General features: G+C 44.0%; 8 protein-coding genes across 12 annotated transcripts in view; 5 read left to right on the top strand and 3 right to left on the bottom strand.

The window, feature by feature from the left end:
- The window catches only part of LOC136532569 (probable amino-acid acetyltransferase NAGS1, chloroplastic), a 5,670-nt gene extending 1,812 nt beyond the window's left edge, over positions 1 to 3,858 (bottom strand). The window contains exons 1-5 of the mRNA XM_066525154.1: positions 3,492 to 3,858; positions 2,791 to 2,878; positions 2,149 to 2,357; positions 1,675 to 1,826; positions 933 to 1,452 (exon numbers count right to left, since the gene is read on the bottom strand). Of these exons, the coding sequence (XP_066381251.1) occupies positions 933 to 1,452; positions 1,675 to 1,826; positions 2,149 to 2,357; positions 2,791 to 2,878; positions 3,492 to 3,800 (1,278 nt within the window). The 5' untranslated portion in view covers positions 3,801 to 3,858. The remainder of the gene's footprint in view (positions 1 to 932; positions 1,453 to 1,674; positions 1,827 to 2,148; positions 2,358 to 2,790; positions 2,879 to 3,491) is intronic.
- Positions 3,859 to 4,463: 605 nt separating this feature from the next.
- Positions 4,464 to 4,895, top strand: LOC136532567 (uncharacterized). Its single transcript, XM_066525151.1, has one exon. It carries the CDS (start codon positions 4,464 to 4,466, stop codon positions 4,893 to 4,895), a length of 432 nt encoding a protein of 143 aa, XP_066381248.1.
- A 20,045-nt stretch (positions 4,896 to 24,940) lies between these two features.
- LOC136532571 (tubby-like F-box protein 7) lies at positions 24,941 to 27,474 on the top strand. Of its 5 annotated transcripts, XR_010778254.1 has the most exons (4): positions 24,941 to 26,150; positions 26,257 to 26,312; positions 26,683 to 26,765; positions 26,855 to 27,474. XR_010778254.1 is itself a non-coding variant. In XM_066525160.1 (3 exons), the coding sequence occupies exons 1-2, from the start codon at positions 25,914 to 25,916 to the stop codon at positions 26,287 to 26,289; spliced, it is 270 nt and encodes an 89-aa protein (XP_066381257.1). In that variant the 5' UTR covers positions 24,941 to 25,913; the 3' UTR covers positions 26,290 to 26,312; positions 27,193 to 27,474. The 5 variants fall into 5 exon arrangements, 4 of the variants coding, with proteins under 4 accessions (XP_066381257.1, XP_066381256.1, XP_066381255.1 ...); XM_066525160.1 differs by lacking the exon at positions 26,683 to 26,765 and having other exon boundaries at positions 27,193 to 27,474; XM_066525159.1 differs by having other exon boundaries at positions 26,683 to 27,474.
- Positions 27,475 to 30,169: 2,695 nt separating this feature from the next.
- Positions 30,170 to 31,144, top strand: LOC136532562 (uncharacterized). The gene has a single exon (XM_066525146.1). It carries the CDS (start codon positions 30,170 to 30,172, stop codon positions 31,142 to 31,144), a length of 975 nt encoding a protein of 324 aa, XP_066381243.1.
- Positions 31,145 to 31,638: 494 nt separating this feature from the next.
- On the bottom strand, positions 31,639 to 38,033 carry LOC136532575 (NADH dehydrogenase [ubiquinone] iron-sulfur protein 4, mitochondrial-like). Its single transcript, XM_066525167.1, has 5 exons — positions 37,827 to 38,033; positions 36,475 to 36,563; positions 35,599 to 35,728; positions 34,570 to 34,599; positions 31,639 to 31,955 (listed from the first exon to the last, which is right to left on the bottom strand). Exons 1-5 carry the CDS (start codon positions 37,989 to 37,991, stop codon positions 31,896 to 31,898), a joined length of 474 nt encoding a protein of 157 aa, XP_066381264.1. The 5' UTR covers positions 37,992 to 38,033; the 3' UTR covers positions 31,639 to 31,895.
- A 2,311-nt stretch (positions 38,034 to 40,344) lies between these two features.
- Positions 40,345 to 41,228, top strand: LOC136532564 (uncharacterized). The gene has a single exon (XM_066525148.1). It carries the CDS (start codon positions 40,345 to 40,347, stop codon positions 41,179 to 41,181), a length of 837 nt encoding a protein of 278 aa, XP_066381245.1. The 3' UTR covers positions 41,182 to 41,228.
- A 7,354-nt stretch (positions 41,229 to 48,582) lies between these two features.
- On the bottom strand, positions 48,583 to 54,252 carry LOC136532568 (probable amino-acid acetyltransferase NAGS1, chloroplastic). Its single transcript, XM_066525153.1, has 10 exons — positions 53,886 to 54,252; positions 53,185 to 53,272; positions 52,543 to 52,751; positions 52,069 to 52,220; positions 51,327 to 51,846; positions 50,294 to 50,391; positions 49,844 to 49,955; positions 49,568 to 49,727; positions 49,168 to 49,240; positions 48,583 to 49,006 (listed from the first exon to the last, which is right to left on the bottom strand). The coding sequence occupies exons 1-10, from the start codon at positions 54,192 to 54,194 to the stop codon at positions 48,853 to 48,855; spliced, it is 1,875 nt and encodes a 624-aa protein (XP_066381250.1). The 5' UTR covers positions 54,195 to 54,252; the 3' UTR covers positions 48,583 to 48,852.
- Positions 54,253 to 54,857: 605 nt separating this feature from the next.
- Positions 54,858 to 55,289, top strand: LOC136532566 (uncharacterized). Its single transcript, XM_066525150.1, has one exon. The coding sequence runs from the start codon at positions 54,858 to 54,860 to the stop codon at positions 55,287 to 55,289; it is 432 nt and encodes a 143-aa protein (XP_066381247.1).
- The last annotated feature ends 14,997 nt before the right edge of the window (positions 55,290 to 70,286 follow it).

Below are 70,286 nucleotides of genomic sequence, written 5' to 3'. Positions count from 1 at the left end.
ACATTTGGAAGGAACAAATAGATAGTCAAGCTAACAAATAGAGGCTTCCAAATTGTAAGCTTAAACATTCCAACGCAATATAGTAGCTGTGCACTGGACAACTGCTTTCATTGTAGAAAGAGAAAAATGCAAAGATCACAGCACATGTTTCCTCCCAGCTCCCGCAAACTAAGCTCAACCCTGTAATCTCCAGGTGAACTTCATAGCTACATGCTCCACTGTACTACAACATGCTGCTGCTATGCAAACAGCCAATAAGTTGAGAAGCTGTGTCAATTCCAGCCTTCCATCCTCCCACTTCGCAATATTTTCTACCATTACCCAAGAGCAAAAAAAAAATCCCATAGTGCGTAAGTAACCAGAGCCAACCAAGCTGCCAGTTGTATTGAACTCCCAGTTGTCAAATTTGCAATATATTAATTCTCTATTTCCACCAAGTTCATATATCAATCCCCTATCCACTTATATCCCACAATGCAAACAGCCAGTAAGTTGAGAAGCCACATTAATTCCAGCCCTCCACCCTTCCCATTTTGCAATATATTAACTCTATTCTCAACCAAGTTCATATCTCAATCCCTATCCCATTCCCATCCTCTTATCCCATGATGCAAACAGCCAGTAAGTTGAGAAGCTGCATGCATATAACATACTACAACATACTGCCTTCCTTACGAAAACACTTCAGGAAGCACAGCATCAACCATGCATGCAGATCCCATATACGAAGCGCATGATCACTATATATTAATCAAGAACACTAATTGTAGGTAGGAAATTCAGAAGACAATTTTACTGCTTTGTACAGGATAACTTTTAAAAGGTGAATGTACATACTAAGGCGCTATATAGAAAAATATTAGTCTTCAGTCAGGGCCACAGAATTTATAATTATAACAGAATAAAGAGTATCATGTGGGCAAAACACTTACATGGCACACATATGCTGCCGCAGCCAACTCAGAAAGATAGCCATTTGATCTGCTTAACCGCTCTTCACCACCAATAGCAAACCCTTGCTCACCAGAATAAAAACCGTTTCCATTGTTAAAACCCAATCCGTTTTGAAAAGAAGCAGCATTTGATCTGCTTAACTGTTCTTCACCACCAATAGCAAACCCTTGCTCACCAGAATAAATACTGTTTCCATTGTTAAAACCTAATCCATTTTGAAAAGCAGCAGCATACCCATTTATAATATGAGCCTTGGCACTCAATGATGGTCCATTGTCCCCTTTATGCAGAGAATTGATGCCTTCCTCATCCACAACCTTGACATAACTTGCAGCGATATCACTTTGCTTAGCACGCTTTCTAATCAACAAATCTGCCTCCTCAATAGACATGAAATGAATGACTCGCCCATGCTCATCAAATATCTGACCATCTACAATGCAGATAAGTTTATCTGCCTCCATGGCTAAAGCACATGCAGTAGCAACCTCGTAGGTGCTGAATTATAGCAAACAAGACAAAACAATTTTGTTTAGTATATGCTAGCTGCAATATATGCAACGGAGCAGGTTTTATGAAAATTAATTGCAAGATAGGACAGTTGCACATGTCATTCATATGATATTATGCTCGACTTGGTGGTAAGAATAGAACTACAAATTTTTTTTGTACAATCATACGAAAAAACATAAAATAATAATAATTATTAAGAAAGCATACTTGCAATTTAACACTTCTCCTGATGAAGAGTACCCCATGTTGCTGACAACAACTATGCTATTACTATCAAGCCTTTCTCTTATCTGTGAAACGTCTATTTTCGTAACTTCACCAGTGAATCCATAGTCAATACCATTAACCACTCCTCTTCTCTGCCAAAGAAAAACATATATTCAGTATTGCCATTGCGCAGTCGAGTAAAGTTCAGCAGAGCTAATAAATAGCACAAACAAAGCAAGACAATGAACACAAATAATAACCATACTCCTATTTGTGGAGCATCCGGTTTCACTATGGATTGTATGATTTTATTATGGTGTAATGAAAAGTTAGGAAAGAAAAATAGTGTTTTATCTTTCTTATGAAGAGCCATTTACAAACATTGGAATCCACAAAGAATATGCTACGAAATAAATATATAATAACTACATGGAAGTCAGATATTCAAAAGCTCAGCTACTAATAGATATTCACCTTAGCACCAAGGAAGTTGCCACTTGCAATGTTATCCACAAGACAATGCCAACGTCCAATAACACCATGCCTACGGAGATTTAACATTGGAGGACCAGGAGAAAGTTTAGCTTCTATCGTCAACCGTATCCTACCAGCTGCATCCATTGCAGCATCTTTCGCATCTTTATCAGTAATTCTGTACTGACCAACATACTTGGCCTTCTTCCCTACACAAAATTTAATAAGCTAAACACATGCTTTATAGGAAAGCAAGAGATATATAGATGCAGTAAGAATCATCAAACCAATAGATGTTAGCAAAAGGACAGAACAGTGTAGAAAAAAGTTAGTCTGCGTGCAATCAAAAGCAACTGAAGGCTAACAAAGCTTCAGATTTTGACTAATGTATGCACTTCACCAAATTCTAATTATAGCCAAGATAATCTGCAAGCATATTAAATATATTGACCTGGAGCTCTGAGGGCCAAATGGCTAAGAAAACTATATGCCACAGCAGCTAAACAATTCTCTAAGTTTCTTATAATAGTTTTTATATGATTAGTAGCCATCCTATATGCTGGTTTGTTTTAAAATCTGGTAGAATTTTATGAGCACAGGCATGTGCAAATAGAATGGTGGAGGGTGTTGTACAGAACTGACCTCGTTCTGACAACAGCTTATCAATTTGAACATGTGTTCCTGGAACAAGAACAAATTTAATCCCCAGACCATGAAGAAGTGATATGTCCTGCGTATTTTTAAAAAGAAAAGTGTGGTTAAAGGAGGAATCCATGACATGAATTTCTTATGACAATAAAAGAAGATAAAGCTGTGGCAAAACACTCATCCTTAGAATAAGATTAACACAGAACTAATACCTAACAGGAAACTGATGCTGTCTAGCCCCCTTGTTCCTTAGTAGTGTTGTTTTTTTTTCTTATTATATATGGTCTACAATACAATTTTGCTGCCAAACAAAGAAACACAACTATAGCCTCAACCTACAATTGGCATCCCAGTCAGGATCTCAGGATCCTCAAATTGTTAACCGACCGTGATGCTCAATTCCCATCCCAATCATTGAAGTCAACTGTGTGATCCAGCACGCTGAATGGAAAAGATTATAATCCACCAACATAATTTTTTGATGTAAACGATTCAATTATTTGGGTCGGACCATTTTTGCAGAGAAAAACAAAAACTAAGCTGGCCAATTGGTACAAAGCAGCTAAATCAAATTCAACGCTCAACCCAAAAATACACAGCAGGACCTCAAATGTACTATTCCTCTGAAGAAATCATCAGATGAATCCAATCCAAAATGCTCAAAAATACAACATCACAAGCAACCATTCCAATACCTGCAGAACGCGGTCGAAGTGCGGCCCGGACACGACCTCGCTGGAGATGACGACCACGAAGGTGCTCCCACGGTGGCCCCGGATGTACGGCCACGCCTCCCGGAAGAACCCCACAAACTCCTCCCCGGGGACCACGGCGCCGGCGCCGGCGCCCCCGCCGGAGCTACCAGCCGTGCAGCACCGGACGCCGCGGCCCCGCCAGTGGCGCGTAACGGCTACCCGCGAGGATGAGAGTCCATTTGCGGAGGCTAGGACGTTGGGCCGCAAGGCCTCGCCCGCGAGGCGGGGCACGACCGCCGAGGAGGCCATACAGAAGCTTCCAACCCTAGGCAGGAGTAGGGCCGTAGCCTGTAGGGGACGGTTCTGTTAGCAGCCTCGGACCGTTTTGATGAAAAATAGAACTTTGATGAAACCAACCACAAAACCTATAAGGCCACGTTTAGTTGGCTGAATTTGGCGCCGTCGGATTTACTGTGTGTACTGTAGTGTAATGTAACATTTTGTTTGTATTTGGTAATAATTATCCAATCGTTGACTAATTAGGCTCAAAACGTTCGTCTCGCAAAGTACAACCTAACTGTGCAATTAGTTTTTGATTTCGTTTACATTTAGTACTCCATGCATGTACCATAAGTTTGATGTGACGGGTAATCTTTTTTTTTATAGTGTTAAAGTTGGGAGTTAGGAGCAACTAAACAAGGCCTAACTTCTATAGGTAGAACTCCAAATCCAAAGCAGTATAAGTGATTGTAGCTACTCTAATCGTTTAGAGTCCGTCTACTAAACAACCATATGTTTTATGCAGTTTCAACACATGATTTTTTTTCACCATAGGATTAAGATTCAACAGCCCCCACCCTTCTTCTACCTCCAGCCTCCACAGATCACAAATCACGAATCATAATTTTTTTCTATGAAAGGACAAATCATAGATCCGTCGTCATCGCCGTCGCCGCCGCCACCGCCACTGCCATGGCCGACGCGGACGCGAAGCAGGGCAACCCGGACCTGATCGGCACGGGCGCTCTGAAGCATGCATCCATCGAGCAGTGGCTGCAGACGGAGGCACAGAGCTTCGACTCGCCCAGCGCCGAGATAGTCTATAGCCTCGCCATCTTGCCGCCCACCCTGCCCAGGCAGCAGAACGACAACAATGGCAACGGCACCGACAACGGGTTCAACGCCAGGGACGTCGCTATGGGCAGCAACGCTGACGCGTCCAGCAGCAAGTGCGGTGTGGCCGGGTCGCAGCAGCCGGCAACGAGCCAGAGTCAGGCGAGCCTGCAGAAGGCGGAGGAGATGTTGAAGTTGTTCGAGCAGAGGAAGAAGGACCTAGAGAAGTTGTTGGACATCTACGAGCAGCGGCTGGAGGAGGCCAAAAAAATCCATATGTTTTTTTGCTAAAACACATATGTATTATATAGCATTTCTAAATCTTTTAAATTGCTCCTAGATACAATTACTCTCACGAGTCTTGCATGAGACCGTGTTAGTTTAGTTGATATCTATGACTTCCATGGTTCCACCTTTTATTTATAAGAAAGAGTCCCCTGTAAAGCTCTCTACGAGTAGAATTCTATACGCAATCCTAGTAGAATTAGAAGTGCTATTAGTAGTAAGTCTCTCTTGCATCTTTAAGAGAAGGCTAATAATACCCCAAAACTGAAATTTATGTGTTTAGAGAAAAAAACACCGCTCCAACAACTTCCCAAACCTTCCCCAAGATTTGTCCGCTCTGAAAAATTCAGCCCGCGCCCCTCATATGTGCAAATTGACGGTGCCCCCCCCCAATCTTCTCTCGTGCTTCTCTTCTCGCGCTCGTGCCCCATTTTGATAGAGAATTCCCGCGCTCCTCCTCCCATCCACGTCATTTTGCTAGCAGTTTTCACGCCCTCTGTCCTAGCATCGGCATAGAGAGGTGCTGTGCGTCCTACAATTTGGCCTCGAGCACCTTCAGATGTGGCCGCCACGACCTGCTGCCGCCTCCCCGAGGCATGCTGTGTGCAGCGATGTACAAAAGCAGGTTGTGGCCCTGTCGACCGGTGATCGCAACCCCTAGGCCGGAGGCGGTCGATTTCTGCAGGGATTTGGTTGTGTCAGCATAAAATTTCGTCCCATGCCGAGGGCACATGAGCAAGCCGGAAGGGTCCGCTCGATGGAGCTAGAGATCCGCCTAGCTCCAGCGTAGGGATGGTCGATCCTGCGCACTCCTCCCAAGACGTGCCAGTCAATTTAACCCTGCAATTGACAATGAGAGAAAGTTAATCAATAATTTAAGGCGAAACATGCTATGTTGCCAGACAGTCCTGAATGTGGGGGCTCTAAGAGCCGATATAGAAGGAAATCGACTAAATAATCGATTCCAGCATACTCATAAGAATAAATTAATTAAAAGCTCATGAGATTATGGAAGATAAATCTATTGTCGCTCAGGATAGATCTTGTTATTTAGACAAACATTAGTCAATGGCAAAAGAATGTCAGCAATGATTAATTTATGCTAAGCCAATGACTACAAATAACCAAATCCATTTTTATATAAAAGAAACAGCTTATCATCATTTAACCATTTAATAAAGATAAATCTAATGAACATATTAGATCTCATCTATCGCTATGACCAGTGGAGCATGAGATAAAATCATGCAGGCCGTAGAAACAACAATAGATTCGACGACCCTAACTTGTTACTAATATCAGTGGGGCATGAGGCAGAATCATGCAGGCCGTTATACAATAATAAGATCATGGGGCTAACACATCTTTCAATCATAGGGTATTAGTTGTTACTTCCAATGTTTATTTTCTTGGGCCTATGGGTGATCCTGATCCATCTGATTTCATCCGTCAAGAAACCAACCAAATTTCCTTCAAACGGTCTATAGTGGATTTATCCTCCTAGACTATCAAAATCATTTTCAGAAACCGGCCTAAAATGCCCAAGGGGTAGAGAAATTGGTTTCGTAGGGTATCCGAGAAAAATGGTGGAGATTGGGAGGTGTATGATTTGAATCAATGTTTGACACTTTTATTGTCCGGGATGGAGAGGAATGATTCACTCTTGATTTTCCATGTCCTATTTCTGGTCCAGTACCTTAAATGCTTTTGTCTTTGGTCATGGCCCGATGACTGTTATCCTGTCCGATGTTTACATGTTGACCGGCCTTAGGATAACTGGGTCAGTGCATCCTTATGAATACTTGAGTGCTGGTTCCAAGAAATTAGCCAAAATATCAGACTGCACAGGATGGGCAAGTTATATTCTGAACCATATCGGAGACAAATCGACTGTTGGTGAAAGGAAATATGTGGCCTTTCTAAATATGTGGTTGGAGAGATTCATCTTCTGTGGGTCATCTTGTTATCTGACTTATAATCATAAACTCATGGCAGAGCATCTAGCAGTAGTCAAGAACATCCCTCTTAGAAAGTATCTGCTAGAAGCTGCTTATCATCTGATATACTAGGTAGCCGCACAATTATTGAAGAATGAATCAGTGCATACCATCAGTGGCCCTTGGTGGTTGATATAAATGTGGCTCAACCTGTATATACATAAGATTGCAAGGCTGGATCTCAGAAGCCTGAGTTTCCCTTTCTCCAATTTTGATGAGAAATATAGAGGTAAAGAAGGAAGAACTCGGCGGTGCATGAGCTATGGTGGGTTGCATTGACCATAATAATTGATTTTGACATTGGCCATCCCATCAAGAAGTTTTACAGGGGGTTTGATGTAGGCATCCTGACTTGGTTACCATACAACGATGATGAAAATGATGAGCTAACCTTCCCATTCAAGTTTCGATTTGAGTCAGGCTGTTCGGACAAGGCGGCGGCTGCAATTTTTAATTCCTTCATCAAGCCATGCGTTCTCTCCACCGAATTCTATCACGATCGTGGCAAAATAGCTATAGGCTCCTCCCTTCCAGACAACCTCCTGACTTATGAGTTCTATAATCCATCTTTCATAGCCTGTCAGTTTGGCTTTGGCCAGCCCCCCCCCCCCCAATTGTTCTTCAGAAACATATTGAAGCCAAGAGAAGACATCAGTGAGGTGATGGAAGCCTCTAGAGTGTTTCAATTGGGATCGGACCTTCCTTCCCTTTGTGTGCACGACTAGATCAGAGTCAACTCCTCTTCTACTCTCTTTGACTCTTGGTGGCAAGAATGACACTATGATCTTTTCTACGGGTTGGTCCATCCTTTGTGTATATCTCTGGATGGAGAATTTGTTTCTGACGGAGAGGTAACTTACCATTTCTTTTCAAGAAAATTGTTCGATGAATTCCTCTACCAACTGTTCTAATTGACCTTTTTAGAATAATGAATTTGATCCTCTAAGCTTGGATAGGAAGGGGCGTCCCATAGATTACTCGTTGTCGTTCCTAGTTTCAAGAATGGGATCGACTGCCCCTTCACTAAAGAAGTTGATGAAAACTCATGCTGCCTCCACTATCGTGACACATCAATCTTCAAAGCGCAAGACAGCTCATGGGACAATCCAAAAAACCACTACTAGGAAGAGACTCCACAGAATGAGACCATCAGCTGCTCAGGTAAATAATTTATCTCCTTAAAAATGATATTCAACTATTGATCCTGTTCTTTCACAGCTATCGAGCATTGTGTCCCAACCTGCTCTAGGTGCGGGACTGCTATCCTAGGCGTTTGACTTAGCGTCAACTGAACCCCCATCGGCTGATCCTCAAGAGGAGCCGATTGTGGTTTAAATAACCAATGCTTCCATAACAGCAGAAAATGTGAGTTTTTCTTGATGCTTGTTAGAGCATTTTCTTTAACTTTTAATCTATTCGACTTCCATTCTTCATCTGGCTTTTCACAATGCCAGCCTAAAGAAACACCCACGCAAGAGTAGGAGCCTAACAGTCCACTTAAGGATCCTACCAGCGTTGAAGGTGAAGTTAAACGTCCCCTTTATTCTTCTACAATAATTATGAACTAAAATTTGACATTGCATATACCAATGTTGAAAGCTCGGAGCTGATTCAACCAGATGCTTTTGGTGCATCATCAGATATCCCTTCTCCTCAGGTGGAGGCCACTACGAAAAAGGTATTCCGTTCATCTCGCTGTTCATTTCATCATAAACTGATCCAATCCTCTTAATCAAGATTCTCTTTAAATGTTGGCATTTGATCTTCTAGCCTTGAGCTACTCTTTCAATCTTGATGAGTATCTTGATGGAGATGAAATTAGTTCATCAGCCACTTCTTCCAAGGAAACCTTGCCAAAAGAGACCAAGAATTAGCTAAGAGATGTCCTGCCAATGTTTGAGAAGAATATAGCCGATTTGGTCCAAGATACTGATCCAATGCATAGAGTCTTCTTGACCATTAAGGGTAATCCATCCCCAGTTCTCTCCAGAGTCTTGTCTTTCTTTTCTATCTTTGAAGATTAGGTCCTAAAGGTGAAACAGGCTTAGAGGAATCTATTTGATTGTAAAACTTTATTGGCCAAGGGGAACTCTAACAGGCAAGAGACAAGAGAACTATCACAGTTGATTAATCACTTGAAGAGCTCCTCCCTTAGTATTGATCCAGAATTGTCTCAACTAGAAGCCAGGCGTGCAGAACTTGAGAAGGAACTAGGAAACATGAAGGCCGCCATTGATTGTCACAAGTCCACCCTGGCTCAAATACCTGACGCCATTCAGCAAAAGAAACGAGAACTGCTGGTCAAAGTTAGAGAAGGTAGGGCCATCTGAAGTAGCTTCGAGAGCATTCCTAGATCAGCCAAAGAAGACAAACAACAGATCACAGAAGCTGATGCTATTCGGCTAGAAGTGTTGAAAGCAATCCAGGATGTTCTAGACTTATAATTCGTATATCAACATATGTCTTGTGTAAAACCAATGACAACCACACTTTCCGTTGTCTCATTGTATTTTCTTTTGTTCTGGCTAAAGAGATGATTTTGAAAATAGCCAATTCCAGACTCCCGGTCTTAATCCCATTTAGGTATGAAAACACGGCCTTTGTTAAGAGAGCCCTTCGATCTTCTATCCTTAGTCATCTGGTGTCGTATTCTCTTAGGTATTAGCGAGGTGATGCTTCGCCTCCTATTAATTGGGTTGCCTTTTGCACGTCCTGAGGCATCCACTCCTTCATTCGATGGCTTCAAATACCAGCTGAGGGCTCTAGCCTTGAACACATCCACACTTGCAACCGTTCCTATTCCTTTGCTTTTCTTTGCCCTCGCATAACTCTATAGCAGCCTTCCTCTCTTCCTATAGATCCAATCAACTTCATGGCCAGTGAGGAGAACCGTGGCAAGCGTGCGGCAGAGGAGGTTCCAGAGGAGAACATGCCAACAAACTAGCGCCTCCGACGCATGAGGTGAGATCAACATCTTCTACTTGTGATGATGAACTATTCTGACTCACTTATAGGTTCATCTTAAATGTCAGTCTTCATCCCCTCCCCAGGGCTGGCAAGCCCTCTAACGCTGCATCTTCCATGCCGGCTTCGTCGTTGGATTCTTCTAACTAGTATAACGGTGATGATGCTCGACACTTCTTCTGAGAATGGAGGGCGGCTGAGGACCACTATTTCGAGGCAATTCGGAAAAATGGTCAGCTTGAGATCCATCTAGGGGTCTTCCAAGCAGTCCTTAATGTGGCTAAGGAGGAGGCTAGTGCCATTCGAGCGTGGCTGGCTAAGTTTGACACTGCAGTGGTAGGTAAGATGAGTTCTATGAATGCTTCTATTCTGATTTCTACTGTCTTTATCTTGATAGTTTTCTATGATCACCAGCCCTGATGGTGCAGTCGGAGTCTCTCCAACTAGCGGTGAACGCGGCCGCGGATGCCATCAACGCTTGGGGTTCCCTCATCAATGCTCGCCTTCAAGATATACTAGCCCGTGCTTAGGAGATCACCCTCCACGGCGTTCGTCATGGCACATTAGTGGCGCTAACCGTGGTGCAAGTCCAAACCGGGTATGTGCTCCATGCCATGGAGACTAGCTTTCCGATGGGCGACGACCCTGAGGAACATGAGGACCTGCTCGAAGAATTCATCGTTGCCGCGGAGGCCATTGTGGACATTACATCCACTCAGGATGTAGTGAACAAGGTCTTTGATTAGTTTGTATTTAGGGTAAACTGATGAACAAAGACTCCTATTCTTTTATGAATATGTCTCAGTGCAATGCCCTTGTGTATGACTGTCTTTGTTTTTATTTTTTGCTCTAGAGACGATACATATCATACCGGCTTTTATGTCTTCGAAGATCTTCATTTTAGATTTTCATTTTTTGAACTAGAGGCGATACCTTCTCCGATATCGGCTATTAAAGCTGATGACTAAATGAATCGGCTATCAAGTATTGATCAAATGGTAGGATAACATCCCTTTAAATATTTTTCGTCGATCACCATTGATAGGTTGCACCAGAACTCTTCAAACCAAAGGTTAAACAATTGATCGACTCAGAGCAATCACCTCATTAAGTGCAACAAAACTTCTTTTAAGAAATCTATCAATTCTGACTCACACTTAGGATCCCATTTAGTGTTTATACACATCAGCCTAAATACATACTCAGAACTAATGCTTATTTCCCTTAATCCAACGGCCGATAGAAAGTCATGACTATTTATTAAAACAAACTTTCAGAGTCGATTACTTGCATCGACTGTTGGCTTTCATCATTGATTCTAATGAAGCATCCTTCCCATAACTTGCCAGAAAAGCATTCGAAGTCTCTTAGCTCCCAAAAGACTGGATCGGTTGTTGCAATACTTACAGACTCATCCGCACGAACCAGTTCGACATCATATCTATGCCATTGAATCAAACACTAATGCATGGTCGATGGTACATAATAGTTTGTATGAATTCAATCACTACTAAGGAGCAAACTATACGACCTTTTTCCATCAATGATGAAGAATGTGGTGAGCAGAGTCTTACTCCTGATTGTTAGTTCGACGTTTTTTGCCCCCCGGATCTTAGACGCATTACCTCCAAAGTCCTTAAGCATCATGTCAGTCTCAATCAGATCTCCTAGTCCCTTGCTAAGCTTACAAAAAGTGGTATAAGGCATGAGATTGATAGAAGTGCCTCTATCCACCAATATCTTATTCATCGGCTTCCCATAAACCAAACATTTTACATATAAAGCCTTTAGGTGCCGATGCTTAACTGGTTTATCAAATATTGCTTGTTGTATAACCGTTAACTTAGCAACCATCTCCTCATACTTCGATTCATCGAAATCCAAATAAACTTCTTGATCTGCCGAAGCTCTGAACTCTAATGGCAACAGAAAAGTCATTTGAATATTAGCCGATGGTTGCTTTCTATCGGCTGTTTGCTTATCACTCCATACTTGAGGTTTACTGGATGCCTAAGCCTGTTCCAACTCTTTATTCTTTAGGCATTGCACCCTTCTCTTCTAGCTTCTTGTCAAACCTCCTTGACACCATTAGCCTGCCTGCCAAACATATTCTCTCTCGTTGCCTTTCTCATAATCAGCCCAATCTTGATCGATAACTCTTTTTCCCAGCCGATTATAAATACTTCCATTTTGAAGCGCCGATCCATGTTATTATGTTGATATGCATCTTGAGCATGGATAGACCGGCGGTTGGCTTGAGATTGCCTAAACTCCCAATACTGATCGTTGCACTCTGGAAAATTACTCCTAGTAGGCAACTTCAAACATTTGTTCTAGCAATGTCTGAAGAAAGGACAACTCCAATACAATTCAGTTTGCTTTCTTTCATACCTCTCTTTCTCCTGTTGACGCTGGTACTCTTGCTTTTCTAACCAACGCTAATAATCCTTTTCTTCTACCGCTACCATTTATTCAACAGAATTCAAGATGTAACCCGCGGCTTTATCGCCCCTGCTTTTGACGTTTCTCCCTGCTCATATCGGCTCTTTTGCTTATCATGACGTCTTCTAATTTCTTTGTATTCATCGACCAATATTTGCCTCTCGGGATCGACTGCTCCAGCTTCTCTTGATTTGGTTGATGTTAGCACCTTAGTCTTTCCTTTGAGCAACCTAACATCGACTATATTTTGATCTCCTGGGAAAAGATTATCATCAACTTTCATTTTTTGAGGCGTATCAAATTTAAGCCTTCCTTGCTGAATAGCCCTCTGTATATGCTACCGTAAAATTCTGCATTCATTAGTGGAATGAGAAGTAGCGTTATGGAACTTGCAGAACTTCTTATTCTTCAACTGATCAGGGGGCAACATACAATGATTATCGAACAACTTGATCTACCCCTTCTCAAGCAAAAAATCAAAAAGCTTGTCTGATTTTATAGCATCAAAGTCATAGCTCTTCTCGACTCCTCTTCTCCAAGGATTTGGCACCATTACTATTTTCTTGCTCCAATTCCATTCAGCCACAACAACCTCTTCTTCTTCATCTTCATGGCCGTCATCGACTGAGTATGGATCATAAGCTTCGGTCACTGTAGTGCTCTTCTGAAATCAGGTACCTCTACATATACTCTAGAATTGGCTATTGAGCATTGCCACTCATTAAGCCAATTGACCTAAGTTGTCAAATTCTTATCCTAACAGTTTTTCTTTCCATATTGGTAGCATTCCTTGAACGACTAAAGTAGCTAGTTGATCATCAGCCAAGTTTAATGAGAAGCATAAGTTCCTAGTCTCTCGAAACCTCTAAAGAAACTCATTGCCCGATTTATTAGTCTTTTGTCTTATAGTTGTCAGATTAGTAATCTTCTTTTCTCCAGTCCTAGTATAAAAATATGTATGATATTTCTTTTCCAGATCTACCCAATTGGCAATGGAGTTGACTGGTAGTGATGAAAACCAAGTGAAGGCTGGCCCTGATAGGGACAAGGAAAAGAAACGGACTTGATAGGCCTCCTCAACTGATGCTTCACCAAATTGTGTAAGATACCGACTGATATGCTCTATTGTGCTTGTACTGTCTTACTCAGTGAACTTAGCAAACTCTAGAAGCCTGTAATTTCTAGGAAGAGCAACCAAATCATACCATTATGGATATGAGCATTTGTACAAAAAGGCCAGCCCTTTTGGTTTTAGACCGAATTGATTCTTCATCGTCTTAGTCACCTTTAGCAACAACTCGTCAGCATGCAAATTTGGATTTCTCTGCACCTACTGACCCACCTGTGGATTGAAATCTTGTGTGCCTTGATACCCTAGATTCAGAATTATGTAAAGAGTGTTATAATCTATGCCATAATGATACTCTTATGGGATCTCTATCTGCTAGGTCCTTTACTGGTTTGCTACTTGAAGTCTCTGATTGTAGACATGAGGATCTATATCTCTATGGATCCTTTGAACTGATGGTGCTATTTTTTGAGCTGATGATGGTATGTGGCCCAATGTGCCAAAATTAATCATCTGGTTCTAACCTTGCCCCACCGGCTATTGCACATGCTGTATTGATGGTCTAGGATTATACTACGTCTGATTCGTAGTAGTACCTTGAGCTTGTTCAGATGAACCATGAACTACCTGGACATCATCATTACCAGCTGGTGCTACTTCTTGATGGCTGGTACTGATTTGATTAGTCTCTTGGGTCGACAGATGTAGAATGTTGTAATAAGCCGGATCAACTTGACCAACTGGAAACCCATGAACCGCCCCTTTCATGGCATTGTGGAATGTGTCCAAGAAAGCTTTATTATAGCTTGATATGGCATCATGAACAGATTTGTTTACAATTTCCATAAAGAAATGCTTGTCTTCAACTTCAATTATATCTGTCTGCCCGTGTAATAGAACTCTTGATAGTAGATATTTCTGAACAATTATGTTGTCACATAGGATAACAAACACTTATTCTGAAATTCTTCTATAGCTTTGTCGATGACATCTTTATCTCCATCAGATAGATCTTCATAATATACCATAAGGATGTCGTTGTTGTTGTGAACCGCTATGACGATTGTGGGGTCCCACCGAGCATGCCAAGAACGTGTGTCGGCATGAAATTTCATCCTGTGCTGAGGGCACATGAGCAAGCCAGAAGGGTCCACTCGATGAAGCTGGAGATCTGTCTAGCTTCAGTGCAGGGATGGTCGATCCTGTTCACTCCTCCTAAGACGTGCCAGTCAATTTGACTCTGCAATTGACAAAAAAAGAAAGTTAATCAGTAATTTAAGGCAGAACATGCCGGTGTTGCCAGACAGTCTTGAATGTGTGGCTTTGAGAGCCAACATGGAAGGAAATCGACTAAATAGTCGATTCCAGCATACTCATAAGAATAAATCAATTAAAAGCTCATGGGATTATGGAAGGTAAATCAGTTGTCGCTCAGGATAGATCTTATTATTTAGACAAACATTAGTCAATGGCAAAAGGATGTCAGCAATGATTAATTTATGCTAAGCCAATGAATATAAATAACCAAATCCCTTTTTATATAAAAGAAATAGCTCATCATCATTTAACCATTTACTAAAGATAAATCTAATGAACATATTAGATCTCATCTATCGCTATGACCAGTGGGGCATGAGACAGAATCATGCAGGCCATAGAAACAACAATAGATTCGATGACCCTAACTTATTACTAATATCAGTGGGGCATGAGGCAAAATCATGCAGGCCATAATACAATAATAAGATCATGGGGCTAACACATCTTTCAACCTATCTTTACATCAACGATTTCGTGACATGAACTGTTCATGAAAGCACTCGATATCGGCTAGAACAGCTGATTCAGGCATAGCGCACAGTTAAGGTCATGCTCTATCAGGAACAAATCTACTGAGTAACATTCCCCACTCCACGGTGCTAACAGTGGAGTGTGAGGTAGAATCACATAGGCCATGATAACAGGCTATGAAACAGGTTTCATTAGCCAACAGATCTACTCAAGACAAAATACGCCTTAACCGCACACTATGCGTGATCAAGATTGATATAAAACGGTCGATAAAACATAACTCATCATTTAAAGTGCGGATTAGATTAAATTTGGATTAACAAACGATGAGTTAAAAAGGATATAAGGCCGATCTAGATCAATTCCAATCGGATGAAGTGATATTGCTGTAATTAAATAAATAATGGAAGTAATAAGCAATATTAATAACTTAATAAATCTATCCGAAGGAATGCCACCCTTAGATAGAGCTGATAACTTGACCTTAATCTAGTTCGAGCAGTGGAGGTTGACCAGATCGATGCAGCCTTACTTGAACTAGACAAGAGTCGATAACTAACTTATATCAGAGTCGCAGTAGAGATAGACCGGATTGATACAGCCATACGAATAGAAGTATAAGTCATGGCGGTACTTATAGACAAGCAGTGGAGGTCGATTAGATTGATGCAGTCGTACTTGCTAAAGAACTCACTGAGATTTACTCTACTCCTACTCATAAGGGGTGGCCAGAGCTGAAAAAGTAAGTAACTTATATTTGATTGATTGTGTGTCCTTTACAATAGTCGGGGTTTGATATTTATACCCGGAGCCTAAACATGAATCCTACTCAAGCACGACTCATTATAATCTTCGGCATAGAAGAAAATATTCCTAATTTAAGATAACTTGGACCCTAATTTTTCCCTTTTTGTAGAGTCTGATATGTAGTTTATTGGCGCCAACCGTAGTTTATCATCGTTATCTGCTGACATCATCCAATGAGATCCGATCCTAGAGTCGTATCTGAATCAGCTGATATTGATCCTTATGCAATCGATTCCTTGATGGGCATGATTTTTGAAGCCTTCGAATTCCCGCGTTCTTCTCTCTAAATTTTGGTGTAAACAGGTTGCAACGACATCGATCCGATCGGTGGCACCCACAACTGGAGTGAACAGCAATGTCGAGGTCCAGCCTATGATGGCTATTGCGGCACATCCCGTCAAGGAAGCTACGGTCTTCCTCGGCCTACGACATATGCCGGTGATGCTTCAGATCCCTAGGCTCCAATGGTGTTTTCCTTCCCTAACGACACCTCTGAGGCCTTAGAAGATGTGGATGATGTTGACTTGTTTTGCAGTGGTAAGAATCTAATCCATTCTAATTGAAATAACGGATGTCACCAGATGCTTGTTCAACTACATGCATTTTCGATGTGGTTTCTGAAAATATCTCAAATGTGGTTTACTTGATGCTAACATAATTTGCACACATGGCTTTAGAAAGATCTTCTAATTGCTCCAAGTGTTACTGAAGATCATGCCTTGTTATATGTACAACATGTGTTTTAGGAATTTTATCTTTGCAATGGGTGATATTCTGATAAGTCTAATATGTCTTCTGCAAGTGTTTCTATAGAAAACCCTGAACTTTTTAGTAACTAAATGTGTGTTTGGGTATCAACATATCAGTGGCACTATAGTTTACATAGTATCTAATAGTACAATTCAGTTACCTGTGATCATGATTTAACTTATTTTCTTGCAAGTTGCCTCTTCTGTTGTGATAATGTTTGGGTTTCTGTTATTTTTGAAGCTGGCTTGTCAATTGTTGTCTATCATATACCTAATATAAGTCCATCATTATTTGCTTTGTCCATCCGGGCTAAGAGGGCAATGGCAAGTGTCCCTATAGTGCAATTGCATTTTGTGCTAAAGGAAGATTATTTATGAAAGCATGAGTGCACTCCACTTGAAGAAATGCCAACGCTTAGTACCTTTAAAAAATTCTGAGTTTCTATTCATTTTGGAGGGAAGTAGTTCAATGTTTTGGTTTCATTATGGGGTAGGCATTTTGATATACTAGCTTGATGATTATGTTGTTTGCATTAAGAATGGAGATCTAAATGCAGTTACTCTGGTGTTGCTGCTCGTACTACTACTGCTTTCTCTGGTGCTGCTGATGGTCCTACTACTGCCTTCTCAGCCACCGTCATCGTTGTCTGTCCCTATCCATGTTTGTCTCCCTCTCTAGCTGCTTGCTTGATGTTGAAAGGACCTAATATGGCTAGAGGGGGGGTGAATAGCCTATTTAAAAATCTATAAACTAACTAGAGCAATTTGATTAATATGACAAATAGCGAAATGCAAACTTGCTCTAGCTCTATAGGGGTTACAAGCCACCTATCCAACAATTCTAGTTACTATGATCACTAGACACACAATTTGCTAAGTCACTACTCACTAAGAGCTCTCACACTTGCTACACTAAAGAGCTCCACTAGATGAACTTAAGCTATAAAGCAAGCTCTCAATTTTAGCTACACTAAAGAGCTTGCTAGAACTAGTTTGCGGGAATATAAATGAGTAAGTAAGGTGATTATACCACCACATAGAGGAGTGAACCAATCATAAGATGAATACTAATTCAATCACCGGAAGAATACCAAAGGGTAAGAGATAACCAATATTTTATTCCCGAGGTTCACGTGCTTGCTAGCACGCTAGTCCCCGTTGTGTCGACCAACACTTGGTGGTTCGACGGCTAAGAGGTGTTGCATGAACCTCGGCCACATAATTGGACACTGCAAGAACCTGCCCACAAGTGAGGCAACTCAATGACATGAGTAATCCACTAGAGTTACCTTTCAGTGCTTCACCAGGGAAGGCACAAGACCTCTCATAATCACCACGATCAGAGCCAGAGATAATCACCAACCTTCGCTTGATGATCCTCGTTGCTTCAAGCCGTCTAGATGGCAGCGACCACCAATAGTAACAAGCGAATCCCATAGCAAAACATGAACACCAAGTGCCTCTAGATGCAATCACTCAAACAATGCACTTGGATTCTCTCCCAATCTCACAAAGAAGTTGAATCTATGATGGAGATGAGTGCTGGATCCTGTTGGGATTGAAATGCTATAGCTCAATCTTGTAGTAGTGCAGCAGCCCCCAAAGAAATATGTGGGCAGGGGTCACGAACCCATGCTCGTGGAAGTGGGCAAACGAAACCACATAGCCATCAGGCGGTGATGACAAGTCCTCCTTACTAGGCAACAGCCACTCCTCGATTGAGGTCCACATGCGGAAAAGACCATGATGGACAAGGCCCTCGATGTGCTGGCAGGTGATGTTGGAATGGCACCACGGATCCATTGGAGGTGGGGGCAGATGGATGCGGGCTCGACAGCGGCAAGGATGTAGAGGCAGGAAACCTAAGCGATTGGTGGTGTTGATCGTGGCGGTAGAGGCAATGATGCAAGGTATGGAACCCGGGGGGCTAACCCATTGGTTTTATAGGGGCGATGGGTGCGAGGAAACCAACCACCCGCCTAGATCTCCATGCCTACCATGATCTACCATCGCGTCTCACCATGGGGAGTGCGCACGCAACTTGTGTCCTTTACCTCAGAAAACTCACTAGACATTTTGCCTTCTAGAATGGACCATGACTCGTCATAGGTAAAAGAGATATAGAGCTAAAATGCTCCTACGGCCAGTCTAGGCCCAAGAGTTCAAAGGTTGGCCCATCAATGGGTTTGACAACCGCTCTAGGCAACCTAAGAGTGAGGGGTGGAATAGGATGGGCCCGCTAGCGGCTAGCGCCCAGGCGCACGAGTGCCGTGGGCATCTCGGCCCATGTTTGAGTCTTGGCCGAATACGATCCATGGTTTTTCCTTGAAGAAAGACAGATAGCCCTTAGGACCAGTCTAATAAACCCAAGAACTATATGGATTGACCGCTAAGAATCTAGAGTCGGTCACCAGTTGACCCAAGCCAGATCACCACGAACGGGATGCCGGGGCACCACTTGAACTAAACCCATTAACAGCTCACCAAGCACCATGGCTCGTCCATAGAGGAAAATCATAGCATGGCTCAACCCCTCTAGTTGTGGAAATCGCAGACGGGGTAACAATCCCAAAGATGAGTCGACCCTCAATCGAACCCCCGCTACACGCGGGGGCTCGAGAAAAGTTGGACTCACACGAAGACCAAATGCCTGGTCATAGAACAATAGACCCTCATAGGGGTCAAAATCAGGAAAGAACTTTTCCAACCCACCAAATCTCATGGCTATACCCCTGAGGGGTCCGATCTCAACAAAAGGGAATCATCATCCCCCGATCATGCTATGGGCGACAAAAGAAGGCCAAGGCCCTCAGAGTCCTCCCATTTGGAAAAGCCTCCAAAGAAGTATTCTACTCCTTCATAGGCTTGGGGGCTACTGTTGGGGTCTAATACTAAGGTACCCAAAGAGGATGAGCTAATGACCATCAGCATTGATTCATCCGAGTAGTCAAGAGCGTGACTATAGCTCCAATCAACCCCTAGGTGTGCAAGCTTTGCCTCACCCGACCTCTGGGGGAGGGCTCTGCCTCACTCAACATTAAGGTCGCGGGCTCCGCCTTGCCCAACCCAGAGGCTGTGGGATCTTCCTTGCCCGACCTCTAGTGGCGGACTCTGCCTCACCCAACCTCTAGGGGAGGGCTCTACCTCACCTGACCCTGAGGCCACGGGCTCCGCCTCGCCCGACCCTAAGGTCGTGGGCTCTACCTCGCACGACACTGAGGCCACGGGCTCTGCCTCACCCAACACCGAGGCCACGAGCTCCGCCTCGCTTGACCTCTGGAGGAGGGCTCCGCCTCGCCCAACCCCAAGGCCACAGGCCTCACCTCGCCTGACCTCTAGGGGAGGTCTCCACCTTGCCCGACCCCAAGGCCGCGGACTCCGTCTTGCCTGACGGAGACCCATGCCGTCGCCAACCACTCTAGGTCCAAGTGTATGGGCCTAGGTCAAAGCTCTAACACCAGGGAAGAGACCAGCATGCCCCGATATAACCCATGGCCATAGGGGGCCATACCTAAGGGTTCATATCAAGAACAACATCAGGCGTACTGGTGCTGTTCTGCCTAACCCCCATATGAACACTGGCATGCGTGTCAGCTCACCACAACGTCCGTTGCGATGGAATGGAACGCCATGACCGATAGACGACGCCTACGCGTGGCGCCAATGGTGGACGGGGCTGCAAAGTGGAGCTATCCCTGTTGACATCTACAGGGTGTATGGGACCTACATGAAGGATAAGAAGGACCCAACAGTCCTGAAGGCCGTCCTCTCCCTCTCATTTCTTCTCTTTTCCTCCACTGTAACCCATGCTTTTCCTTAGTGTATAAAAGGGAAAGCATAGTGTCCCATGCAGGGGGACAAAAATCAGATCGATCCAGGCCAAACCCGATCGAACCATCATGAACCCATCGAACCTCGAACTGATCAGAACACAACACAAGTACACGGTCGAGCAGCAATTGAGCTCTCAGCACCCGTCCATTCTTTCCACCAGAGACTTGGGACATGTCCCTCTCTCACCTATTTGCAACCCCTACTATAAACTTTTAGTGCTATTAACATGAGCAACAACAACGAACTAGACGTAGGGACATTCTGTCCGAACTAGTATAAACCTCGTGTCCTCTTAGCACACCATCCGAGCCAGAGGCGCAATACTAGAAATTTACTCATTGGTGGTAACTCGAAACACCGATAGTGGTATTCTATGAACCAAGTTGGCTTAAGTTGGCTTAAGTGTAGATGTAAAACTAATATCTCTAATTCTCTATATAAGGTTGGTGTTTTTAATTTTTTTAATAGGATCTATGGCGACAAACAGTAATTAATATACTAACATGATGAGTAAAGGCACTCATCCAGTGGATTTTGAAGACTTTAGCAACCCTTGTAATGAGCAACAATCACAGGAAGTGCTAGTGACTCCATTAGCCTCCTCTACAAGACCAAATCACAAGAGATCAAAGAATTTCAGTGAGAAGGAAGATGAGATTTTTGTTTCTACGTGGCTGAATGTGAGCTTGGATCCAATCACAGGAGCAAATCAAACACATAAATCGTATTGGACTAGAATTCATGATTACTTCTATGAAAACTTGCCCTTCTCCTTAGATCATACGTAAAATTCTCTTATGCACCGTTGGTCTACTATACAAGATAGTGTGAATAAGTTTATAGGATGTCTCTCTAGGATTGCGGGTAGACGACAAAGTGGTGCTACAATGCATGATATGGTTCTAACCAGCTATGTATAAGCATATGTTTATTCTCTCTGACGCATAAATTACAATTTAATGACTTTCTGATACTAGGTGTTGCGTGTGTGTAGATTGAGGACGCAAAGGCTATGTACAAGTCTAAAGACGGGCAAAAGAGATCATTTCAGTTTATGGATTGCTGGAAACAATTGAGAGGACAAGCAAAATGGATGGCTAAACTAGACGAACTGGCTGGGAAGTCATCTAATAAGAAGCAAAAGAAAACCTCCAATTTGAGTCTAGCTACACCTTCGCTCACCACTGCAGATGGACATGAAGTTGCTGCTCTAGAGGAGAATACATTGTCGAGACCAATGGGCCACAAGAAGGCCAAAGCAGCACTACATCTAGGTGGCAAAAAAGGTTGTACAGAAGCTTTAGAGAATTTATGGGCGAAGAAGAAAGAATTTGATAGTGACAAGGAGTGAAAGAAAAATGAAAGGTTCAAACAAGCTTTTGCGCTTGAACAAGAGCGGGTTGCGAATGAGAAATTAAATCTTGAGTTGAGGAAGAAAGAGTTAGAATTGAGGGCGCAGAAGGTAGAGTTGAAGAACAAGAAGGACGAAGAGAGGATTATGACAATGGACCTTAGTGCCATGCCTTATGATCAGCAACAGTAGTACATGTCCTACCAGTCTAAGATCATGAGCCGACACCGCAGTAGTTAAAGATTTTAATTTTAGTTCCTTTTCATGTTTGAATCAAACCTTGCATTGTACAACATACATATATAAGTGTCAGAACTATGTGCTTTCTATCAGCATACATGTGTAAGTGTCAGTACTATGTGATTTCTATCAGCATACATGTGTAAGTGTCAGTATTATGTGCTTTCTATCAGCATATATGTGTAAGTTCAGAACTATGTGCACAAAAATATATGATCCAAATATGATTTAGGCTTCTGTGAATCTTAAATATTCCTAATAATATATATAAAGCAAATATGACAACAATAGATGAAGAAAAATATGATAAAGCGTAATTACAAAAATTATGTCCACAATAATTTTGTAATTAAAATTATTCTACATAACAGTAAACTAAAACCATATATAAAAAATAATTATATTTGTTTATATAGGTACGGATGATTTTGCCAAAGGTGCTCAACTAGATAATCTTTAAGCTGTGTATGAATTTGTTGATCCTTAATATTCTTGTAGTTCTGAATAAACTCCTCAAGTTTAGGTGTAGAGTCATGAGAAATTTTCACATTTTCTCCCACCGCATCATAATTGAAATCATCTTTTTCATCTCGCTCATCCTCAATTATCATGTTGTGCATAATAACATAAGCCCTCATGATTAGTCTAAGTGTATCATCATCCAAAAACTAGCTAGCCCTCGAACGATAGCAAAACAAGCTTGTAGAACTCCAAAGGCTCGTTCAACATCCTTCCTACAAGATTCCTAAGCTAGGGCAAAATATTTCTTCTTATTACCTTGTGGCTCAGGTATGGTCTTTACGAATGTGGCCCATGCAAGATAATAACACATTGTATAATCATGACCATTAATGGTATAGTTGACCTCTAGAGCTTGACCTTCATCTAGCCTTGCAAATAGAGTTTGACCGTTGCAAAACGTTGATGTCATTGTGTGAACCTGGCATCCCAAAGAAAACATGCTAAATCCATAGATCTTTGTACATACCTCGCCATTCATAAGGATGGTTTTTTTCACCTCTAATGCATACAATCTATGGACCCAAGCATACCAGTAAAACCTCTTCGTTCTCTAATTGCAAGTAATCTAGCGGTATCATCTTCATTAGGCGATCTTAAGTACTCGTCTCCAAAAACTTCAACAACAACGGCGACAAACCTCCTGAGACTTTCAATTGTCATACTCTCACCAATACGGACATAATCATCTATAGCATCAGCTGCTACTCCATAAACTAACATCCGAAATGCTACTGTAATCTTCTACAAGCTAGATAGACCAAGTATATCGGCAGCATTCCTTTTTTGCACAAAATATTCATCATGTTGTTCTACAGCTTGCAGTATACGCAGAAACAACGTACGATCCATTCGAAACCTGCACTATAAAATAATTAGACACACATATATAAGCATCTTTTCTACAAAATGTGCTCATGGCATACCTTCGTCTGAAATAATTTGGCACGTATGTTGGATCATTGGCAAAATAATCCTAGTATAGCCTCTGATGTCCTGCCTGTCCATCGCGCTGAAGCACTTGATGCCCATGAATAGAACCGTAATGTTTTGGTTCTTCATCAGACTCATCCTCGTCAATTACCACATGTACCACATCAAAAAATAAATCATCATCATCATCTAACACCTGGTTTATGAGAAAGCTATGTTGATCCATGGTAGATCTTTTTTCTTATCTCAAACTAGAATTAGACAATATTACGGAAGATCTTTGTGGTGTCGTAACAAGTCAACAAGAGGAGGAGCCCTAGTAGAGAACAGGCAAGGACACAGGCAATGGCAATGAGCACAACCTGATGGCAGCGCTAGCATATCTAGAGACCAGCCTACCCTTGTACGTGTATTGCAAGGTTGGAGACCTGGAGTCACCATACCAGGAAGGATGAGCGGACAGAAAAGGTCAGACTTTAGGAGCTACGGATGAAGGAACAGCTGGCCGACGGAACAAGTCAAGCACGGAAAAGTCAGAATCCAACTAATTATGTTTCTTGCCCCGTCCTCATCCAACTAATTGAGGATGTGGCAAGTTCAAAATATTTTTAGGTGCAAAATATTAGGAAGCTGTTGTGGAGAAAACTAGTTTTTGTAAAACAATTATTTAAGAGAACCTCCGATACAGAGTTTTAGGAGCTATATTTTTTGAAACTCTTAGAGTTGCTCTTAATTCTAATCTCTACTCCTAAAAAGAGTAAACTGGACCCGTTCACCCCATCCGTGGTGAAGCCCGACTCCCCACCTACCCGATCCCACGCCCACTCCCCCAACTCCCCAAGCGCCCATACTGCTCCCACGGTCCCACCACTACCTGCTCTCCCCCGTCGGTCGTCGCCCTTGCCCCGCGCCTCTTGCCTAGAGTTATTAGGACCGGACAAGACCGGCGGTCGGACCGCTAAAAGATCGAACCAGAGCCTAAACCGGTCCTGGTTCAGTTAAAAGACCGTCTGTGCAATCGAACCGCTATAAACCGGTTGAACCGGTGGGTTTTTCATCGAACCGGTGAACCGGGCGGTTCCATTTGAACCGGTGAGTTTTTGATATTTTTTCAAAGTTGCCCCTCAGTGTACTCAGGACGACCTTACCTACATAGGGGCATTATTGGAAATTGGTCAAAATGGGTCTTTAGAATTGTTTTGCCGGCTGAATCGCTGAAGCGAAGGGAAAATTTTCCCTTTTCGCGCGAGTGGCGCGGGACGGCGACACGGCGAGCAGCGGCGGTTGTGCTCCTGCGGGCGACGCACGTAGGCGGCTACGTTGGGCGGCGGCGCACGCTTGAGGCTCCGGTCAGTGGCACACGCAGGCGGCTGTCACGCCCGACGGGCAACGGGGCAGCTGGGCCTCTGAGGCAGCGGCGGCCGGTAGGGGCAAGCAACGGGCGGCTGCGGCCTGCGGGGCGGCGATGTAGCTGCTTCTACGCACTTCAACCAGGGCTGGCTGGGCGCCTGCTTCTCTGCTCCAAGCTTCTCGACGCCTGCTTCTCTGCTCAGCATCTGCCTGCTTCTCTGCATCAAGTCCAGGCTCCAAAGTCTAGCGACCAGATCCCGACCGGCGACAGCTGCTGCTGTGCTTCATCTTTAAGCTCCATCCATGCATCCACGGCTCCACGACATGGCTAATGGTGAGCTTGTGTTCTATGCATATTATGTCTTTTTCCGCACTGCTAAGTTACTGACAAATGGAGTGCTTTCTAGTTAAAACTATATTAGGCATATGCGGATCTGACGAACTGAGTGCTAGAAAAATAATTGAACCATAATTATTAATTATTAATTATATATACCGGTTCAATTTGTCTGGTTTAAAACAATTAAACCGGTGGTTCAACTGGTCCTATACGGTTGGACCAGTGAACCGAGGGCCCGCCGGTTCCATGTCCGGTCCGGTCTAAATAACTTTGCTCTTGCCCCTCGCTGCCGCCGGCTCCACCTCGCGCCCCTCCTTCCCCGCCTCCGCCCGCCGCCGCTGCCCTGGCCCGCGCGCCCTCGGCCGGTCCCCACCGGCTGCGCCCGGCCGAGCCGCCACCGCCCATGCCTGCGCCTGGCGGCCGATTGGGCTGCTCGCGCGCGGTAGGGGCCAGTGCTGGTGGCGCGCGCGAAGCAGGCTCGAGCGGGAGCGCGCGCGGAGCAGGGCCTGCGAGCGGCACCCACGGAGCTTGTTCGCGGGGCCGCGCAGGAACGGGCCCGATCAGGCACGCGAGGCCGCGCCGGAGCAGTCGCACGGTGCCGTGTCGGCAGGCGCTTCGAGCCACGAGGGGACAGCTCCATGGACCTGAGCTGCTGCCGGTTCTCCGAGCTTGGTGGAGGGGCTCTGCAAGGAGGCGACGACGACTCGGAGGAGGCAACAAGGCGCCAGGCTTCTTCTGCTCCTCCGCAGGCCGCAACACCTCCTGCGCAGACGCAGCCGCGGGCCTCGGGTCCGCCGTCGTCGTCCAGCCATGACCCGGTGATCCTGCAGTTCGGCAAGGCCATGAGGCCTGCGCTCATCCCGCTGCAGATGAAGGTGGTCGACCTGGCCGATTGATGCTTAATAATGCATTGATTTAGTACCGTGCAGCCTGAGTGCTTGTCTGGAGTATTACTGCCACTTTTTCCATCCTTGATGACAGGGAGAATGCTGGACAAAAGCAATGGTGACATAGCTGCCGACGGGTACAAGTACAAGGTGAAAAAATTTAGCTGAGGGCAATTTTTCTGCTGGTATCGAGCTGCTTGTTTCTTACTGTGCCTGTCAACTAATAACCTTTTGTCTGATCTCTAAATATTTTTATTGAAAAACTCTGGAATCTAAATATGAAAATTGCTGTCCTTAGTCTTAACATATAATTTGTTGTGTTGAAGTACTGTTACTACTGAGATCAGCATGCTGAATGTTTCAGCATACGGAGAGGAGTATTCTTGATTTGTTTCTTGCTTTGACCTAAACCATATGTTTCAGGATGATGCTAAGCTCATAACTGACAATAACCTGGAGGCGTATAGATTCTCTGTCTCCTGATCCAGGCTTATACCAAGTATAACCATTCTTTGTGCAGAAACTTTATCATGTATGAAGCAACAAATTTCAAGGATCTTCGATTAAACTTTCGTAAGTTAAATACACAGATGGCTAGACACGGTATGCCTATTGCAAATAAATTTTGAATGGTATTTATATCTGGTAATTGTTTGAACATAAGCAATATCAATAACTATTGGGTTCTTCAGGTGTCCAAGTCCCTCTGTTTGTAATTATATGACATTCAGGACAAGGTAATGTATGTCACCTATGTGCCCACGTCTCCTAAAGTTGCAGGTGCCTGCCTGTGAGGCACCAGAATGAGTGAGCTCTTACTTCCTTTCCTACCAGCCATCCCTTTACTACCACCAAGTATTAGTTTGCATCTGAAAGAACCCAACCCCTCCCTCACCCACTCATGTTGGTATTGCATTAGTACTAAAAAAGGTAAAAATGCGTTGATCATTGATTTAATCATGGCTACAACTGATATAGGTGATATGTCTTCGTCCAATTACATTGATTCAATCTCCTTTTTTTTCAACAGGAATTCTTGTGCCACTTTAAAGCCTGGACTCGGCAGCCACAAACATGAGTGATAACCTGAACTTCGAGCAGATGAAGGGTGTTGTACTTGAGTATTTTCCTGTAACTTATTTGTGTAGTATTTTAACCTTTGGTGTGAAACAATGGTATTCTAGCATATAATTAATTCTTTTGATTTGTTGGAGGTTCTATATTTAAGTAGTCTTTCAAATTTGCTTCATGCTCAGTTTAACATTTTCTGTTTGTTCTATGAATGATCACTGAGATGTATGGGTGAATTTGAGCATTGATGATATAATGGCAACTTAGAATTTTGAAACTCCCGTAGCAATGTACGGGCAAATGCTAGTCAAATAGAATTTGAGTCACGATCGAGGGGAACACGTCGTATGGTTTTGCAGCAACAACGCCGTTGTTTAAAGAAGCGGGTTCGCGCGACGCGGATCGGGGTTTGGGCCTTTTCGTGAAAAAAAAGTCACACAGACCCATAACTAAGTATTAGGCCGGATTAGGCCCAGTCCATTTTGCCCACGACAGGTACGAGCTCGATTTCCGCAGTTCCGCTGAGTTAGCCCAAACGTTCGATTTGTACTTATATAGGGCCCAAATACGGTGACCTTTGTTTTCTGGAGCTAAGCAGCAGAAATTGGTCAGTCACAGACTCACAGTTGAATCGAGATGCAGCAAATGGTTCCCACAAAGTCACAGCTAGAAAATCCCGTTTTTTTCTCAGGAGAAAAAAGTTATCCAAGTCCATGTATTATGGAGTATATATACTACAAACACATCGTTACGGGAAGATCGTCTACAAAACAAAACATCCAGTGTCGGTCACCGGCGCCCATGAAGCATGAACGAACTGCAGCAGCAAAGGCTCGCATTAACTCAGCTGTAGCGCAGCGCGCACAGGCAGGCAGAAGCACCGGATCATGCTATTGCATTGCTAGCTCCAGCACAGGCCTCGCGAAGCGCGCCGGGTCCTCTGAGACCGCTGCCCTGACCCCGCTCCGCTCGGGTCGGCCGCCCCCACTCGCCGGGGCAAGGAGCGCCTGCGCGCGCGGCATGCGTCGACCACGCGCTGCCGCGCGCACCCGCGCCCGCCAATGGCAGCGCGGCCACTCGTCGCGCCCCCTTCCTGTCCGCTCGCCACGGCGCGCAGCACATGCCGCGCATGCAGCAGAAAACGATTAAAGAGATCGCGCCAGTAGCATCCAAAAGGCAGGCTAGCTAGACGTTAGAGGCTTAGAGCTACGGCATGTTCGGTTGGCTGGTTCGTATAGTTGCTGGTTCGTGACGAAGTATGGTTGGCTAGTTTATGTGAGAGAAAAATATTATTCCGACTAAAAATTTACGATCGTTTACGACAAACCACAGCCAAACGAACAGACCGCTAGCTCTCTCGGTTCTCCTCGGGCGGGGAGACGGAGAGACGACTGCCCTGTTCGCTCGTGGCTTACCGTTGGTTGATTTGTTCTGTGAGGAAAATGCTGTGTGCGTTGGCTTAAAAAATACGCAGGCCGGACGAGGCGACGCGCCCCGGCCCGGTTGGTCTCGTGCGGCTGGCTACCAAAAGCTAGCTAGCTAGGCCCGTGGTTGGGTTTCCAGTAGGACATGGGGGCTTGCCGCTTGCGTTGCATGCATGCATGGTCCACGTGTGTTGCTCGTGTACGAGTAGTGTGTACGTATCGGCCTTACGTGTCCGTCAATGTGATACCATACCAGCAGCAGCAGCGTGCACTACATCATCCATCCATTAGTGCAAGCCATCTAGAAAGGGTGACTAGCTAACAGTGACCGGTTTTCTACGCCAATAGTAATATATTACATATCATGCATGGTACAGTACTGGCTTATTTATATCTGTAGATTTCAACTGAAAAGCTAGGATAGGTAGTACACCCGATTCCTGAGAAATTAAACACAGTAAATTTGAGCTTGACTAGAGGACGGAACGGAAGACGCATGCATTGCACGACGTACGCAAGCGTCCCGTCCCATCCAAGTCTGCCTTATTATCTTTAGCCCTGTTGCACGCCACGTGCTCAACAGCTCAAAGACTGTTCGTCACCAACGTTTTCATCGATGGGATGACGCATTTGTCACATTATTGCACCTAGATGGCTAGATCTAACAGATCTCTCTCAACTTTTTGTGTGCGTGTATGTAAAGTCTAGCTTATACGAGCGGTGACCAACAGCACGTGCAGAAACATTAACGTATTAGGCGGCCGATACCCGATGATGTTGGTTTCATGGTTCTGTACTTTGGTTGAGGGGCAAGATTACTGCGCTGCTGACGCATAGTGCAAGCATGTTCATGTTTGTGGTTTAAGATCAGGTGGAAGTTCTCAAAAACAAAAAAGAGAGAGTAAAGTGCTTAAACTTGCACTTGCTTGTGTAGGAGTATATACGCCGCTGGTTGGTGGGCAATGCCGCAATACTGACCAATGAAACCTAGCAACGCCCACTCGCCACGCCCCATGAATGGCCCCCGCACGGCAGCGAGCCAGCCAGTGCCCGCGCGCGGCCCAGCCAGCGGAACGCGCCACGGGGGACGGGGACGAGGACGAGGCGCCCGACGCAGCGCGGCATGGCGAAGGCGAGGCGCAACGCAAGCCGAAGCGGCCAAGCGACCAGCGTGCAGCCCCCTCGCCCTCGTCCCAGGCTCTCTCCCACTGGAATCCACCCAACCCGCCCTTCGTCTCCAAAGCACGCGCCCCGCGACTCGGCTCCGCCTACGTGTCAGCAGCGTCCCCGCCGGGCGCCCGCCGGGCGCCCACGTACCCCGCCGCGCTCTCCCACGTGCCCCTCCCTCTGCGCGCGTCCGATTGGCCGAGCCGCCCTTCTTAAACCGCGCCTGCCCCCCGGGCCCCCAACGCCGTGCTCCGTCGTCGTCTCCGCCCCAGAGTGATCGAGCCCACTGACCTGGCCCCCGAGCCTCAGCTCGTAAGTCCGCCGGCACCGGCAGCGCGCCTCGTCATGGCCATGGTGCAGCCGGCTGACACGGCCGTCAAGGCCAACGAGATCCTGGCGCGGTTCCGGCCCATCGCGCCCAAGCCCACACTGGCGGCCGCGGCCGCGGCGGCGTCGCCCGTGGCGCAGGCCGCGACCGAGGGCGTCGTGGCCGCCAACCGCGTGCTGTGCCATCTGCAGAGCAGGCCGTGCCGCGCGCGGAAACGCGGCCGCCCCACCGTCGTGCCGGTGTCGCCGCCCAAGTCGGGCTCTGGCGCGCAGTCGCCCGCCAAGCGGAAGAGAGCGGCGACGCCGTACCCGCCTCTCCGGTGCGCGGCGGCCACGGGAGCGCATGCGTCCGCGGTCGTCCCGGTCAGTGCGCGCCTCCCTCTGCCGTCGCTCCCGCCGGCGAGTGCGGGTGCCGAGGACCTCGCGAAGGTGGCGGCGGAGGGGAGGGACGTCCCCGTGGAGCGCGACCTGCTGCGGAAGCTGCTTGAGCCCAAGGTCATCTCGCCGCGGGCGGTGCGCCCCGTGTGCTCTGCCATCCACGTCGGGTGCATCCACCGCACCGACGCGACCTGCACTGCCGCCGCCTCGAAGACGGCGGTTCAGGTGGAGGCGGAGCTGGAGGTCGACGCGCTCCCGGCGGTGGTCTCCGACTCCAGCAACCGCGTCCGGCTCGTGAACGACGCGTACAAGGAGATGGTGGGGCAGCCCGAGTGCCCGTGGCTCGACGCCGTGGCTGCGACGTCGAGGAGGATCAGCGGGGAGGTGGCGCTGGTGGCAGCCGACCAGTCCTCCCTGCCGGAGACGTACGGGGCGTTCACATGCACGGCAAAGATCGAGTGGGAGGACGACGGGAAGGTCACCTCCATCGCTGTACTCTGCGACGTCAGCCGGCTGCACTGCGAGTCCAGAGACTACCTCTTCACCTGGAGGTTCCGTACCGCCGACGCCGACGCATCCGTTGGCCACAGCTCCGAGGAGATTAGTGAGAGTTAGGGAAGCTTGCTTGAGCTGCATTCTGTGTACACTGCAATGAAACCAAGTGCATAGGCTAAGCTGCTGGCTGCATGTTTAGAACTAATCAGTTTCCTCTTTCGCGAAGTCCATAGGATGTAGACCCAGTTCTGAAATCTGGAGTAAATATAAGATGTCGACTGGAGAATGCGAAGGAAATATAACCTGTACTTTCATGAAACTAATCTACTACCTGACTATTCTTATTTCATCACGTATCAGTCATGATATAGTATCTTTCTCTCACAACAAAACAGTATCAGTCAACTTATAAGCCAAAGCCACAGAAACAATTAAGCGAACAGGTGCATAACTATGGGTTGCCCATGAACACACGGACATGCAAGAGTGGTCGTGCGTTAGTAGCAGACTGGCAGCTCATGTGTGATATAGCCAAAAGCAAGTAGGCATCATCATTCAACTCAGAAATGGCATGATGTCTCTTTTTCAGATACCAGCCAAGCAAGCACACAGGATTGAAATACAACAATGCCATCCACGAACAAACGATTTGGAAGGATACTATTTTGTTTGATTGCAAGATCATGCTTATTACAAGTTTGATAGATGCATATTCTAGCTCGTACTTTCACAACGGACACGGTTGAAAGCAAAGGCGGTCCAGGAGGAAAACAACATCGTCCCAATGTCAGGCTCAGAGACTAGAGGTCTAGAGCTCAGGAGGAAAACAACATGGTCCCAGTGTCAGGCTCACAGACTAGAGGTCTTGAGCTCATGCTTGCTCCACCTTCGGGGGGCCTCTCCACTTGAAGTTCTCAGCGTAAGCCTTAGGCTGCATGGTTAAAAAACAATCCGGTTATCACAACCAAGCCAATGTATTTTCAGCAACACCGATCAGTGATCAGAACGAAAAAAATATCAATTCAAACATATAAACACAATTATTCTATTAGCACAAAACATGGCATACGTGAGCCATATCTCACATATGACAGACACCAAATGAGGCAATTGGCTAGACAGCAACGCAAGTTATCACCTTAGAATGAAGCATAGCAATAGAAAGGTAAATCATTTCTCCAGTTCATGCAATATAAATAGATACACTACTTTGAACTGTCCCAAAGCAAGCTTATTCCAGCTATTGCTTTAAACTAGCATTTGCTTCTATAGTATTAAGGTAAAGTACAGCTCGGTCCTGGCAGCCGTACCAAAAGCAAAAGTCCAGTCAAGCAAAGACTACTGGTAATGAGCCAGTTCCATCGCCTGATTGGACCTGTGCCCGGACGGTCACTACAAACCAATAGCATGCACGTTGCATCAAAATAATTTGATCAGACTAGTATAGTGCCAGGCAAGTACAGAAATAGCTGAGGAGGATTATTGGCCTTACTGTTTAGCTTTCAGGACATTCCACAAGCACGCAAATATTTAACTTCGATACTATATCACCTGTGTGCCCGTATCTGTTCCTTACTGTTTATCAAATAATTGTGTTTTGATGTAGTAACGCACTTGCTGCTTGTAATTCTAATTCTGGCATAACAAGTGAACTGACACATACCTCAAATGCTAAAGCAAAATCGCTGGTCTCAGGGATAAAAAGACTAATTCTTAGCAGGTATATGTCTTACATGTAAGAATGCATGTACCGTGAGAAAACTGCCAAAACAGCAGTCACATTGCATCAACAGAAACATCGATTCAACCTACGGAGTATATGGCAGCTAGCACGTAGCAGCGTGTCCTTATCCACATCCTACTAACGAAAGATAGGGTTCAAGAGTCAACCAGGATGGTAAAACTCCGCCAACTGTTCCATAGTTCACACATTCATACATCGTAGCTACAGCACTAATGCCAAATTTGGTTTTTTCTTCCCAACCTGACTTCTCAGTTATAAAAAAATGTTGAAGGACTCAAACAACTTCTTAAAAGGGGACATACAGTGGCCATGCAACATGTGAACATCAAGAAATCGTTCAAATGCTACCATCAGCAGCAGGTTACCCATCTCAAGTGCCCATTACCTCTTTCCTTTCAATGGCATATCATGTAAGACTCATATGGACAACTATACTGACCGCACGCTCAAATATTGGTGAGACTGATCGAGAAATCTCAAAACGCATCTACCGAGCACACGCACGCACACCCTACTCACGCACACGCTGAGTTCCCTCAGGGTAAAATCCCCAGTGCAACACCCGGCCGATCCCAAGACTGGGAAACCAACTTGACAGGTGGCCTCCACGACGCGAGGAGCCACCACTGCGCTGTGAGCTTCGCAATTAAACCTTTACAATTCCTTTTCCTCCCTTCTGCCCTTCTCCATGCTGGTGTTACCCATGATGGTCAATCCCTCCCTCACCCCAAGGTAAGGTAGTCCCCACCTCAACCAGAATGACCTCACGCACACACAAGTCAGACCCAAACTCCTACCTCCTCTACTATTCGAACCGTCGTCTTAATAATCCACAGCACAACTCCCTCCCTAGGTTGAACACCCCCCCCCCCCCCCCCCCCCCGACACACACACACACACTGCCTCTGCCACACATTATACAAGCATCGCGTAATCTTTATCCACACAATCAGCACTAAGGTACACTGTAGCATTTAACATGTTTATGTCAAAGATGAATACTATTGTATTTATCATGTACAAACATGCTGAGACATGCCAAGTTGCACACAGAAAAATAAGGCCATTTACTTGTGAAATGCTTTTAGATTTAGTTCAGGTAATAAGATGTGTAGTAGATAGATAGCAATAAACAAAGTTCAAAAAAGGCTTCTAAACCAAAAAGATACTACTAAGGTAGAAATCTTGTATGAAGAAAGACACTAAAACTTTGTCAATATTTTGCAGCTGAATTTTCATAATCTGACTGATTTTTCACCGTACAATCCACCCATGCAAATTAAGTATTCATCTATAGAACAGAAACTTGGATCTCAGATGTTCCAGGCTTCCAGCACTCAATGGTTCACTATCTTGCATATTACATACATACAACAGCAAGGTGGCATGTGGAAAGAGAATATATCTTGGAAACAAGATAGCATACCATTTCATTAAAGCATCATTAATATATCTGGAAAAACTTTATGGATCTTGTCCCTAACAAGTGTCTTTCACTTCACAGTTCTTGAAACTTAAATTACTTCCTATGACTTGTCATTGCACTAAAACATGCACACAACACATACACTGAGGAAATAGTATATTCTACCGCCACAATGGCATTTGTAATTTAGATAGAATATTTAGTTGTGAGGGTTTGTACTGCACTGGGAAAAAAAAACAGATGCACTGTTGACAATATACAGCTGTATAAGATAAACTTTGCAAGAAGATGACAAGACAACTTTGTAGGATCTAAATACATGGTAAAAGAAAAGCATTAACAAGTCAACAAGGATATGTAGGGAGACATACATACCTTCAGAAGAGGTGTATGGCGTTTCCGAACCTACAAAAAAAGAGGCAATGTAAGTATAGTCCTGCATTTTTAAGAAACCTTCATTTCAAAACATTGGATACTTCAACAGTAGCCCAAAAGAATATATCTAGAAAAAAATACAATGAAAATATGGCTTCAGTTTAGTTCAGAAATAAAACGAAACACTATATGCATTCAACAAGAAAGCTACAAGCGCCAGTAGAATTGGAAATGAACAGTAGGTTTTGTAGAGCGATCTATCAGTTATCAATAGCAGTATAGCACTTGTGTTGAATAATAGCCCCATAGGAGCAATACCACAATAGATAGGAGTACACGGAAAGAACTCTAGTAACATATACATAAGGGACTTTATACTTCTAACACTACCACCAGGTATAGTGCAATACTACATCAAATGAAGTTATAGTGATTTCAACTTGAAAAGATAGAACTTAAAGCAAGCAGCACAAGTACAAACTGGAAGCAAATAATTTGCATCGAAAAGCATTTCAAGATTAGCTTGAGAAAAAAAGTAGGTAGTAAGACATTTTAGACAAAGTACAGCACTACACCCTCACACCTGATATTGTCATCAACCTCATGTTTTCCATTAGTTGACAAAAATCAGTATGAAAATGCTATCGAGGGACTAGTATGTGACAGTAGACCAATAACTATTATTTGGAAATTAAAATTACTAAAAAAACTCATTATAACTGGAACAAAACTATATATAGTGCATCTTGAAGTCTATGTTCATTTCTACCTCAATAGATGAACCACAAACAGATCTAGTTTGTCTACCATCACTGCTTTGTTAGACAACTAAGCATCAATACCCTGTAATTGCTTCCTCAAAATTTAACTTTATAAAGATAAAAGGAGGAGTAAAAAGATCCCACAGCCACATGTTAAAAAGAGTGTCATTCAAGCTTGCTTCAATCTTTCCAAATAGGCCTGAAGTAGCAACCGCAAATATAACATCTAAATTTCGTGTGGTATCTACAAGGAAAAAACGAAACCCACCACATAATTCCATCCATGTTTTTCAGCAAACGCCTTTGCTGACTCTGCACTGTCGAACGTAAGTCCTGCTTCACCGACATTAGCATATGGGTCCCCAGTAGATGTCCATCCCATCAACGGGTTCTCCCACCTAGCATGGATTCAAATGACAACCAATTTGTCAGAGGATGTTGGGGAGGGGGGATTTATTTACGAGAAAACGATAAAACAAACTGCAACAGTTGTCTAATTACTTCCTTCATTTTGCAGCCAAATAATTTAATAAGCTCTGATGCAATCATGCATGCATATGGTCTACGTCCAAAAAATGAAAATAAGGAGAAATGACCACACTGGTCCAGCATCTGGTGTACTGGCCAAGGGACACGTTGCATTCACACCATTTTACAGAATTATAACCCTACAACGAGCTGCTACTCAACAGAAGAACCCATCACTACATCAGACGGATGGTAAAGTCATAATGCAGTTTCCAAGGGTGCGAAAAAAAAAAAAAAACAATACGAGTATTGGCAGATCTAAATTGTATGATGTTACTGAAGTTCCAGTAACAAATAAGAATAATAGGAGAGTTTAAGAGAAAGATAAGACTCTACATAACCATTGAGAATCGCAATGCATACTCAAGTATAGTCATTGTTAAGAACTAGCATTAATCTCTGGGTATATACTCCCATTCCATCTTGAGACCATGTAATTTTGTAGTGACATTAAGTGATTGGAGAAAGGGACTTCAGCAGTGCATCAACAATTGGAAGTTGGTAACATGTAATTGTAAGATAAATCTATTAAGGTAGCCAATCTGACAGCAACAAAGCCTTAGGGATAAGATTCAGGGAGGCAAAAAAGGCTAAAAAAGCAGAACAGGAAGCATACTTTTGGGTTGACAAAAAGTTAATTTTCCACCTCCCGACTTTGCCTGAACCTTGCTGGGATGCAGTCCTAGCTGGTGAATAAATTAAAACCTGACAATTCACAAGGATAAGCTGACCAGTTGTGAAGAAGAAACTGAAACATTCCCATTGGCAGAGATGCATAAATTACAAGAACAAAAACCAGAACATATCAGCAGTGAACATATCTGTTATAATTGACCCTCTTCATCTCAAACCATAGTTAGTGTCCTACTTATAAAACCAGACAATACTGCCAGTTCAACCAAAAAAAGAAAATGGAATCCATGCTTAGTATGGTCCAATGCGTTAAGTGTTAACTAATAATTTTCCAATTAAAACTGGGAAAATGATAATTTAGTTCCTTCTCGAGTGGGTGAGAGGTTTTAGACTGCCGACCTACTGCCTGCACTCCACGCGCCACAGGATGCAAAAGAAAAGGGACATGCATGCTTTTGTCGCTTGAGTGACTTGGCTATATGTGAAGTTGTGAACCTTTAGGCTTTAGTTATGCACAAACATTTAACCCGCAGTAAGTATAGGCATATAGCTACTTTGAACCAACAATAGGACCAATGAAATGGGAACCATAGCTTCAGTTATCTGGGTCTCAAGCTTGTGTGATGGGACAATACAACAATAAAGATTGGAAAGTATAGTATTTAAGCCAATCGAGCAAAAATGGTGGTATATATTAAAAGCTTCAAACATAACAGTGCTACTTTTCTATAAGATACAATAGACCAATGGGCAATGGCACATCACACAATAGTGTTCATGAGGTGAAGCTTCTTCCTATAAGATCCAAATCTGATTCTGATATTTTATTTCAACATTGATTTCACAAAGCTCACATATGTTGCATCTAAGTGTAACTAACCCTGCACGCATCTATCCTGCTGAAAATTAGACAACTAACATCCACCCAACATAATCTAGGCTCTGATGATGCTCAGTTTCCTGACCCAGACATGCCCATTTTCATCACAAATACTTCTAGAAGCAAGCATAAACGTGCACATTCCTCTCACAGAAGACCCTCTTGCAGAGGAATCGAACTGGGTCGCCAACTCGACATGAGGGGAAACCCACATCTTATACACATTCTTCTAGTTCACAGCTTGACCTTCAGACCAATCGATAACAAAACAGAACAACGATTTAGCATCTGTATCCCACACCATACTCCAACCACAACCGACACAACGATCCAGTCCCAGCGTCCCCGTATTGACTCCAGAACGAACATCTCTCAAGACGCCCGCATGGATCCACACCAGCTACCATTTCCCAGATAAAAACAGAACACAAGAGGGAAGGGATGCACCGCGTTACCTTGCGGCGGAGGTGCTCCGCAGGGATGCCGGAGACCATCCCGATCTCCCCGGGCTTGATCTCAACGAGGGCATCGGAGGCCTCCGCGGAGAGCATCCGCGCCGGCGCCGGTGTAAGAAGCGCGCGGCGAAGGGAGGGGAGGCTCCGCCGCAGCGGGGCAGCCATCTCGTCGGAGCCGTACACCGGAGAGGAGGCTAAGGGGGGGGGGGGGGGGGGGGGGGGGGGGCTTGTGAGCTTGTGAGCGCAGGCGACCTGCTAATCTGCTGCTGAACGACCTGGTTGGATCGAGAATATGACGGAGCGCATCCTTCTTCTTGGGCCACCAGCCCATAATTGTTGGGTACTAGGCCCGCACAGTACACTGGGTTAGGCCTTAGATACGGGCTTCTCATTCTTCTAAGTAAAAAGAGCAATGGATCTTTCGCAGGCCGGTCTTTGGCTAATTAGGCCCGGAAGTGTTTGTATGATTGTATCATGCATGACACTAAAAATGCATGGTAGTATATACTATTTTTTTTCTCGAATAAGCAGGAACTCTGCATATCATTTTAATTAAGAGAAGAGAGTTTAATTTACAAGACTTCCGGCCTTGCATGGTAGTATATACTATTATACTCCCTTCAAAATACAAATTTACTATTATCTTTTATAGATCATTTCCAAGTATCCAAACTCAGCACATAAACTGTTTAGAATACAATGTCTGAACTAGTCTATCAAGAAAACGAAAAGAAAAGAAAAAACAAAGGCAAACAGAAGGACTTTGCATGGTGGCATACTGGCATGCGTGAAGAAAGGACAGCAACCTTATCTGCATTATGCATCTGTCAACTCTTCACTCCTAATAAGTGCTGACGACGACGTCAGTCCGTCCAAAAGGTTCACGCTCTGTTCGGCTTACCCCATATTTGAAGGAACAGTGTTTTTCTCTCACGACAATTTAGCCCGACTTGTTTTTTCAGTCAGAATAGTGTTTTTCTCTCACGACAATTCAGCCAGAACAGTGTTTTTCAGCCAATTTCAGTTAAGATTCAGCAAGCCCAACGGGACTTTAGAATAATCTGCTGGCTATCAGAGTCCATTAATCAATGGATGGAAGCAGCCTCATGATAATCGAGATTCTCACAGGCACAGCCAATGTAAGCAGATGGTGACAGCCAGTGGATTTTCTTTACGTGTTGCATACTTGCACACGCTGATCCTTAGCCGCCATCATTCTTCAGTAACTGACGCTTGGCAGCGTTAGGTTTCCGACTGTTCTTCTTCAGACATCCTATATACTATACTAAAATTTCTCATCTTCATCCTATCCACTGATCAGTCAGAAAATGACAGAATTCGTTAACCTAACCACAACGGAAATCCAAACTAGCTTACTTCAGCTCACGAACTCTGGTTTACCTATTCTTCCCCTTGTTTTCATTTGACCTGACGCCGAATGTAATAATATATAGGAGCATGATACATACCGGGAGACTGCATGGAAGAGTCGCAGGCCTTTGATCCGTTCAAGCACACGCTTATTTACCTTTACGAGCCGTGATGATTAAATTACAGCATATAAAAAAGCTGGGCTCCTTCAGAGTCCACGCCTTGGCAAGCAATCAAACCTGGCTAGCTGCAGGTCAACAGCCCGATCGGGAGGGACGCACTGCAGAGAGTCAGAGACGAGGACATCAGAATCTTGCACAGAAAGTTAGGTGTGTAATCACTAATCACTGGCACGCACCGGTGGTAATCGTGAAAACGATGCTCATCTCTCGTGCCGCTCGTGAAATAAAAAACCAGCGAGCAGTGGCCGTTTCTGGATGATGGAATTAAATATGCGTGTTAGGACAGTTTGTCCTGACAAGCTATACGTATGGGTTATCCGTGCTTCATCTCGCTGATTCTTGCTGACTTAATTACTGTATGCGTGCATTAACTGAACATATAGAATAACACATTCTCACCTTAACTATGTAAGTCGGCCTGTTCGTTTCGGCCGAATTGGATTATAAGTCAGGGCTAAAAGTACTACGGACTGGTTTGGTTTGAGAGAAAAACGTTGTTCAAGCACGAGCGAATAAGCCAAAACGAACGTGCTGCTGCAGCATCCAATCGGTTGGATGAGTTGGACGGGTAACAAATACAGCAATAGGCTAGTGCACAAGAAACGTCGTACGTCAGCTGGAGCGTGGTATGCTCTTGGAAAATTCCTGCATTTGGTAATGGAAACACGGACTAATCACTGAGTCAAACGTGGCAAGCAAGACAGGGGAAATGGATTGAATAGTGCTTCGCCCCTCCACGCTTGACCAAGCGCGAGCTGCCCTGCGCGGCTGCGCCGTCCTCACTTGGCCTGGTCGTCCCACCCAGAGTCCAGAGACCGGACGAACGACTCGGCACGGATGGATGGATGGCGAGGCCAAGGCGAGACGAAAAGCCACAAGCAGCTCAGGCTTGCAGTGCTGCTCCAGCGTCCAGGCTCTATAAAAAGTCGTGGTCGTCCCCGACACGGGGGGAAGTCGCAAACGGTATGCGAGAAATGATGTTCTGTGGCACGGGCAGCTTCAAGGACGTCGACAAGGAGGAGGGCGCGGCCGGCGCCGGCGCCGGCGGTGGGAAGCCGGTCGCCAAGGCGAAGACGAAGGCGGGCGGCAAGGCGAAGCAGGGGAAGAACAACAACCCCTACGCGTCGCGGGGGCTGGACAAGTTCTCCGTCGTGCTGTCCGAGCTGGAGTCCAAGCGGGAGAAGATCCTGCGGCGCGTCGGCTCGGACGTCGACGCCGACCATCTCATGGTCCGGTTCGTGCAGTCGGAGAAAAAAGGGTGGGTGCCCATCGTCGTCAAGCTCCCGCACGAGGAGGAGCAGCAGGCTGCCGACGGCGCCAAGAAGAAGCAGAGCAAGCAGGCCAGCAAGCCGGCCTCGCAGTCGTCGACGCCGCCCACGGAGCCTTCCAGCCCCAAGGAAGACCCCGTGGCGGTGCAGGCGAAGGCAACCGTGCCGCCGGCGAAGAAGAGTAAGGCCGGCGGCGTGCGGTGGTCCTGGGCCTGGGGAAGGAAGATGATGAGGCCGTGCCATTACTGGCCGCTGGCCATGACGCTGCTGCTGCTGTGCCTCGTGGTGTTCGGGAGGGTGTTCGCCATCTGCTGCACCTCCATTTGGTGGTACCTCTTGCCCATCTTGAGCGGGGAGGAAGCCCTGAGCACGGGGAGATCACCGGCGACGAAGCCCCGCAAGGATGTGAGCTTCAAGGCCGGCGACAAACTAGCGGTGGCGCCGCCTAATTCGCATGGCAAGAGGAGCAGCAGCGCTGGCGCCGCTCATGAGATGATTTCACCGAGAAGCCATGCACATCGAAAGAAGGGGTAACTTGCAGGATGTCTTGTGCTGTAGTTTGTAAATTTTGTGTAGTTGGGTGGCCAGAAAGATCAGATTTTCGTGGTTATCTTTCCTCCCTTTGTTAGAGTTGATTTTGACAGAAAGAACAGGATCTTAGCCATAGATCTAGCGGGTACTACCTTTTCTATTCGGGGTAAAAGATCCTAGAACATGAACAATGACGAGAGAGGGGTGCGGATGTGAGACGTCACCGACCGTCGGAGAGCTTGGCGGAAGAGCTGGAGCCGTCCATGGCGATGTCGGTGTTGCTGTAGAGTCCGATGGTGTGGTCCAGCGATGGCGTGGTGTCCCGACGGTGAAGTCCGGTGGCGGCGAGACGATGGAGCTTTCCGTCACTGGTTGCGTATCCTCTAGATCGGATTAGGGTTATGTCGGTGGGGCGACTGTGGCTGCTCACGGTGAACCTTGTGAAGAGAGCCGCCAGTCCCCACCTCTCTTTATAGCGTAGTGTGATGGGGCCCACCAACCATGTAGGGTTGGACGCCTCCGATCAGGGCGCGAGGTCAAGGCCTAACTCAACCGTTGGACCAAGCTGGAGAGATCACCACTAACAATCTCTCCGTTGATCTCACATTATTACTTAAACTTAACTTACTTTATCTTGTTCTTATTCCATCACATATCAGTGCATAGAGCGTGTCTCATCGTCACGGTCGGTTGTCGTTAGATTAAACAGCTACAATGCACTTCTCTGTTTTGAAACACATTCTTAACTAGGCCCTTATTGTCCAGAAATCACAAGCTTTCCCTAAAACTCATTCCGGTAGGTGTTCTCTGAACACGCTGGGTGGTAAGCCTTTTGTAAGCGGATCTGCAAGCATCTTTTCTGTTTTATATGCTCAAGACTAATTATATGATCCCGAACTTTGTCTTTCACAACATAATACTTTATGTCAATGTGTTTGGCAGCACCATTTGACTTATTGTTGTGAGCATAACATATTGTTGGATTATTAATGCAGTATAACTTGAGTGGTTTATGTATGTCGTCTACCACTTTTAACCCGGACATGAATTTCTTCAGCCAATTCGCCTGCCTTGTGGCCTCATAACATGCTATAAACTCGGCATACGTTGTGGACGATGTAGTTGTAAGGGTCGAGATGGCGACTTGAGGGGGGGTGAATAGTCTTTTCTAAAACTTAATCGCGTTGGCTAATCGATACAAATACGGAATTAAAACTATCGATCTAGCCAAGACTATACCCCACTATATATGTTCACTAGCACCTTGCAAAGATAACAAATATGCAACCAAGGTGCCGGACTAGCTAGAGCTCTTCTAAACAATTCTAAGAGCAAGGTTACACAAACCTATGCCATTAGTATTTTAAGCAACAAGAAAGCTCCTACACATGCTAGTAAGCAAAAGCACAAAGCTAACGATGCTCACTAGCAATGCTCAATAACAAGGCAACCAATGCCTAATTAGAGAGCGCAAATACTTAGCTACACAAACTAAGCAATGTGACTAACAAGGTTACTAAAACCCAATTAGCCACGCAAGGGAGCTACTTCTATGCTACACAAGCAAGAAGGTAATTAGCAAGCTACACAAGCTATCTAATTACAAGAGCAACTACACAAGCTTAATATGTATAAAAGTAATTACAAGCTTGTGTAATGGGGATGCAAACCAACGGGAAGAACAAGGTTGACACGATGATTTTTCTCCCGAGGTTCACGTATTTGCCAACACGTTAGTTCCCGTTGTGTCGACCGCTCACTTGGTGGTTCGGTGGCTAATTAGCATCACCCGCTAAGCCCGCACGTTGGGCGTCGCAAGAACATACCCCTTGAGTGAGGGTAGCTCAATGACACGCTTTACTAGAGTTGCTCTTCGTGGCTCCCGCGGGGCGAGCACAATGCCCCTCATAGCACTTCTCCGGAGCGCCGCACAAGCTTCTTGCGCGCTTCGACGGAGACCACCACCAAGCCGTCTAGGAGGTGGCAACCTCCAAGAGTAACAAGCACCACTGGCTTGCAACTCGATCACCTAGTGCCACTTGATGCAACCTCACGATGCAATGCACTAGAATCGCTCACTCACACAATCGAATGATCACTATCAAGTATGTGTGAGATGGAGGGCTCCCAAGCACTCTCAAGCATGGACACAAAGTCTCCCAAGGTGCTCTGCACCTGCCATGGCCGAAGGCCACTTCTATTTATAGCCCCAAGGGCTAAACTAGCCGTTACCCCTTCACTGGGCAAAAGTCGGGCCGACCGGACGCTCCAGTCGTGTTGACCGAACGCTGGACCTCAGCGTCCGATCGCCCGCAGATGGCCACGTGTCCCGATTCCAACGGTCACTTGACCGGACCGGACGCAGCAGCTTCAACTGACCGGACGCTGAACCCCAGTGTCTGATCGTTTCCAGTAAGGTACCCGAGGCGTATTTCTTCGACCGGATGCGTCCGGTCACACGTGATTGGACGTAGCCCAGCGTCCGGTCACACTCCAGCTTCTGCGTCACTATACGTCAGCCTGACCGAACACACCCTGCCAGCGTCCGGTGGTTTCAGACCCAGCGTCCGGTCAGTTGACCGACGCCAGCGTCTTCGTGATCAACTCGTTTTCACTTCTAACTTCTTCACCCTTGATCCAATGTGCCAACCACAAGAATTTGCATCCGGCGCAATAGAAAATAGGCATTTCATTTTTCCGAAAGCGCCGAATCTCGCCGAGCTTGCGAGGCAGGAGGGAGAGAGGGACCCAAACCCATCTCAACCCTGCAAACACCACCTCCTTTGTAAATGTGCCAACACCACCAAGTGTACACTACCATGTGTATGTGTGTTAGCTTTTCACAATCATTTCCCAAAGGATGTTAGCCACTAAACTTGCCACGCCACTCGATCCTAGCGACGATGCAAAGTTAGATCACTCAAGTGGCACTAGATGATCGATATGCAAACAAGTTTACCCCTCTTGATAGTACGGCCATCTATCCTAAACCCGGTCATAAACTTCTCTACACTCCTATGACCGGTGAAATGAAATGCCCTAGGTTATACCTTTGCCTTGCATATTCCATTCTATCTCCTCCAATGTCGATGCAACACATGCACCAACACGATCAACAATGATATGATCCACTTCATATCATCACATAATCATATTGGTTCATCGATCTTGACTTTACTTGCTCTTCACCGTTGCTATCGTCCATCGGCGCCAAGTCTTGCTCAAGCTTCACCACCACATGGTCTATCACTCCAAAGCCTTCGACTTGCCCTTCACGCTTGCAACCGATCCATCAAGCCAAGTCTTGTCCTGATCTTCTCCACCTTGATCACATGACTCAATGTCATGTCTCATGTGCATTTAAGCTCCTTCATCATCACATGAGTGAGCTTTGCAACATCTCCAAGCCATTTTCACCTTCATGACATATGTTGCTCACACACATGTACCTATGGACTAATCACATGTGTATCTCACATAAACACAATTAATCCACCTAGGTTGTCACTCAATTACCAAAACCAAACAAGGACCTTTCAGTAGTGACGATTTGCTTTGAGATTTTCCACGATATAGCTCCTCCTGCGAGAGTGAATATGTATCCTGACGTGGATTTTCTATCATCTCTCGCATAGTCAGAATCTGTATACCACTCTATGTGCAGGGAATCAGATCTTCTATACGTTAGCATGAGACCCTTCGTACCTTGCAGGTAACGCAAAATTTTCTTTACTAATTTCTAGTATTCTATTCCTGGATTACTCTGATATCTGCCAAGTAACCCGATAATAAATGCTAAGTCAGGGCGAGTACACACTTGAGCATACTGTAAACTTCCGACAGCTAAACTATATGGAACCGTTTTCATTTGATCAATCTCATATTGGTTCCTGGGACATTGAAATTCTCTATATCTATCGCTCTTGACTATGGGAGCAGGTGAAGACTTATAATTTTGCATACTGTATTTCTTTATAACCTTTTTCTAAGTATACCTTTTGTGATAATCCTAAAACTTACTTTTCTCTATCTCGGTGAATCTTTATTCCTAGGACGAATGAAGCTTCACCGAGATCCTTCATATCAAACTTTGAGGATAAGAACTTTTTAGTTTCTAGTAGTAGATTAACATCACTGCTAGCGAGCAAGATGTCATCCACATACAAGACAAGGAAAATATATTTCTCATTCTTGAACTTTGTATAAACGTAATTGTTCTCTACATTTTTTTGAAACCCAAAATTTCTTATTATACTATCAAACTTTAAATACCACTGTCTTGAAGCTTGTTTTAATTCGTAAATAGATTTCTTTAGGCGGCATCCCATATGTTCTTTTCCTTCCACAATAAAACCTTTCGTTGTGCCATGTAAACATTTTTCTCCAGATCCCTATTTAGGAACGTCGTCTTTACATCCATCTGATGTAATTCTAAGTCATAATGTGCTACAAGCGCCATTATTATTCTAAAGAATTCCTTACATGAGACTGGAGAAAATGTTTCATTATAATCTATGCATTCTCTTTGCGTGAAACCTTTCGTCACAAGTCGCGCTTTAAATCTTTCTATATTCCATTTGGAGTCATATTTAGTTTTGTAGGCCCGTTTACAACATACTGTCTTGACACCTTTAGGAATTGTTTTTAAGTTCCAAACACCGTTGGTTTTCATTAATTTCATTTCATCGTCCATGGCTTCAAGCCACTTGGATGAGTGAGCGCTTCTCATGGCTTCTTTAAATGAGGTGGGATCACCCTCCATTTGAAATTTCTCACATTCATAAATTTTGTAGTCGTCAGGAATGGCTGATCTCCTAACTCTTTGAGATCTTCTAGGAGCCTTGTTAGATGACGCTTGTTCTATATGAGGTTGTTGTTCCTCTCCCTCATGTGTGACAACGGATTCTAGGGGATTCTAAAGGACAAGTTTCTCATGTTCATTCATTGTTGCCACAGGAGAACTAATAACAGGTGATGTTACTATAGTGTCTTTCACTGTTGGTACAGCTACAAATAGGTAGCGTGAAGAATGGCTCCTGAACCATAGGAGTGGACACGTATACCCGCTTCTCTTCAAAACTAATATCTCGTGCTATCATGCTCCCCCTGATCATATCATCCTTCAAGAAGACATCATGTCTTGTTTCTATAAACTTCGTTTGTCTGATAGGACAATAGAAGCGATAACATTTTAACTTTTCTGGATAGTCAATAAAATAGCAACTGACTGTCTTAGAGTCTAGCTTCTCTATGTTTGGGTTAAATACTTTTGCCTTAGTTGGACAACCCCACACACGTAAATAGTTAAGTCAGGGGTCATTTTCTGTCCACAACTCATATGGTGTTTTGGGCACCGACTTACTTGGCACTCGATTAAGAATATGAATGACGGTTTTCAACGCCTCCATCCATAAACTTATCGGTAAAGAAGAGTAACTTATCATGTTTCTTACCATATCCATTAAGGTACGGTTGCGTCTTTCAGTTACTCCATTCTGCTGAGGCTCGCCCGGTGTAAAATACTAGGCTACTATGCCATTTTCCTATAGAACCTTGCAAAGGGTCCAGGAACTTAGCCATATGGGGTGTGTCGACCGTAGTACTCCCCCCACGGTCGGACATTACTACCTTAATCTTTAAGTTGTGTTGATTTTCTACTTTAGCCTTAAATATCTTAAATTTATCCAATGCTTCTGATCTTTCCTTAATTGGATAAATATAGACAAAATGAGAATAATCATCTGTGAATGTTATAAATGAATCATAACCATCCACACTCTTCACAGGAAAAAGACCACATATGTCTGTGTGAACTATTTCTAAAATTCCTACGCTTCATTTGGCATCTTTCTTTATTTTCTTAATGTATTTTCCTTTTATGCAATCTATGCATTGTTCTAAATCTAAAAATTCTAAAGGTGGAAGAATTGATTTATTAATCAATCACTCTATTCTCCCCCTCAAAATATGGCCTAAACGATGGTGCCATAATTTTGAAGATACATCATGCACTCTCTTCCGCTTATTTGTTGCATTCATAGACAAGGAAGCATTCTTATTCTCAGTACTTACATCATTCATATTCTCAGAAAGTGATAATAAATAAAGCTTGTCTTGTCAGAAGGCAAGACCAACATATTTATTATTATAAACAATCTGACATTTGTCATTACCAAAATGGCAATCATATCCATCGTCATCTAAACGTGAAATACTTATTAAGTTTCTTCACAAAGAGGGTACATATAGAACATCTAAAAGCTTAAGTAAAAAACCATCAACTAATTCTAGAAAGAGATCTCCAATGGCTTCAACTTCAGCTTCAACTCCATTTGCTACTTTAATTCTGCTTTCTCCTCTTTGTAGGGTCCTCCTCATATGGAATTCCTATAATGAATTTGCAACATGAATAGTTGTACCTGAGTCAATCCACCAAGTAGATTTTGAATAACTTAAATATAAGGACTCATCTATGAATGTAATAATATCCTCACCTTTCTTCAGAAGGTTCTTTAGAAACTCTAGACAGTCCTTCTGGTAATGTCCACGCTTCTTACACCATTTGCACTGATCCTTGTTAACTTGTACATTGTTGTTCTTCTGCTGGTGATCAATCTAAGAGGCTTTCCCATGAGGTTGGGCATTAAAATTCTTCCTTTTATTATTCTTCATAAGGTTTGCAGAGTCACCCTGTGAGCTTTTAAGTCTCTCCTTCTCTTGCACACACATTGCAATGAGCTTCTCAATATCCCACTTATCGGGCTGCATGTTGTAGTTAACAACAAAAGTTTTACTCTTTTGGCAAGGAAGCAAAAACCAAATGAATCAGGGAGAGAGAGAGAGAGAGAGATGCGCGCAGTGAGGGGAGGGGAGACGGCTGCGCCCACCGCCGGGGCCTGGCCACGCCGGTGCGCCGGAGTCCGACCGATGCGGTCACAGATCTGGAGGGAGGGAGAGGGAGAGGAAGAGAGAGAGGCACCGCCGGGCCACCCGCGCCGTTGGCCGGCCTGGCCGCTGTCGCCTCGTCCTATCCGCCTAGATGCGCCGCCGCGTGGAGAGACAGAGAGAGGGGGGGGGGGGGTCGAGAGCAGAGAGAGGGAGGAAGGAGGCGGAGGGGGAAGGGGCCGCCGCCGAGCCACCCACAGTGGTGCGCCATCGCCACACCCGCCACCACCTAGGAAGACTAAGAGAGAGAGAGAGAGAGACCAGGCGGCTTCTTTTTTGCGAGAAGGGGGTGGCTGGTAAGATTTTTTTATACCGAGTGAACTTGTGGCTGGGAGACTGTACCGAATGAACTTGTGGCTAGGAGATTTTGGGGTGACGTGTCCTATCTGCCCTGCGGGGGTTAACCTTAGGATTGTTGGGGGAGACTGACACATCTATGGATACTATAGAACCAATTGCTTCACTAGTTCTGACTGCATGCCTCTATTTGGTATTGCTTGTTAATAGTTTACATTACATATAATTCAATCAGCTATTTGTTCTCTGCCTTGATTCTATTGGCGAAACAAACTTCCTTCACACACTTAAACAAGGAGGATATCATCTCTCAAATACAGCGACAGTAAAATGGTGTTTTGTTTCTTTGTGAAGTTATGCCATTGGGCAAGCGCAAAATTGGTGTAATCTTAGCTGATATCTTCTGTGGCACCCAGCTCAGTGCATGCTGAGTCATCTGATGACAAAATTGTTGGCGTTAACCCCAGCAGGCTTTGGTTGCAGCTGCTTTATATAATACTTGGATCCACGGGATAAATTGATACGTTTTCTCCTCTGCTCGGGGATAGATTCAATTGAGCACTCTGAAAAGCCACGCCGCACAAACCTGCGACAGTTCAAAATTAAGCACAAGGTAGAAGCAAGCATACAGAAAACTGAAAACCAGAGCATTGCTCCTATTTGCACATAGTAATGAGTCAAGAGAAGAACAAAGGTAAATACTATTTGCACATAGTAATGAGTCAAGAGAAGAACAAAGGTAAATACCAGTCTGCAGTTCGTGTAGTAAGCAAGAATAATTTCTCGAGACCAAGGGATAATGCCACCTTCTCGACATAATCTGTAGAATGACAACCACCATGAGCAACAAAAAAATAGGACTTCTTAGCCTGTTCTATTAAAAATGCCACAAGACTGAAACTCCTTTAAAATGGGTAAAAGGATACGCTAACTGAAAAAACAGAGACCCCCACTTTAACACCACATTAATGGTAGGTGGACTGTTATCTTGTTATAATATTTAGGGATTGTGTGCGCATGTGAGAAAGCGCACAAAGGAACATGTGCGCAGGTGTTGGAGAAATGGTTGTGGCAACCTGGCAGAGGGTTGCAATATAACCAATGAAGAGAGAACGGATTCTGATTATCCATGTAGCAAAGAACATACCAAGTAACTTGTCCCCCTGACCTCTTCCTCGACATTCTTCAGATACAGCAATTGCAGCAACTTCACCAGATTTTTCCTCGGGAAATGGAAATAGAGCAGCACAAGCGATGATTGAACCATCTCTTTCAACAACATAGAATGATTCTAACGCTTCAAGAAGCTGAAGAGAATAGAAAAGAAAGATCCATTATAGCAGTAGCAAGAACAAAATTAAAGCATAGCGCAAGGAAGATACAAAAGAATGTTAGAATCGAAAGTATTTATCCACTAACTCACCTCTGCATCTGTTCTCCGCACCAAAACGCCAGAATCCTCCAGTGGCCGAATAATTTTTCTTATGCCAGGAAGATCTTCCGCTGTAGCCATCCTTGTTCCTTCATAAACATCCCTGAAAACATATGGTAAGGATTAGGGAACTCCCATGACAGATTGTAGATGCTAAATTTCCAAAGGCGCTTATTTCTTCAAAATTTTCATGGCAAACATTTGTTATACAAGCATAAATTTCAGCCAAGAATATCTCCATACTCGACACATACTAAGGCATTTCATTACTCATATGAAAATGTTTCTTTTAGTAATAAGGACTACAAAAACGAATTATACTACATATCTAGGATATAGCACCCATGTTGATAAAAGATAATGCAGGCACTGGATTATTGAAATGAACTCTAAAACAACAAATTTGAGCAAAAAGTTGATAAAAGAAGAGCTTCAAAATACCTAGCTATCATTGTTCCTGCTCCATCTCTCGTAAACAATTCTAATAGCAGTGATCCATCTACAGATCCATCTATAATATGAACTCTTTGAACGCCACCCTGACATTTGGAAGGAACAAATAGATAGTCAAGCTAACAAATAGAGGCTTCCAAATTGTAAGCTTAAACATTCCAACGCAATATAGTAGCTGTGCACTGGACAACTGCTTTCATTGTAGAAAGAGAAAAATGCAAAGATCACAGCACATGTTTCCTCCCAGCTCCCGCAAACTAAGCTCAACCCTGTAATCTCCAGGTGAACTTCATAGCTACATGCTCCACTGTACTACAACATGCTGCTGCTATGCAAACAGCCAATAAGTTGAGAAGCTGTGTCAATTCCAGCCTTCCATCCTCCCACTTCGCAATATTTTCTACCATTACCCAAGAGCAAAAAAAAAATCCCATAGTGCGTAAGTAACCAGAGCCAACCAAGCTGCCAGTTGTATTGAACTCCCAGTTGTCAAATTTGCAATATATTAATTCTCTATTTCCACCAAGTTCATATATCAATCCCCTATCCACTTATATCCCACAATGCAAACAGCCAGTAAGTTGAGAAGCCACATTAATTCCAGCCCTCCACCCTTCCCATTTTGCAATATATTAACTCTATTCTCAACCAAGTTCATATCTCAATCCCTATCCCATTCCCATCCTCTTATCCCATGATGCAAACAGCCAGTAAGTTGAGAAGCTGCATGCATATAACATACTACAACATACTGCCTTCCTTACGAAAACACTTCAGGAAGCACAGCATCAACCATGCATGCAGATCCCATATACGAAGCGCATGATCACTATATATTAATCAAGAACACTAATTGTAGGTAGGAAATTCAGAAGACAATTTTACTGCTTTGTACAGGATAACTTTTAAAAGGTGAATGTACATACTAAGGCGCTATATAGAAAAATATTAGTCTTCAGTCAGGGCCACAGAATTTATAATTATAACAGAATAAAGAGTATCATGTGGGCAAAACACTTACATGGCACACATATGCTGCCGCAGCCAACTCAGAAAGATAGCCATTTGATCTGCTTAACCGCTCTTCACCACCAATAGCAAACCCTTGCTCACCAGAATAAAAACCGTTTCCATTGTTAAAACCCAATCCGTTTTGAAAAGAAGCAGCATTTGATCTGCTTAACTGTTCTTCACCACCAATAGCAAACCCTTGCTCACCAGAATAAATACTGTTTCCATTGTTAAAACCTAATCCATTTTGAAAAGCAGCAGCATACCCATTTATAATATGAGCCTTGGCACTCAATGATGGTCCATTGTCCCCTTTATGCAGAGAATTGATGCCTTCCTCATCCACAACCTTGACATAACTTGCAGCGATATCACTTTGCTTAGCACGCTTTCTAATCAACAAATCTGCCTCCTCAATAGACATGAAATGAATGACTCGCCCATGCTCATCAAATATCTGACCATCTACAATGCAGATAAGTTTATCTGCCTCCATGGCTAAAGCACATGCAGTAGCAACCTCGTAGGTGCTGAATTATAGCAAACAAGACAAAACAATTTTGTTTAGTATATGCTAGCTGCAATATATGCAACGGAGCAGGTTTTATGAAAATTAATTGCAAGATAGGACAGTTGCACATGTCATTCATATGATATTATGCTCGACTTGGTGGTAAGAATAGAACTACAAATTTTTTTTGTACAATCATACGAAAAAACATAAAATAATAATAATTATTAAGAAAGCATACTTGCAATTTAACACTTCTCCTGATGAAGAGTACCCCATGTTGCTGACAACAACTATGCTATTACTATCAAGCCTTTCTCTTATCTGTGAAACGTCTATTTTCGTAACTTCACCAGTGAATCCATAGTCAATACCATTAACCACTCCTCTTCTCTGCCAAAGAAAAACATATATTCAGTATTGCCATTGCGCAGTCGAGTAAAGTTCAGCAGAGCTAATAAATAGCACAAACAAAGCAAGACAATGAACACAAATAATAACCATACTCCTATTTGTGGAGCATCCGGTTTCACTATGGATTGTATGATTTTATTATGGTGTAATGAAAAGTTAGGAAAGAAAAATAGTGTTTTATCTTTCTTATGAAGAGCCATTTACAAACATTGGAATCCACAAAGAATATGCTACGAAATAAATATATAATAACTACATGGAAGTCAGATATTCAAAAGCTCAGCTACTAATAGATATTCACCTTAGCACCAAGGAAGTTGCCACTTGCAATGTTATCCACAAGACAATGCCAACGTCCAATAACACCATGCCTACGGAGATTTAACATTGGAGGACCAGGAGAAAGTTTAGCTTCTATCGTCAACCGTATCCTACCAGCTGCATCCATTGCAGCATCTTTCGCATCTTTATCAGTAATTCTGTACTGACCAACATACTTGGCCTTCTTCCCTACACAAAATTTAATAAGCTAAACACATGCTTTATAGGAAAGCAAGAGATATATAGATGCAGTAAGAATCATCAAACCAATAGATGTTAGCAAAAGGACAGAACAGTGTAGAAAAAAGTTAGTCTGCGTGCAATCAAAAGCAACTGAAGGCTAACAAAGCTTCAGATTTTGACTAATGTATGCACTTCACCAAATTCTAATTATAGCCAAGATAATCTGCAAGCATATTAAATATATTGACCTGGAGCTCTGAGGGCCAAATGGCTAAGAAAACTATATGCCACAGCAGCTAAACAATTCTCTAAGTTTCTTATAATAGTTTTTATATGATTAGTAGCCATCCTATATGCTGGTTTGTTTTAAAATCTGGTAGAATTTTATGAGCACAGGCATGTGCAAATAGAATGGTGGAGGGTGTTGTACAGAACTGACCTCGTTCTGACAACAGCTTATCAATTTGAACATGTGTTCCTGGAACAAGAACAAATTTAATCCCCAGACCATGAAGAAGTGATATGTCCTGCGTATTTTTAAAAAGAAAAGTGTGGTTAAAGGAGGAATCCATGACATGAATTTCTTATGACAATAAAAGAAGATAAAGCTGTGGCAAAACACTCATCCTTAGAATAAGATTAACACAGAACTAATACCTAACAGGAAACTGATGCTGTCTAGCCCCCTTGTTCCTTAGTAGTGTTGTTTTTTTTTCTTATTATATATGGTCTACAATACAATTTTGCTGCCAAACAAAGAAACACAACTATAGCCTCAACCTACAATTGGCATCCCAGTCAGGATCTCAGGATCCTCAAATTGTTAACCGACCGTGATGCTCAATTCCCATCCCAATCATTGAAGTCAACTGTGTGATCCAGCACGCTGAATGGAAAAGATTATAATCCACCAACATAATTTTTTGATGTAAACGATTCAATTATTTGGGTCGGACCATTTTTGCAGAGAAAAACAAAAACTAAGCTGGCCAATTGGTACAAAGCAGCTAAATCAAATTCAACGCTCAACCCAAAAATACACAGCAGGACCTCAAATGTACTATTCCTCTGAAGAAATCATCAGATGAATCCAATCCAAAATGCTCAAAAATACAACATCACAAGCAACCATTCCAATACCTGCAGAACGCGGTCGAAGTGCGGCCCGGACACGACCTCGCTGGAGATGACGACCACGAAGGTGCTCCCACGGTGGCCCCGGATGTACGGCCACGCCTCCCGGAAGAACCCCACAAACTCCTCCCCGGGGACCACGGCGCCGGCGCCGGCGCCCCCGCCGGAGCTACCAGCCGTGCAGCACCGGACGCCGCGGCCCCGCCAGTGGCGCGTAACGGCTACCCGCGAGGATGAGAGTCCATTTGCGGAGGCTAGGACGTTGGGCCGCAAGGCCTCGCCCGCGAGGCGGGGCACGACCGCCGAGGAGGCCATACAGAAGCTTCCAACCCTAGGCAGGAGTAGGGCCGTAGCCTGTAGGGGACGGTTCTGTTAGCAGCCTCGGACCGTTTTGATGAAAAATAGAACTTTGATGAAACCAACCACAAAACCTATAAGGCCACGTTTAGTTGGCTGAATTTGGCGCCGTCGGATTTACTGTGTGTACTGTAGTGTAATGTAACATTTTGTTTGTATTTGGTAATAATTATCCAATCGTTGACTAATTAGGCTCAAAACGTTCGTCTCGCAAAGTACAACCTAACTGTGCAATTAGTTTTTGATTTCGTTTACATTTAGTACTCCATGCATGTACCATAAGTTTGATGTGACGGGTAATCTTTTTTTTTATAGTGTTAAAGTTGGGAGTTAGGAGCAACTAAACAAGGCCTAACTTCTATAGGTAGAACTCCAAATCCAAAGCAGTATAAGTGATTGTAGCTACTCTAATCGTTTAGAGTCCGTCTACTAAACAACCATATGTTTTATGCAGTTTCAACACATGATTTTTTTTCACCATAGGATTAAGATTCAACAGCCCCCACCCTTCTTCTACCTCCAGCCTCCACAGATCACAAATCACGAATCATAATTTTTTTCTATGAAAGGACAAATCATAGATCCGTCGTCATCGCCGTCGCCGCCGCCACCGCCACTGCCATGGCCGACGCGGACGCGAAGCAGGGCAACCCGGACCTGATCGGCACGGGCGCTCTGAAGCATGCATCCATCGAGCAGTGGCTGCAGACGGAGGCACAGAGCTTCGACTCGCCCAGCGCCGAGATAGTCTATAGCCTCGCCATCTTGCCGCCCACCCTGCCCAGGCAGCAGAACGACAACAATGGCAACGGCACCGACAACGGGTTCAACGCCAGGGACGTCGCTATGGGCAGCAACGCTGACGCGTCCAGCAGCAAGTGCGGTGTGGCCGGGTCGCAGCAGCCGGCAACGAGCCAGAGTCAGGCGAGCCTGCAGAAGGCGGAGGAGATGTTGAAGTTGTTCGAGCAGAGGAAGAAGGACCTAGAGAAGTTGTTGGACATCTACGAGCAGCGGCTGGAGGAGGCCAAAAAAATCCATATGTTTTTTTGCTAAAACACATATGTATTATATAGCATTTCTAAATCTTTTAAATTGCTCCTAGATACAATTACTCTCACGAGTCTTGCATGAGACCGTGTTAGTTTAGTTGATATCTATGACTTCCATGGTTCCACCTTTTATTTATAAGAAAGAGTCCCCTGTAAAGCTCTCTACGAGTAGAATTCTATACGCAATCCTAGTAGAATTAGAAGTGCTATTAGTAGTAAGTCTCTCTTGCATCTTTAAGAGAAGGCTAATAATACCCCAAAACTGAAATTTATGTGTTTAGAGAAAAAAACACCGCTCCAACAACTTCCCAAACCTTCCCCAAGATTTGTCCGCTCTGAAAAATTCAGCCCGCGCCCCTCATATGTGCAAATTGACGGTGCCCCCCCCCAATCTTCTCTCGTGCTTCTCTTCTCGCGCTCGTGCCCCATTTTGATAGAGAATTCCCGCGCTCCTCCTCCCATCCACGTCATTTTGCTAGCAGTTTTCACGCCCTCTGTCCTAGCATCGGCATAGAGAGGTGCTGTGCGTCCTACAATTTGGCCTCGAGCACCTTCAGATGTGGCCGCCACGACCTGCTGCCGCCTCCCCGAGGCATGCTGTGTGCAGCGATGTACAAAAGCAGGTTGTGGCCCTGTCGACCGGTGATCGCAACCCCTAGGCCGGAGGCGGTCGATTTCTGCAGGGATTTGGTTGTGTCAGCATAAAATTTCGTCCCATGCCGAGGGCACATGAGCAAGCCGGAAGGGTCCGCTCGATGGAGCTAGAGATCCGCCTAGCTCCAGCGTAGGGATGGTCGATCCTGCGCACTCCTCCCAAGACGTGCCAGTCAATTTAACCCTGCAATTGACAATGAGAGAAAGTTAATCAATAATTTAAGGCGAAACATGCTATGTTGCCAGACAGTCCTGAATGTGGGGGCTCTAAGAGCCGATATAGAAGGAAATCGACTAAATAATCGATTCCAGCATACTCATAAGAATAAATTAATTAAAAGCTCATGAGATTATGGAAGATAAATCTATTGTCGCTCAGGATAGATCTTGTTATTTAGACAAACATTAGTCAATGGCAAAAGAATGTCAGCAATGATTAATTTATGCTAAGCCAATGACTACAAATAACCAAATCCATTTTTATATAAAAGAAACAGCTTATCATCATTTAACCATTTAATAAAGATAAATCTAATGAACATATTAGATCTCATCTATCGCTATGACCAGTGGAGCATGAGATAAAATCATGCAGGCCGTAGAAACAACAATAGATTCGACGACCCTAACTTGTTACTAATATCAGTGGGGCATGAGGCAGAATCATGCAGGCCGTTATACAATAATAAGATCATGGGGCTAACACATCTTTCAATCATAGGGTATTAGTTGTTACTTCCAATGTTTATTTTCTTGGGCCTATGGGTGATCCTGATCCATCTGATTTCATCCGTCAAGAAACCAACCAAATTTCCTTCAAACGGTCTATAGTGGATTTATCCTCCTAGACTATCAAAATCATTTTCAGAAACCGGCCTAAAATGCCCAAGGGGTAGAGAAATTGGTTTCGTAGGGTATCCGAGAAAAATGGTGGAGATTGGGAGGTGTATGATTTGAATCAATGTTTGACACTTTTATTGTCCGGGATGGAGAGGAATGATTCACTCTTGATTTTCCATGTCCTATTTCTGGTCCAGTACCTTAAATGCTTTTGTCTTTGGTCATGGCCCGATGACTGTTATCCTGTCCGATGTTTACATGTTGACCGGCCTTAGGATAACTGGGTCAGTGCATCCTTATGAATACTTGAGTGCTGGTTCCAAGAAATTAGCCAAAATATCAGACTGCACAGGATGGGCAAGTTATATTCTGAACCATATCGGAGACAAATCGACTGTTGGTGAAAGGAAATATGTGGCCTTTCTAAATATGTGGTTGGAGAGATTCATCTTCTGTGGGTCATCTTGTTATCTGACTTATAATCATAAACTCATGGCAGAGCATCTAGCAGTAGTCAAGAACATCCCTCTTAGAAAGTATCTGCTAGAAGCTGCTTATCATCTGATATACTAGGTAGCCGCACAATTATTGAAGAATGAATCAGTGCATACCATCAGTGGCCCTTGGTGGTTGATATAAATGTGGCTCAACCTGTATATACATAAGATTGCAAGGCTGGATCTCAGAAGCCTGAGTTTCCCTTTCTCCAATTTTGATGAGAAATATAGAGGTAAAGAAGGAAGAACTCGGCGGTGCATGAGCTATGGTGGGTTGCATTGACCATAATAATTGATTTTGACATTGGCCATCCCATCAAGAAGTTTTACAGGGGGTTTGATGTAGGCATCCTGACTTGGTTACCATACAACGATGATGAAAATGATGAGCTAACCTTCCCATTCAAGTTTCGATTTGAGTCAGGCTGTTCGGACAAGGCGGCGGCTGCAATTTTTAATTCCTTCATCAAGCCATGCGTTCTCTCCACCGAATTCTATCACGATCGTGGCAAAATAGCTATAGGCTCCTCCCTTCCAGACAACCTCCTGACTTATGAGTTCTATAATCCATCTTTCATAGCCTGTCAGTTTGGCTTTGGCCAGCCCCCCCCCCCCCAATTGTTCTTCAGAAACATATTGAAGCCAAGAGAAGACATCAGTGAGGTGATGGAAGCCTCTAGAGTGTTTCAATTGGGATCGGACCTTCCTTCCCTTTGTGTGCACGACTAGATCAGAGTCAACTCCTCTTCTACTCTCTTTGACTCTTGGTGGCAAGAATGACACTATGATCTTTTCTACGGGTTGGTCCATCCTTTGTGTATATCTCTGGATGGAGAATTTGTTTCTGACGGAGAGGTAACTTACCATTTCTTTTCAAGAAAATTGTTCGATGAATTCCTCTACCAACTGTTCTAATTGACCTTTTTAGAATAATGAATTTGATCCTCTAAGCTTGGATAGGAAGGGGCGTCCCATAGATTACTCGTTGTCGTTCCTAGTTTCAAGAATGGGATCGACTGCCCCTTCACTAAAGAAGTTGATGAAAACTCATGCTGCCTCCACTATCGTGACACATCAATCTTCAAAGCGCAAGACAGCTCATGGGACAATCCAAAAAACCACTACTAGGAAGAGACTCCACAGAATGAGACCATCAGCTGCTCAGGTAAATAATTTATCTCCTTAAAAATGATATTCAACTATTGATCCTGTTCTTTCACAGCTATCGAGCATTGTGTCCCAACCTGCTCTAGGTGCGGGACTGCTATCCTAGGCGTTTGACTTAGCGTCAACTGAACCCCCATCGGCTGATCCTCAAGAGGAGCCGATTGTGGTTTAAATAACCAATGCTTCCATAACAGCAGAAAATGTGAGTTTTTCTTGATGCTTGTTAGAGCATTTTCTTTAACTTTTAATCTATTCGACTTCCATTCTTCATCTGGCTTTTCACAATGCCAGCCTAAAGAAACACCCACGCAAGAGTAGGAGCCTAACAGTCCACTTAAGGATCCTACCAGCGTTGAAGGTGAAGTTAAACGTCCCCTTTATTCTTCTACAATAATTATGAACTAAAATTTGACATTGCATATACCAATGTTGAAAGCTCGGAGCTGATTCAACCAGATGCTTTTGGTGCATCATCAGATATCCCTTCTCCTCAGGTGGAGGCCACTACGAAAAAGGTATTCCGTTCATCTCGCTGTTCATTTCATCATAAACTGATCCAATCCTCTTAATCAAGATTCTCTTTAAATGTTGGCATTTGATCTTCTAGCCTTGAGCTACTCTTTCAATCTTGATGAGTATCTTGATGGAGATGAAATTAGTTCATCAGCCACTTCTTCCAAGGAAACCTTGCCAAAAGAGACCAAGAATTAGCTAAGAGATGTCCTGCCAATGTTTGAGAAGAATATAGCCGATTTGGTCCAAGATACTGATCCAATGCATAGAGTCTTCTTGACCATTAAGGGTAATCCATCCCCAGTTCTCTCCAGAGTCTTGTCTTTCTTTTCTATCTTTGAAGATTAGGTCCTAAAGGTGAAACAGGCTTAGAGGAATCTATTTGATTGTAAAACTTTATTGGCCAAGGGGAACTCTAACAGGCAAGAGACAAGAGAACTATCACAGTTGATTAATCACTTGAAGAGCTCCTCCCTTAGTATTGATCCAGAATTGTCTCAACTAGAAGCCAGGCGTGCAGAACTTGAGAAGGAACTAGGAAACATGAAGGCCGCCATTGATTGTCACAAGTCCACCCTGGCTCAAATACCTGACGCCATTCAGCAAAAGAAACGAGAACTGCTGGTCAAAGTTAGAGAAGGTAGGGCCATCTGAAGTAGCTTCGAGAGCATTCCTAGATCAGCCAAAGAAGACAAACAACAGATCACAGAAGCTGATGCTATTCGGCTAGAAGTGTTGAAAGCAATCCAGGATGTTCTAGACTTATAATTCGTATATCAACATATGTCTTGTGTAAAACCAATGACAACCACACTTTCCGTTGTCTCATTGTATTTTCTTTTGTTCTGGCTAAAGAGATGATTTTGAAAATAGCCAATTCCAGACTCCCGGTCTTAATCCCATTTAGGTATGAAAACACGGCCTTTGTTAAGAGAGCCCTTCGATCTTCTATCCTTAGTCATCTGGTGTCGTATTCTCTTAGGTATTAGCGAGGTGATGCTTCGCCTCCTATTAATTGGGTTGCCTTTTGCACGTCCTGAGGCATCCACTCCTTCATTCGATGGCTTCAAATACCAGCTGAGGGCTCTAGCCTTGAACACATCCACACTTGCAACCGTTCCTATTCCTTTGCTTTTCTTTGCCCTCGCATAACTCTATAGCAGCCTTCCTCTCTTCCTATAGATCCAATCAACTTCATGGCCAGTGAGGAGAACCGTGGCAAGCGTGCGGCAGAGGAGGTTCCAGAGGAGAACATGCCAACAAACTAGCGCCTCCGACGCATGAGGTGAGATCAACATCTTCTACTTGTGATGATGAACTATTCTGACTCACTTATAGGTTCATCTTAAATGTCAGTCTTCATCCCCTCCCCAGGGCTGGCAAGCCCTCTAACGCTGCATCTTCCATGCCGGCTTCGTCGTTGGATTCTTCTAACTAGTATAACGGTGATGATGCTCGACACTTCTTCTGAGAATGGAGGGCGGCTGAGGACCACTATTTCGAGGCAATTCGGAAAAATGGTCAGCTTGAGATCCATCTAGGGGTCTTCCAAGCAGTCCTTAATGTGGCTAAGGAGGAGGCTAGTGCCATTCGAGCGTGGCTGGCTAAGTTTGACACTGCAGTGGTAGGTAAGATGAGTTCTATGAATGCTTCTATTCTGATTTCTACTGTCTTTATCTTGATAGTTTTCTATGATCACCAGCCCTGATGGTGCAGTCGGAGTCTCTCCAACTAGCGGTGAACGCGGCCGCGGATGCCATCAACGCTTGGGGTTCCCTCATCAATGCTCGCCTTCAAGATATACTAGCCCGTGCTTAGGAGATCACCCTCCACGGCGTTCGTCATGGCACATTAGTGGCGCTAACCGTGGTGCAAGTCCAAACCGGGTATGTGCTCCATGCCATGGAGACTAGCTTTCCGATGGGCGACGACCCTGAGGAACATGAGGACCTGCTCGAAGAATTCATCGTTGCCGCGGAGGCCATTGTGGACATTACATCCACTCAGGATGTAGTGAACAAGGTCTTTGATTAGTTTGTATTTAGGGTAAACTGATGAACAAAGACTCCTATTCTTTTATGAATATGTCTCAGTGCAATGCCCTTGTGTATGACTGTCTTTGTTTTTATTTTTTGCTCTAGAGACGATACATATCATACCGGCTTTTATGTCTTCGAAGATCTTCATTTTAGATTTTCATTTTTTGAACTAGAGGCGATACCTTCTCCGATATCGGCTATTAAAGCTGATGACTAAATGAATCGGCTATCAAGTATTGATCAAATGGTAGGATAACATCCCTTTAAATATTTTTCGTCGATCACCATTGATAGGTTGCACCAGAACTCTTCAAACCAAAGGTTAAACAATTGATCGACTCAGAGCAATCACCTCATTAAGTGCAACAAAACTTCTTTTAAGAAATCTATCAATTCTGACTCACACTTAGGATCCCATTTAGTGTTTATACACATCAGCCTAAATACATACTCAGAACTAATGCTTATTTCCCTTAATCCAACGGCCGATAGAAAGTCATGACTATTTATTAAAACAAACTTTCAGAGTCGATTACTTGCATCGACTGTTGGCTTTCATCATTGATTCTAATGAAGCATCCTTCCCATAACTTGCCAGAAAAGCATTCGAAGTCTCTTAGCTCCCAAAAGACTGGATCGGTTGTTGCAATACTTACAGACTCATCCGCACGAACCAGTTCGACATCATATCTATGCCATTGAATCAAACACTAATGCATGGTCGATGGTACATAATAGTTTGTATGAATTCAATCACTACTAAGGAGCAAACTATACGACCTTTTTCCATCAATGATGAAGAATGTGGTGAGCAGAGTCTTACTCCTGATTGTTAGTTCGACGTTTTTTGCCCCCCGGATCTTAGACGCATTACCTCCAAAGTCCTTAAGCATCATGTCAGTCTCAATCAGATCTCCTAGTCCCTTGCTAAGCTTACAAAAAGTGGTATAAGGCATGAGATTGATAGAAGTGCCTCTATCCACCAATATCTTATTCATCGGCTTCCCATAAACCAAACATTTTACATATAAAGCCTTTAGGTGCCGATGCTTAACTGGTTTATCAAATATTGCTTGTTGTATAACCGTTAACTTAGCAACCATCTCCTCATACTTCGATTCATCGAAATCCAAATAAACTTCTTGATCTGCCGAAGCTCTGAACTCTAATGGCAACAGAAAAGTCATTTGAATATTAGCCGATGGTTGCTTTCTATCGGCTGTTTGCTTATCACTCCATACTTGAGGTTTACTGGATGCCTAAGCCTGTTCCAACTCTTTATTCTTTAGGCATTGCACCCTTCTCTTCTAGCTTCTTGTCAAACCTCCTTGACACCATTAGCCTGCCTGCCAAACATATTCTCTCTCGTTGCCTTTCTCATAATCAGCCCAATCTTGATCGATAACTCTTTTTCCCAGCCGATTATAAATACTTCCATTTTGAAGCGCCGATCCATGTTATTATGTTGATATGCATCTTGAGCATGGATAGACCGGCGGTTGGCTTGAGATTGCCTAAACTCCCAATACTGATCGTTGCACTCTGGAAAATTACTCCTAGTAGGCAACTTCAAACATTTGTTCTAGCAATGTCTGAAGAAAGGACAACTCCAATACAATTCAGTTTGCTTTCTTTCATACCTCTCTTTCTCCTGTTGACGCTGGTACTCTTGCTTTTCTAACCAACGCTAATAATCCTTTTCTTCTACCGCTACCATTTATTCAACAGAATTCAAGATGTAACCCGCGGCTTTATCGCCCCTGCTTTTGACGTTTCTCCCTGCTCATATCGGCTCTTTTGCTTATCATGACGTCTTCTAATTTCTTTGTATTCATCGACCAATATTTGCCTCTCGGGATCGACTGCTCCAGCTTCTCTTGATTTGGTTGATGTTAGCACCTTAGTCTTTCCTTTGAGCAACCTAACATCGACTATATTTTGATCTCCTGGGAAAAGATTATCATCAACTTTCATTTTTTGAGGCGTATCAAATTTAAGCCTTCCTTGCTGAATAGCCCTCTGTATATGCTACCGTAAAATTCTGCATTCATTAGTGGAATGAGAAGTAGCGTTATGGAACTTGCAGAACTTCTTATTCTTCAACTGATCAGGGGGCAACATACAATGATTATCGAACAACTTGATCTACCCCTTCTCAAGCAAAAAATCAAAAAGCTTGTCTGATTTTATAGCATCAAAGTCATAGCTCTTCTCGACTCCTCTTCTCCAAGGATTTGGCACCATTACTATTTTCTTGCTCCAATTCCATTCAGCCACAACAACCTCTTCTTCTTCATCTTCATGGCCGTCATCGACTGAGTATGGATCATAAGCTTCGGTCACTGTAGTGCTCTTCTGAAATCAGGTACCTCTACATATACTCTAGAATTGGCTATTGAGCATTGCCACTCATTAAGCCAATTGACCTAAGTTGTCAAATTCTTATCCTAACAGTTTTTCTTTCCATATTGGTAGCATTCCTTGAACGACTAAAGTAGCTAGTTGATCATCAGCCAAGTTTAATGAGAAGCATAAGTTCCTAGTCTCTCGAAACCTCTAAAGAAACTCATTGCCCGATTTATTAGTCTTTTGTCTTATAGTTGTCAGATTAGTAATCTTCTTTTCTCCAGTCCTAGTATAAAAATATGTATGATATTTCTTTTCCAGATCTACCCAATTGGCAATGGAGTTGACTGGTAGTGATGAAAACCAAGTGAAGGCTGGCCCTGATAGGGACAAGGAAAAGAAACGGACTTGATAGGCCTCCTCAACTGATGCTTCACCAAATTGTGTAAGATACCGACTGATATGCTCTATTGTGCTTGTACTGTCTTACTCAGTGAACTTAGCAAACTCTAGAAGCCTGTAATTTCTAGGAAGAGCAACCAAATCATACCATTATGGATATGAGCATTTGTACAAAAAGGCCAGCCCTTTTGGTTTTAGACCGAATTGATTCTTCATCGTCTTAGTCACCTTTAGCAACAACTCGTCAGCATGCAAATTTGGATTTCTCTGCACCTACTGACCCACCTGTGGATTGAAATCTTGTGTGCCTTGATACCCTAGATTCAGAATTATGTAAAGAGTGTTATAATCTATGCCATAATGATACTCTTATGGGATCTCTATCTGCTAGGTCCTTTACTGGTTTGCTACTTGAAGTCTCTGATTGTAGACATGAGGATCTATATCTCTATGGATCCTTTGAACTGATGGTGCTATTTTTTGAGCTGATGATGGTATGTGGCCCAATGTGCCAAAATTAATCATCTGGTTCTAACCTTGCCCCACCGGCTATTGCACATGCTGTATTGATGGTCTAGGATTATACTACGTCTGATTCGTAGTAGTACCTTGAGCTTGTTCAGATGAACCATGAACTACCTGGACATCATCATTACCAGCTGGTGCTACTTCTTGATGGCTGGTACTGATTTGATTAGTCTCTTGGGTCGACAGATGTAGAATGTTGTAATAAGCCGGATCAACTTGACCAACTGGAAACCCATGAACCGCCCCTTTCATGGCATTGTGGAATGTGTCCAAGAAAGCTTTATTATAGCTTGATATGGCATCATGAACAGATTTGTTTACAATTTCCATAAAGAAATGCTTGTCTTCAACTTCAATTATATCTGTCTGCCCGTGTAATAGAACTCTTGATAGTAGATATTTCTGAACAATTATGTTGTCACATAGGATAACAAACACTTATTCTGAAATTCTTCTATAGCTTTGTCGATGACATCTTTATCTCCATCAGATAGATCTTCATAATATACCATAAGGATGTCGTTGTTGTTGTGAACCGCTATGACGATTGTGGGGTCCCACCGAGCATGCCAAGAACGTGTGTCGGCATGAAATTTCATCCTGTGCTGAGGGCACATGAGCAAGCCAGAAGGGTCCACTCGATGAAGCTGGAGATCTGTCTAGCTTCAGTGCAGGGATGGTCGATCCTGTTCACTCCTCCTAAGACGTGCCAGTCAATTTGACTCTGCAATTGACAAAAAAAGAAAGTTAATCAGTAATTTAAGGCAGAACATGCCGGTGTTGCCAGACAGTCTTGAATGTGTGGCTTTGAGAGCCAACATGGAAGGAAATCGACTAAATAGTCGATTCCAGCATACTCATAAGAATAAATCAATTAAAAGCTCATGGGATTATGGAAGGTAAATCAGTTGTCGCTCAGGATAGATCTTATTATTTAGACAAACATTAGTCAATGGCAAAAGGATGTCAGCAATGATTAATTTATGCTAAGCCAATGAATATAAATAACCAAATCCCTTTTTATATAAAAGAAATAGCTCATCATCATTTAACCATTTACTAAAGATAAATCTAATGAACATATTAGATCTCATCTATCGCTATGACCAGTGGGGCATGAGACAGAATCATGCAGGCCATAGAAACAACAATAGATTCGATGACCCTAACTTATTACTAATATCAGTGGGGCATGAGGCAAAATCATGCAGGCCATAATACAATAATAAGATCATGGGGCTAACACATCTTTCAACCTATCTTTACATCAACGATTTCGTGACATGAACTGTTCATGAAAGCACTCGATATCGGCTAGAACAGCTGATTCAGGCATAGCGCACAGTTAAGGTCATGCTCTATCAGGAACAAATCTACTGAGTAACATTCCCCACTCCACGGTGCTAACAGTGGAGTGTGAGGTAGAATCACATAGGCCATGATAACAGGCTATGAAACAGGTTTCATTAGCCAACAGATCTACTCAAGACAAAATACGCCTTAACCGCACACTATGCGTGATCAAGATTGATATAAAACGGTCGATAAAACATAACTCATCATTTAAAGTGCGGATTAGATTAAATTTGGATTAACAAACGATGAGTTAAAAAGGATATAAGGCCGATCTAGATCAATTCCAATCGGATGAAGTGATATTGCTGTAATTAAATAAATAATGGAAGTAATAAGCAATATTAATAACTTAATAAATCTATCCGAAGGAATGCCACCCTTAGATAGAGCTGATAACTTGACCTTAATCTAGTTCGAGCAGTGGAGGTTGACCAGATCGATGCAGCCTTACTTGAACTAGACAAGAGTCGATAACTAACTTATATCAGAGTCGCAGTAGAGATAGACCGGATTGATACAGCCATACGAATAGAAGTATAAGTCATGGCGGTACTTATAGACAAGCAGTGGAGGTCGATTAGATTGATGCAGTCGTACTTGCTAAAGAACTCACTGAGATTTACTCTACTCCTACTCATAAGGGGTGGCCAGAGCTGAAAAAGTAAGTAACTTATATTTGATTGATTGTGTGTCCTTTACAATAGTCGGGGTTTGATATTTATACCCGGAGCCTAAACATGAATCCTACTCAAGCACGACTCATTATAATCTTCGGCATAGAAGAAAATATTCCTAATTTAAGATAACTTGGACCCTAATTTTTCCCTTTTTGTAGAGTCTGATATGTAGTTTATTGGCGCCAACCGTAGTTTATCATCGTTATCTGCTGACATCATCCAATGAGATCCGATCCTAGAGTCGTATCTGAATCAGCTGATATTGATCCTTATGCAATCGATTCCTTGATGGGCATGATTTTTGAAGCCTTCGAATTCCCGCGTTCTTCTCTCTAAATTTTGGTGTAAACAGGTTGCAACGACATCGATCCGATCGGTGGCACCCACAACTGGAGTGAACAGCAATGTCGAGGTCCAGCCTATGATGGCTATTGCGGCACATCCCGTCAAGGAAGCTACGGTCTTCCTCGGCCTACGACATATGCCGGTGATGCTTCAGATCCCTAGGCTCCAATGGTGTTTTCCTTCCCTAACGACACCTCTGAGGCCTTAGAAGATGTGGATGATGTTGACTTGTTTTGCAGTGGTAAGAATCTAATCCATTCTAATTGAAATAACGGATGTCACCAGATGCTTGTTCAACTACATGCATTTTCGATGTGGTTTCTGAAAATATCTCAAATGTGGTTTACTTGATGCTAACATAATTTGCACACATGGCTTTAGAAAGATCTTCTAATTGCTCCAAGTGTTACTGAAGATCATGCCTTGTTATATGTACAACATGTGTTTTAGGAATTTTATCTTTGCAATGGGTGATATTCTGATAAGTCTAATATGTCTTCTGCAAGTGTTTCTATAGAAAACCCTGAACTTTTTAGTAACTAAATGTGTGTTTGGGTATCAACATATCAGTGGCACTATAGTTTACATAGTATCTAATAGTACAATTCAGTTACCTGTGATCATGATTTAACTTATTTTCTTGCAAGTTGCCTCTTCTGTTGTGATAATGTTTGGGTTTCTGTTATTTTTGAAGCTGGCTTGTCAATTGTTGTCTATCATATACCTAATATAAGTCCATCATTATTTGCTTTGTCCATCCGGGCTAAGAGGGCAATGGCAAGTGTCCCTATAGTGCAATTGCATTTTGTGCTAAAGGAAGATTATTTATGAAAGCATGAGTGCACTCCACTTGAAGAAATGCCAACGCTTAGTACCTTTAAAAAATTCTGAGTTTCTATTCATTTTGGAGGGAAGTAGTTCAATGTTTTGGTTTCATTATGGGGTAGGCATTTTGATATACTAGCTTGATGATTATGTTGTTTGCATTAAGAATGGAGATCTAAATGCAGTTACTCTGGTGTTGCTGCTCGTACTACTACTGCTTTCTCTGGTGCTGCTGATGGTCCTACTACTGCCTTCTCAGCCACCGTCATCGTTGTCTGTCCCTATCCATGTTTGTCTCCCTCTCTAGCTGCTTGCTTGATGTTGAAAGGACCTAATATGGCTAGAGGGGGGGTGAATAGCCTATTTAAAAATCTATAAACTAACTAGAGCAATTTGATTAATATGACAAATAGCGAAATGCAAACTTGCTCTAGCTCTATAGGGGTTACAAGCCACCTATCCAACAATTCTAGTTACTATGATCACTAGACACACAATTTGCTAAGTCACTACTCACTAAGAGCTCTCACACTTGCTACACTAAAGAGCTCCACTAGATGAACTTAAGCTATAAAGCAAGCTCTCAATTTTAGCTACACTAAAGAGCTTGCTAGAACTAGTTTGCGGGAATATAAATGAGTAAGTAAGGTGATTATACCACCACATAGAGGAGTGAACCAATCATAAGATGAATACTAATTCAATCACCGGAAGAATACCAAAGGGTAAGAGATAACCAATATTTTATTCCCGAGGTTCACGTGCTTGCTAGCACGCTAGTCCCCGTTGTGTCGACCAACACTTGGTGGTTCGACGGCTAAGAGGTGTTGCATGAACCTCGGCCACATAATTGGACACTGCAAGAACCTGCCCACAAGTGAGGCAACTCAATGACATGAGTAATCCACTAGAGTTACCTTTCAGTGCTTCACCAGGGAAGGCACAAGACCTCTCATAATCACCACGATCAGAGCCAGAGATAATCACCAACCTTCGCTTGATGATCCTCGTTGCTTCAAGCCGTCTAGATGGCAGCGACCACCAATAGTAACAAGCGAATCCCATAGCAAAACATGAACACCAAGTGCCTCTAGATGCAATCACTCAAACAATGCACTTGGATTCTCTCCCAATCTCACAAAGAAGTTGAATCTATGATGGAGATGAGTGCTGGATCCTGTTGGGATTGAAATGCTATAGCTCAATCTTGTAGTAGTGCAGCAGCCCCCAAAGAAATATGTGGGCAGGGGTCACGAACCCATGCTCGTGGAAGTGGGCAAACGAAACCACATAGCCATCAGGCGGTGATGACAAGTCCTCCTTACTAGGCAACAGCCACTCCTCGATTGAGGTCCACATGCGGAAAAGACCATGATGGACAAGGCCCTCGATGTGCTGGCAGGTGATGTTGGAATGGCACCACGGATCCATTGGAGGTGGGGGCAGATGGATGCGGGCTCGACAGCGGCAAGGATGTAGAGGCAGGAAACCTAAGCGATTGGTGGTGTTGATCGTGGCGGTAGAGGCAATGATGCAAGGTATGGAACCCGGGGGGCTAACCCATTGGTTTTATAGGGGCGATGGGTGCGAGGAAACCAACCACCCGCCTAGATCTCCATGCCTACCATGATCTACCATCGCGTCTCACCATGGGGAGTGCGCACGCAACTTGTGTCCTTTACCTCAGAAAACTCACTAGACATTTTGCCTTCTAGAATGGACCATGACTCGTCATAGGTAAAAGAGATATAGAGCTAAAATGCTCCTACGGCCAGTCTAGGCCCAAGAGTTCAAAGGTTGGCCCATCAATGGGTTTGACAACCGCTCTAGGCAACCTAAGAGTGAGGGGTGGAATAGGATGGGCCCGCTAGCGGCTAGCGCCCAGGCGCACGAGTGCCGTGGGCATCTCGGCCCATGTTTGAGTCTTGGCCGAATACGATCCATGGTTTTTCCTTGAAGAAAGACAGATAGCCCTTAGGACCAGTCTAATAAACCCAAGAACTATATGGATTGACCGCTAAGAATCTAGAGTCGGTCACCAGTTGACCCAAGCCAGATCACCACGAACGGGATGCCGGGGCACCACTTGAACTAAACCCATTAACAGCTCACCAAGCACCATGGCTCGTCCATAGAGGAAAATCATAGCATGGCTCAACCCCTCTAGTTGTGGAAATCGCAGACGGGGTAACAATCCCAAAGATGAGTCGACCCTCAATCGAACCCCCGCTACACGCGGGGGCTCGAGAAAAGTTGGACTCACACGAAGACCAAATGCCTGGTCATAGAACAATAGACCCTCATAGGGGTCAAAATCAGGAAAGAACTTTTCCAACCCACCAAATCTCATGGCTATACCCCTGAGGGGTCCGATCTCAACAAAAGGGAATCATCATCCCCCGATCATGCTATGGGCGACAAAAGAAGGCCAAGGCCCTCAGAGTCCTCCCATTTGGAAAAGCCTCCAAAGAAGTATTCTACTCCTTCATAGGCTTGGGGGCTACTGTTGGGGTCTAATACTAAGGTACCCAAAGAGGATGAGCTAATGACCATCAGCATTGATTCATCCGAGTAGTCAAGAGCGTGACTATAGCTCCAATCAACCCCTAGGTGTGCAAGCTTTGCCTCACCCGACCTCTGGGGGAGGGCTCTGCCTCACTCAACATTAAGGTCGCGGGCTCCGCCTTGCCCAACCCAGAGGCTGTGGGATCTTCCTTGCCCGACCTCTAGTGGCGGACTCTGCCTCACCCAACCTCTAGGGGAGGGCTCTACCTCACCTGACCCTGAGGCCACGGGCTCCGCCTCGCCCGAC

This window comes from Miscanthus floridulus, unplaced genomic scaffold, assembly GCF_019320115.1.
Source record: "Miscanthus floridulus cultivar M001 unplaced genomic scaffold, ASM1932011v1 fs_660_1_2, whole genome shotgun sequence".
Taxonomy (NCBI): domain Eukaryota; kingdom Viridiplantae; phylum Streptophyta; class Magnoliopsida; order Poales; family Poaceae; genus Miscanthus; species Miscanthus floridulus.
The sequence above is the reverse complement of the archived record's forward strand: the minus strand, read 5'-3'. Positions and strand labels throughout refer to the sequence as shown.

Excerpts from the sequence above, each read along its gene's own strand:
- LOC136532568 (XM_066525153.1), bottom strand. The coding sequence starts at position 54,194 with ATGGCCTCCTCGGCGGTCGTGCCCCGCCTCGCGGGCGAGGCCTTGCGG. Across the intron at positions 52,221-52,542 it reads GCAACTTCCTTGGTGCTAAG|AGAAGAGGAGTGGTTAATGG; the intron begins GTGAATATCTAT and ends TTTCTTTGGCAG. Across the intron at positions 49,728-49,843 it reads TGCGGAGAACAGATGCAGAG|CTTCTTGAAGCGTTAGAATC; the intron begins GTGAGTTAGTGG and ends TATTCTCTTCAG.
- LOC136532575 (XM_066525167.1), bottom strand. The coding sequence starts at position 37,991 with ATGGCTGCCCCGCTGCGGCGGAGCCTCCCCTCCCTTCGCCGCGCGCTT. Across the intron at positions 36,564-37,826 it reads CGGAGCACCTCCGCCGCAAG|GTTTTAATTTATTCACCAGC; the intron begins GTAACGCGGTGC and ends GTGAATTGTCAG. Across the intron at positions 31,956-34,569 it reads GCCATACACCTCTTCTGAAG|CCTAAGGCTTACGCTGAGAA; the intron begins GTATGTATGTCT and ends TTAACCATGCAG.
- LOC136532564 (XM_066525148.1), top strand. The coding sequence starts at position 40,345 with ATGCGAGAAATGATGTTCTGTGGCACGGGCAGCTTCAAGGACGTCGAC.
- LOC136532566 (XM_066525150.1), top strand. The coding sequence starts at position 54,858 with ATGGCCGACGCGGACGCGAAGCAGGGCAACCCGGACCTGATCGGCACG.
- LOC136532571 (XM_066525160.1), top strand. The coding sequence starts at position 25,914 with ATGGACCTGAGCTGCTGCCGGTTCTCCGAGCTTGGTGGAGGGGCTCTG. Across the intron at positions 26,151-26,256 it reads TCATCCCGCTGCAGATGAAG|GGAGAATGCTGGACAAAAGC; the intron begins GTGGTCGACCTG and ends CCTTGATGACAG.
- LOC136532562 (XM_066525146.1), top strand. The coding sequence starts at position 30,170 with ATGGCCATGGTGCAGCCGGCTGACACGGCCGTCAAGGCCAACGAGATC.
- LOC136532567 (XM_066525151.1), top strand. The coding sequence starts at position 4,464 with ATGGCCGACGCGGACGCGAAGCAGGGCAACCCGGACCTGATCGGCACG.